The sequence below is a fragment of the Monodelphis domestica genome, chromosome 1 (genome assembly GCF_027887165.1).
Source record: "Monodelphis domestica isolate mMonDom1 chromosome 1, mMonDom1.pri, whole genome shotgun sequence".
NCBI lineage: Eukaryota > Metazoa > Chordata > Mammalia > Didelphimorphia > Didelphidae > Monodelphis > Monodelphis domestica.
This window is the reverse complement of record NC_077227.1, coordinates 20,032,743-20,098,453: the sequence shown is the minus strand read 5'-3', so window position 1 is coordinate 20,098,453 and position 65,711 is coordinate 20,032,743. Positions and strand designations below refer to the sequence as shown.

Here is a 65,711-nt window from a genome sequence, read left to right as displayed (position 1 = left end):
CTTTCTTTCTTTCTTTCTTTCTTTCTTTCTTTCTTTCTTTCTTTCTTTCTTTTCTTTCTTTCCTTCTTTCCTTCCCTTTCCCTCCCTCTCTACCTTCCTCCCCTCTCTTTTTCTATTCTTCTCTTTCTTTCCTTCCCTTTCCCTCCCTCCCTCCCTTCCTCCCCTCCCTTTTTTCTATTCACTTTCTTTCCTTCCTTCCCTTTCTCCCTCTCTCCTTTCCATCTTTTCTTCTTTCATCCTCTCTTTTCCCATTACCAGTAGGCATCTGTTCAGCATTCTGAAAAGCCCTTTGCAATCACTGGCAGTTATTATTCCTCACCACCAAACCTTTCTGAAATTCCTTCTTTCCAATCTGAAAAAAAAATGCCTACAGGTTCCCTTTGCAAAACATGGATTGCCTTAAAAGCTAATTTTGCATGACAAATTATTGCTGTGTATTTTCACTGCATTGTATGCTCTTGGCTGCTCGATGATCCCTAAGACCTTCACTCAGGGAACATCACAAATCTTGAAAATAAGACTGTTGATGTGTGATGAGTGCCAGGGAATGACAAAATATCCAGAGTCACATATTTGGTGGGGCAGATCTGGGTCAATCATTGTTGGTGTGGAAGGTGTTGACAGGTCATGAAAAGCAATAAGAAGTCTAATTTTGGAGAGTCTCTGAGCAAATCTGACAGTCTTATAGGGATTTGGTTAAGGCTGGCATTTGATAAGGGAGATGACTACTTTGAACTCTAATGTGATGTTTTTTTCATTACAGCATAGGCTGCCCTGAATTTATTGTGCATATGTGAGTGCCCATGTATGTGTGTGCACACAAGGGCATATACATAGTAAATATACAGTCAGAAATGACTCTCTAAGATATGAGACTTAGAAAAATAAGGGCTCTCTACTAAATGTGGCAAAAGGAACCTTCTAAAAGCAGGAAGCTAGGAAAAATTTTTCACAGCAAATATCTCTGATAAGGACCAACTTCTCAAAAATATAGAAACGAAGTCAAATTTATAAAAACAAAAGTCATTCTCTAATTGATAAATGGTTACGGGATATGAGCAGGCAGTTTCACATGAAGAAAAGTCACTTATTAAAATGTTTTATATCATTCTTGATTAAAGAAATACAAAATAGAACAACTCTGAAGTACCGTCTCAAACTTATCAGATTGGCTAATATGACAAAAAAGGAAAATGATAAATGTTAATGGGGATGAAGGAAAATTGGGACACTAATACACTGTTGGTGGATTTGGGATTAGATCCAATAATTCTGGAGAGCAATTTGAAACTATGCTCAAAGGACTCTAAAATTGTGCATACTCTTCAAACCATCAATACCATTACTCATTACTAGGTCTGTACCCTAAAGAGATTGTGAAAATGGGATAGGAACCTTTTTGTACAAAGTATGTATTGCAGCTCTTTTTGTGATAGCAAAGAATTGTTCATCAATTGGGGAATGGCTGAATAAGGTGAAGTATGTAATAATGGAGGAATACTATTGTGATATAAAAAATGACATGAGGGATGATTTCAAAAAAATTCTGGAAAGACATGAATTGATGCAGAGTGAAGTGAGCAGAACCAGAAGAACATTGTACTCAGTAAGAGCAATATTTCTTAATAAATAATTGCGAATGACATAGTTATTCTCAGCAATACAGTGGTGCAAGACAATGCCAGAGACTCATGATGAAAAATACCATCTGCCTTCTGAGAAAAAAAATTGATGGACTCTGAATGCAACCTGAGGGTTAGGAGAACAGAGAAAATTTTGAACTCAAACTTTAATAAAATGAATGTTAAAAATGCCTTTGCATATAATAAGGAAATAAAAGATAGTTTAAAAACAAACAAAAGATACCTTTTTCCTACTTAGAGTCTATAGAAGATTTGTAGCTCAACATTGTGTCAAAACAACACCATGGGAAACTCTTACCAATTTCTTAGATTGAAAATTTGTGCTTAATAGATATATGGGGCAGGTATAATTTGACTAGAGTAGCTCGGTGGCATGGTGGATAGAATGCTGGGCTTGGAATCAGGAGACTTATCTTCCTGAGTTCAAATATGGTCTTATGAATTATGTGACCTTGGGCAAGTTGCTTAACCCCATTTGTCTCAGTTTCTTCATCTATAAAATGAGCTGGAGAAAGGAAATAACAAACCACTCTAGGATCTTTGCCAAGAAAACCCCAAATAGGTCATAAAAAAGAGTTGACATACTTGAGAAATGACTGGAACACTTTTATTATCCTCACAATATCTGAGTCCCTTTCCCAGCAACCCCAACCCTAAGTTTATTCTGCATACATACATTTCACTAGTGTGCATCCCTGTCCTCTCTATTTCCCTTCTTATACTCTAGCAGGAACAGGAGAAAAAAACATATACCAAATCCCCAATCTCAACATCTCCCCAAACTCTTCCCTAAATGCCACCATGGTACCATAAAATTTCACACTGGAAATAATCCTAGAGATTATCTATCCAACTCTGTGATTTTACAGATGAGGAAACTGAGTCTTAGAGAAGTGATGTGATTTGACTGACCTCTCACAGGACAGAAGTAGACATGTAGATTTCAACCTGGATCTTCTGTCTTCCAGTCCAGTGCATTTCCACCACCCCATTCTACCTCAGAGGCAGCTGTTTATTAGTCTCTGCAAAGTAGTAACTATAAATATCATCTCAAAACAACTGGCCAATTTTTAAAAAAATCTGTCAAGTCAGGGAAAACCAGTCAGTCTTGTTTGGAATCACATTACAAAACGATCAAATCAGTCTTTCAGGTGTCACTGTCACATAGATTGGCAGCAAAAGTCATTCGGATGGAAATATGGCTGAAATGACTTTGCAGTGTCACTGGTAGACAAGTGTTGATACATTTAGCATCCTCCTCTCTTTTCTTTCAAATTTATCTGACAATCCCAGAAACGTACTCTATCCAATTAGTACATTAGTAGTCAGGTATGGGTGTGTGCAAAGCTTGGGTTCACACAGTGCTTGAACCCAAGAGACCCTCACTCATTTAGAGGAAATCTCTAGAAGTGAGAGCTTCTTCCGGAAGTATACACATAAAGCTCACAGCTTGGAGGCATCAACAGGTTTACAAGAGCTCTGCCTGCCCAGTTGAGTTCCAATTTAGAAGGCTGGCAAGCCTTGGGACAGCCACATCTAGACTACAGCCAGTAGACTTGAATGAAGCCATAAGAGAGATTTGGGCATCCTAGATTTCAGCTGCTATTCCTAGAGGAGTCCACAAATCTCTGCAGTGTTATCTGCCATTCTGAGAAGTGACTGCTCCCCAGATGACCACTGCAAAGAGATCTCCTGGCATTATTCCCTTAGAGATCTAGTGAGTCTACTGATGTGATCCTGTTTGGGGGAAAATGCAGAGTTATTTTGGGATTAACTGTCACTCTTAGGAGACTTAATGTATATGCTAGCCATTCGAGAATACTGTCTAGATGTTTGTTGCTTTGTCATTTTAATTAAATATCTTTGTTTAATACAGAGGTTGTCTGCCTTGATCTGGAATCAGGATCTACCTTGGTGTGGGGTTGAAGCTGTGAGTTTGGATAATTGTCTAAACAGCACCATGAACTGAATATTGCTAAGCACAGACCAGGTCATGGAACCCATAGGTCACCCATTCAGTAACTCATAAGTATGGGCTTCTTCCATCCATTAGTGCAGCTGGAAACTAATCCATTCCCTTTAATACTGGGTGGTTTTTGATCACTTATTTCTTTAAATCCTGGGAAAAAACCACACTCCTAAACCACATTAGGTACTTGTTAGTGCTTTTAATATTTTGTGGATACCAGTGCATTACGCAAGCTTTCCATCTATTATCTCTTATAATTGAACATATTTCTCTTTTCCAATCATATGGATAGTTGACGATCACTCTCGTGGCAAGTGTCTCAATATACTGTAGCCTACTTATATACACCAAGGGGCTCTTGATGACTTTCGGGGTCACCTACAGTTCTGGTTCTTCTGAAAACATGGGGTTCAATCATTTTCATCCCTGAAACCTCACTGGGAAAGTTTGGTCTTAAGAAATTGGGCTTTTGTAGGAGTAAACCCCTTGGATACTCAAAGTACATTTTCCCAAATAAGTCTTAACTAATGTCCTCTTACTCAGTTCAGATGTGAGTCTCTATCATTGCCTATCCTATCATTGCCATACCTGGAGGAGATATGAAGGCAATCCCTAGGAGGGGCCTAAAAAAGGTTAGGTCTTTGTTGAAGCACAATCTCTATATAATTTTGGCCAATTATGACATCCAGTTGCCGTTACATATTCACAGATGGACTTAGAGGCTGAGTTAGGTATGCCTTTGGTCATAATCTGAAATAGTATGCTTCGCCTGCTCTATTTTTCAATGTAGTAGTGTCACTTGAGTGACTGTGAATCCCTCAGGGATGCCCTGTAGTGTTTTAAGAGTTCCATGTAATTATTTGGAGAGCAGTTTTTCTTTTTTCTTTTATGTACAATTTCTATTACCTTATCAAACTCTTTTAGAGAGCAAAAGTCTCCATAAGTATATTCAAAAATGGTTGGATACTTTAAAAAAGTTAAATGAGTGATTCCATGATTAAGTCCATGATATCATAAGATCAGAGCTTGAAGGAACCTTTAGGTTCTTGCTCAGCTCCTTCATTTTAAGGCAGCCAAAACCATCAACTTTTTCAGCCTCGACTAATTCAACTTCTCCCATTGCCCAACTAAAAATGGAAGACTCAACCATTTCAAGAGAGCTCAACCAGTTTGATTCTCCCTTCCATTTCCCTCTTCTAAACAAGGAGAGATTTGAATGTTTATTATCTGTCTAGTGGCTAGAACTGATGCAGATAGAAACTACTCAGAACAACTTCTGATCAGGGAATTTTCTATAATTGATCCCCATGAAAAATAATTACTCATCTTAAAGAGCCTAAGAACTACATGCATGCTTAAGTGTCCTCAGATTGATTCCTCAAGCTCTGTAATGTACTTAGACAAGGACGGCTGAATTAACAATGTAACATGCCAAGAGAGATTCCCTAAATCATACTTTTGTCCTTAAAACATGCTTTTTCCTTGCTTTGTATATAATTGACAACATCCTCTCAGCCAAAATCTGATGGATTCATTGATTCCATGTCAACAGATTTTTATCTTATAGTAGGAGCTTCCAAAGGAAAGGGTTGAGGGGTCCAGTTACAGCCCAGAAGCTAAAGAGGGTACAGTTCCATCAATAACCTGTTTGGAGCCTATGAATAGTGACTGTCAAACACTCAATACTCTACCACTCGTGAAAGAGTATACTGAGACATGATTTGTCACTCATGTGGCCATGCCACCATTGACTAACCATGACCTTTCTTCCCAGACCCAGTGTTACTTCAATCACTGACTACCACTCAAGGGCAATCATTCAATAACTCAATAAGCACTTATTAGGTTCCAGCTCTATGCCAAGCACTCCTCTGAGCTCTGGGGATACAAAGACAAAAATAAAGATCTTACAATCTACCAGGAGAAGCATGTGTAACCCAAGTCTTGAAACTATAAAAGTATAGTCAATGGAAAAGCAGAGCAGAGCATTCCTCTCTTTCCTAATTTCAATCTTCCAGGTAAAACTCCCAGGCTCATATGAGAGTCCTTTCTCTTCCTTTTTCTCTTCCTTTCCCCAATAGCAGCACCCAAACACTAGTGAACTCTCCCAGAAGTTAGTGTTCTATAATAGATCTTCCATCTTCTAGTAAAGGAATAGTGGAACATACTCAAAATAGAATATCTACACTAAGATTTGATGGTGAAAGATCTCAGTGATTCTTGTGGCCATAGCTAGGAGGGTGAATAGGACCTCAGGATGCCAGATTCAGGGTCCTGGGAACTCTGCCCCTGGGTTTGGAATTAAATGGGGCATCATTCTGCTCAGAGGATTGATTTGCCTATTTCAATAGAACAGGGTGACCCCAAATATTATATTTTATAAAGTTTATTAATAACCACCTGAAGTAGAAAGAAAATGAACTAAAAGAAATAAAAGTTCAAACCTAATTATCTAACAAAAAGTAAACCCACGTGTGTAGATTCTCCTGACTGGCATAAAACCCACTCTCCCAGCCCTGATCAGGGGAAAAGGGTGCAGAACTACACAAAGATTATATCCTCTATACATTAGCACATATTGTGAGAAGGAGCATCGGAAGCTAGGATTTAGAGTCCTGGGAAGAAAAATCTAATTGCACACTCCTAAGGCCAGCACAATTCAGAATCCAATATCAGGAATATGTATGGACGCCCTCTGTCCTGAAGGTGCCATTGTTACTCAGTCTCCATCCTTTCTTCTTCAAAACTCCACATAATGGCCTGAATCTGATATCAGTCCCATTAATCCACCAGTGAGGGAGACCAAAAAGGTAGATGGAATTATGTCTCCATCTCAGAATGCCACTGAGAGTCTAGGATATTCTGTCTTCCATAAATAACATATGGACAATAAGCAGAAGAACACTAATTAGGAGTCAGAGAGTCTAGATTTAAGTCTCAACTCTGCCATTTACTAGTTGTATGACCTTGAGCAAGCCACTTAAATATTTTAGGTCTGAGTTTCCTCACCTTCAAAATGAGATAGTTGGACCAGAGGATCTCCCCAACATCTCTCCCAGCTTCAAATCCTATGATCCAAATTTGATTCAATACCATCTTATAGATTAAGCTGAAATGCTCTCTTTTCTAGTTGTATCTCAGTCTAATGAACCCCTCCAGTTTGTCTGGCAGAATTATTCTGGGAAAATCTCTACTTCTAAATGTAGAATCTACATTGTTTGTTTCTGAGCTATTGCATTTCACACTCTAAATATTTACTTTAATTTGTGAAAAAGATAGAAATTAAAGTTACTATCAATCACCACCCATTTTAAAACATAAGCTATGACTATTAACATTTCAAGAGCCTCGGGCAATTTATCCTCTCATAAACATCAGGATTTTGTTTCCCTGAAATAAAACCTGGGCTGTTTTCATATTTTTGACCTTAATAACTCATGTCTCCATCCACATATTTAAACAAAGCATGAGAGAAACAACCACATTTGACGGTTTTATGGGTGCTATATCCAATGCTCTAACTCATAATCTCGACAAAAGATTTGTAAACAGACCTCTAGTACCTACTCCAAATAGGATATCTTGGATTTTTCTAATAAAATAACACTTTATACTAAAGTCACTGCTCTATAAAAATCATTTTATTTAATTTTCCAGTGTTTACCTCAGTGGCTTTTTCAGCTCTAGGAACTACTTTCCTTAAGCACACACATAATTTTGAATTTATGTGAGCATATGTTGTCATTACTGCCTCCACTAAAGCCATCTTCCTGATGTTTCATTTTGTCATGGAGGTGACCTTGAGTTTTCAAAGTCTTTGCTAGTAGACAACAAACTCTGGCAAATCTTACCAAGATTGGATGCAAGCCCAATAATAGACTGTTTGTTGTTTGAGGACTTGAGTTCCAAGTGGTTTCAACTCCTGGTAGACAAAGTACCCCAATGGTCTCCCACCTCCATGAAATACTGAAGCTAGCCTACTCTTATTGACATAAAACATAGCTGTTATTGACCAATGATCTATAATGTAGAATTAAGAGCCACCTCATAATGTAGAAACCAGCCTATAAATCACAGAAAATATTTTATGGGATTATTACTCTCTTCAGATGATGAAAATACTCGATGATGAAAAAACTCTTCAGGTCTGCAATAGAAAGAGGAATAAATTTAAAGATATAGAAAATGGGTTTGAAGATAAAATTCTCTGACACTTCTGGACCCAAAAAAGATTAGAGGTTTCCTTGATGTGAGTGTTCCTTGTCTAAGTCTAGCTCAAAAGCTTTCCCTATCTCAAGAGATTTTCTGTGTGCCTCCCCCATGGCCCAAATCATCTCCTCACAGGCACCCTTCTGCTGATGAGAATCTGGACACATCCGTGGTCTTTTCTTTTCTAATTAAAATCTGCCACAAGGAAAACCAGTATAATCATCATGAATTGGGGAATTCAGAATTCCCTTAGTTTGGAGGCCATCTACTTTGAGGTGAATGGTGTGGAATGAGGACTGTACTGGGAGTTTGAGGGTCTGTGTTCCAATTCAGCCTCTGACATTTGCAATGCATAACTTGGGATGGGTAACAAACCATATCCTACCTTCATTTTTTCCCTCTTTAGAATTAGGGGTTTGGGCTAGATGGCCTCTTGAGTCCCTTATATCTTGAAGCCTTATTACCCTGAGAACATCATGGTTAGAAAGAAGAATTGTTGACTAGAATACAATTGTGCATTGAGTGTGTTCCCAAGATATTTGCTACATGAGAACCTGCCTAGGAAATGTAGATGCCCTTTAGACAGGAGCATGGAGTCCATTCCTTCTTGCCAAGGAGGTACCACTTACTGGCTGGCTGTTTATAGCCTACCAAGTTCAGATTTTATCCAGTTCAGTTCAATAAATATGAGCGCCTACTGTGTATCCGATACTGCTGAGCGGACACCCAGGAGAATACAAAATTCTCTTTACCAAAATCCTCCAACAACACAGAGTTCCTGACATCAAAGACTTTGCAGTTTAATGATAGCAAGAGTAGCCATTGTTGGTATATATATATGGTGCTCCAGGGTTTGCAAAGCATTTTACTTCCATCATGCCATATAACTCTCTTAAGAGAAGCAATATGGCGCATACACATATAATATAAAGTAGAATATTCAGCACATCATAGAATTCAGAGGATTTCATAATAAGAATGGAGAAATAAGGGGACTGCTTCTTGCCAAAAGGACCAGGAAAGGTAGACTTTGAACTGGGTCTTGAAAGATGCTTTAGGATTTCCCATATAGAGGAGAGAATATTCTGGAATTACGGAGTATGTGAAGAAAGTCACAGAGGTGGGAAAACACAAGATGAACTTGAAGAATGGCCAATAGGGGTAGCGAGGTGGCTCAGTGGATAAAGCAACAGTCCTGGAATCAGGAGGAACTGGGTTCAAATATGCTCTCAGATACTTCCTAGCTCTGTGTGGCATTTGCCTAGACTTTACTGCTCTTATGTCTTTGAACCCGAACTAGAGTCGATCCTAAGAAAGAAGGTAAAGGTTAAAAAATATGGTGGCCAATAGCCCCGTTTGCCAGAAACAGAAGGTATGTGAAAGAGTCTCAACCATTAGAGATAAAGCCAGAAACACAGGTTGCATGGAGATTGTGGAGAAGTTTGAAAGCTTGGCTAGAGTTGGACTTTATCTGGTGGCTAATGGGCAGCTTTTGAAGGTCTTTGATCTGAGGAGTGACACAATCATAGAGAAGCCTAATCTGATCATTGATCATAGGCTGGATTAGAACAGGGAGAGACTGGGTGAGGAGATTATTTGGAAAGCTATTGTAATAATCCAGATAGGACTGACTGGTAGTCAGGGGGCTGAGCTGGAGAGTATCAGTATATTTCACATTCTAATATCAGATTTAAATTTTACAATAATAAGAGACTTTGACAATCATGTCATCTAAATTCATTATTTATTATATGAGGATCCTAAAGCCCAAACAAGTATAATAATGTGGTCACAGAGTTGATAAATGGCAGCCAGATTCTTTGTCTTCCAACCCCATGTTTTGCACATTGTACTATAATACTTCCATCTCTGTGTGTTTGTACTTGCAGAACAACAGAGTTGCTTAAGGTGACAGGAATAGAGAGAGTCAAATAAATAGCAAACGATTCATTTAATTATTTTTTTGAATGAATGAATTGGTGTGTGTGTGTGTGTGTAAGAGAGAGAGAGAGAGAGAGAGAGAGAGAGAGAGAGAGAGAGAGAGAGAGAGAGAGAGAGAGAGAGAGGAATTGATTGACTCAGTTGGCAGTTTTGATCTCATGTGGCCACATTAACAAAAACATTTTCAAAGCAAAAATTGGTGCTCCATTTTCTAAAAAGCAGAGGGGGAAAATAGGTAAGAGTTTGATGACTTCCTCCTGTAATTATCATTTCACAAAGGAAGAATTACTTCACACTTCTCTTACCTCCTGGGGAAAGAAAACCACCCAACACATATTCATTTTCAGTACTGCCTTTTTTTTTTTGGATATGCTGGCTTGACGAAGACCGTTGCTAGGCAATTTCTCATCGACACTGACAGTGATGGGAGACTCGAGGCTCTGGGAACGGCTAACAGGTTACAGAGGCTTGCCCTTCCAGAGTCTTGCTCTCACAGAGACTTCAGCTGTTTGGTCCCATTCATATTAGTAGAAAACGATTCCCTTCCACTTGGCAGTTTAATTTTAAATTAAATGTATCTCTATAAGGGAAAGAAGACATGCAACCTTAGATCTTCTGGGTGATGGAGGGAACCTTCTAGAAACTCTGATTGATCCTTCTGGGGTAAATCATCTTAGGTTCAGATTAGGCTGTGTTCTCAGCTGCCTATCTCATCAGATTCCCAAGCAGGGTGAGCTGATGGTGGCCCTGCTTTGTTCTCACGAAAAGGGCTGAAGCTAACCAGTGAATGCAAGAGCTAAGATTCCCTGTAAATCACAAATTGGTGTCCTTAGATGCATAGGTAAGATTACGTGGTGATATGGACTTAACAGCCATTTCTATAATGCCTTTTTCAGGAGATAATGGGCAATCAGTCTTTGGAACTGTTAAATTTTATGGCCATTTGCAGGCACAGAAACATAACTTAAACATGTGTGGCAAAAGCATAGCCCTTCTGTCTCCCCATGAGCTCTGAGATGTAGATTAGAAATGAAGTCTGAAGACTGATTGATTTATTGTTGATATGACTTGTATAGAGGCATGAAAGAGCATGGCAAGATGGGCTAAGGTTATATGGCTGAATAGTTCTACATTCTCATCCTCTTGAACCTACATCATCCACCAGGTGAGGCTTCAGAGGGCTTGGAAAGGGTAAAGATGATGCTACTCACATCAGTCCTGCCCAGGCTGGCTATGGCATGAGCTAGAGAGGCACAATAGAAAGAATGATTAGCAGGGGATGAGGAATCTGGTGTCCCCAGACCCCAGGTAATAAGTATCTCTGCCACTAGCCACCTGTGTGATCTTGGACAAGTCACAGCTTCTCTGTGCTATGGGTGCTGTTTCCTGCCATTAGAAATAGTGGCAGTCATCTTCATTTGCATACAGAACACCATCTTGCAGCATAGTGCAGACTCCATCCCTATTTCTGCTTATTAACTCTGCCCTTTCCTAAAAGACAGTTACATGAGTCATCTTGTGCTCAGTTAGGCTAGTTAACCCCTAAACAGGGTTAACAGGCTATCTATAATTCTATCTTCTGTCACTGCCTCCAGGATGGAGGACCCCAAAAATAAAAAACCAAGGTTAAGTAAAGGAAGTGGTAGTAGCAGTAGCTGACCCTTCCAAGAGACAGGGACTGAGATGTATGGCATTATAGAAAAAAATGGCAGATCATTTTGCATTCTATGTACTGAAATGGTAGTAAGCAGAACATGGAAAAAAATAGACATTTTGAAACTAATCCTTCCCAGTTCTTGAAAAAAAAGTGAGGATGAAAGGAAAGAATACATTTCCAAGCAGCTACACCTTTATAAGAGCCAATCTAATTCCATCCTTAAATTTGTAAAAGACTCTACAAATTTAACATCTGCAAGGTTGAGCATTGCTCACTCCATAGCTCAGCATGGAAAAGCACTAAGGGAGGGAGAATTTATTAAAGAAACTCTCCTAAGATGTGCACCCATTCTATTTCACAATACACAGAATAAAGATGCAATTATTAAGAGAATATCTGAGTTCTTACTCATTGAAATATCATAAAAGACCAAATAATGAGACTGAACGCAAACGTACATCAATTAAAGAGAGACATAAGTCATTGTAAATATGTTTCGATCTCTCTTGAAACTACCGATGTCACATCACATGCTCAGTTGGCCATTATTGGTCAATACTCTGATGGTCTCACAATGAGAGAAGAGTTGATAAAGTTAGTATCAGTGCCAACAAGTACATTAGGAAGAGAACTATATAAGGTTATTATACAAACATTCCATAACCTAAGCATTGATATCTCTAAAATTTTGTCAGTGACAACAGATGGGGCACCAAACATGGTGAGGAAAAATGTTGGATTTGTCAGACTGTTTACAGAATCTATTGGACATCTGATTGTGCCTTTTCATTGTATTATCCATCAGGAGACTTTATGTGCCAAGGCAGGATTCACCAACTTAAACGACTTAATGTCAGTTATTACAAAAATAGTTAATAGCTTCTCGTCCCCCCCCCCCTTACAAGTGAAAATTTTCTGCACTTTTACTGGAGGTTGATTCCACCTACAGTGGACTGCTGAAGTACAATAATGTAAGATGGCTGAGCTGAGGCAAAGTTCTTGAGTGCTTTATGGAGTGCTTTGAAGAAATTAAGGTATTTTTTTAGGATAAGGATCTGGGAAACTTTCCTCAGATCAATGATGATAAGTGGGTCAACACCCTGATGTTTTTTACAGATCTCTCTGTTCATATTAATGAACTGAACAAGGGGTTTTAGCAAAAGTATTGATGTTATGTTTGGATACATAAAAGCTTTTGAAAGTAAACTTAAAATTTTCAAGCAAAACTAAAACTTATAAGTATTTTCCTTGAGTAACAAAGTATTTTGAGAAGGCCAGTGCAGCTGTACAAAATGAAATGGAACCCTTACATATAAAGTACCAGCATGTTTTATACTAGTTATTTGACCAGTTCAGTGATAGATTTAATTAATTTAGAAATCTAGAACAGACCATGAAAATAATTAAGCATCCTGATATAGTAGTCTATAGTAGTTTGGAATTAAATGGTTTCCAATGGATACAAATTGATGATTTGGAGATGAAACTTGAAGAATTTCAAGACAGCATCTGGGCTCAGGTGTTTGTCAACTGGAGGTCAAAGTTTGAGAATCTTCAAAGGTGCCACTTGGAGAATCAAGAGGAGTGCCACTACAAACGGGAAATTTGGAGTGCCTTGGAACTGATTACCAGACACTTTTAGCACCCTGAAAAATATAACAATGGCTTTACTCACAATTTTTCCCTCTACATACTTTTGTGAGACCTTATTCTCAGTGTTAATCAAAACCAACAAAAGAAACAGATTGACAGATGAAGTTAGTGCTTGCTTGGGCTTGAAGTGTACAAAATACCAACCTTCAATTGAAGATTTAGCCAATGAAATTCAGCAACAAAAAAGTCACTAATAGGCACTGATTACCCCTCCCCCTCACTTATCTTAGTTCACGGCACCCCACACAAGTTAAATAATATCAGAACCAACAAAAGAAATTGACTGACAGATGAACAAAGAAGTCACTAAGCAGGTAAGTTAAATAATTAGTTTTTTGATTTATTAAATACAGTTATATATTACAATTACACATTTTTGTTATTTAAACTATAAATGTTGCAAAATTATGTTTTTTTTTTCTTGTAGTGACACACCACACAAGTTATGTTTGGGTATTTTTTGGCAAATTTTGACACACCAAGCTCAAAAGTTTTCCCATCACTGCTTTAGCAGGTGGGATTTAAGTTAGGTCTTAAAGGAAGGCAATGAGATCCATAAAAGATGTGGAGGAAGAAGAGCATTCCAAGTATGGAGGACAGCCAGAGAAAATACCTGGAGTCAAGAGATGAAGGATCCTATTTGTGGAACAGCCAAGAGGCCAGTTTCATTGGATATGTTGGGGAGCAAAGTATGAAAAGACTGGAAAGGTTTAAACAAATAAATGTTTACAAAGCCCCAGGAACCTTACTAAGTTCCAGAGATACAAGGAAAGGCAAGGACACAGACACTGCCCATAAGGAACTTACACATGATGGAGGAGATAACATACTTTGCCCACAAGGGCTAAATATGATGTAAATGGGAGAAGTATTAAGTGACCAAGGAGGAGTATTTTGATTTGGAAGGTCATAGTGGAGAGTAGACTGATGGATCCTTTCCAGGAGTGATGACATTATGGGATTATGGTTCCAGAATTAGAATGAAAGGGAAGAAAGAATGGGAGGAGTGTGGTGAGGCATGAGGGTAGACACATGGAAGCTAGGTGACAGGTAAGAAGATGGCTGTATTTCTTGTGAAATGTCAGATGCTCACATACAGTGGCAAGTTAAGCACTCCCAAGCAGGGATGGGACAGGACCCCATGTAGGAATTCTGGGGATGAAAGGGTAATCCTCTTGGACATGATCTCTGGTTGGAGGGTGCAACTACATGGTGGGTATTGAGAAGATGACTAGATCACAAAAAAAGATGGAGCCTATTCTGCAGTGATGTTACCTGAGGATTTCTGATACAAGGAGCAATAGGAAGGCATTACTGGGAAGTCTACTCAGGGAATAGCCAGAACTACCAACTTGGTCAGGATGAAGCAAAACTAAGTGGTTTGGGATATAACCCAGATACAGAAATTTGTAGGGGAGGATCTCAGGAGTCAAAGGACAAAGGGAGATGTTATGCTTTCTGTAGAAGACTCAGCTCCCAGAAGAATAAGGAGGTTTCACAAGAATTCCAGAACATTTTGAAGCACTTGGGGTCTTCTGGGTGCATCAATGTAGCTGTTCTTGAGGAGTCATCATCACTTTCTTGTGATTGTTCAGTCATGTCGAACTCTTCATGATCACAGCTATTTATAAAGTTTTCTTGGCAAGGAGTGGAGTGGTTTGCCATTTCCTTCTCCATTGGTTCCTTTTGTCAGTCAATCAGTAGTTAGGAGTTATCTCATCATATTTGAACTCGGGTCTTCTTGACTCCAGGCCCAGTGTTCATAACCAGTTAGCCCAGCTGCCTCTAGACTTATTTTCTTCAAGCTTCTCCTAAATGAGCTTCCCCTTGGCCAGTTTTTGCCGCTATTAAGGAAAAACATTAATCTCAAATGAAGGGGCCATCTCTTTTAAAGTGGCTGCCTCCTACTCTGGGCTCTCTCCATCTCCAACCCACCATCCACATAGCTGCCAAAAGAACATTCCTAAAGGATACATAAAACTTAGACTCTTCCCTGCTTTAAAACCTTCAGTTACTCCTCTTTCCCTGCTACAGGGTAAAATACAATTTCTAGATTAATCTGTTTATAAGTCTTAAGTTTCTGCTAGTCTGACCACATTTGGGGTGGCAGGTTTAATTATGGGCACTACATTTTAGAAGAGAAGTTGGCAACTGGCATGAGCCCAGGGAAGGGTAAATGAAGTGATGAAGTGTCTGGAAACTGTGCCATGAGGAACAATTCAACAATTGGGGATGGTTAGCCCAGAGACATAAAGAAGTTGGGAGTGGGATCCTTTAGCTACCTTGAAAATTTGAGAATGCTAGTGAATGTCAAACACAGTAGTTCCTAAAAGGTGGCAGTTTTCAGACAATTATAATTTATTCCCTTTTTTAAGGAAATATCCTTCACAAAGGCAGACCTTTTCTACACCATACAAAAAAAGTTGCCTAGATTGAACACTGGAAAGTTAATTGACTTATCCAGGATCACACAGTCAATATGTGTTCAAGATGAAATTTAGACCCATGTTCTCACTTTAAAGCTTTCTCTCTCTCTTTCCACTGACATAATGTTTCATATTATAGAATTTCCAAATAGTTATTTGCAGTAGGTTTTTCTGACCATTGAAATACCACAAGGATCTGTAATTTTGCTTTTGTCCAGGGAAATTCTGGGTAATGGTGACTGTATCCTAGGCTACAAGTTGATCTTTTGGGTATATTTCTTTTCATTCTTAATGGACATCCTTGAAATGCATGTTTTTTGTCCACTTGAGCAAACACCATGATTAAACTGGGAATATATAACTCGCCTTTGGAATATCAGTGTCAAAGCTCTGAGAGATGTAAAATACCATATAGAATGGGATTGCTGACTCTATGCCAGGAATGAGTTATCTTAAAGGGCATTCTCCTGGTGGCCTGAAAAGTATTATGAACATTTTTTGGCTAGCTGTCTAATTTTCTTCCACACTATCAATGAGTCTGTACCCTAGTGGCATCATTTAACTGAAACATGGTGAAATTCATCTTGGTGGCAGAAATAATTTCATGACTATTGGGTTATTAGAAATTGTAATGGCTTGCTAAGGGAGTTGTAGTATTAATCCCCCCTCCCTTTTGAGATCTTAATAAAGAGAATTGATTATCATAGGGTCATAGCATTTGGTCCTGGAAGGGACTTTAGAGATGGTCTATTTCAACTCCCACCTCCTCATTTAAAGATGAGAATAGAGAGTAAATTAATTGAGTCTTCCTTTCCCCTCACTCTTATCCTCTCTATTCCATTCCCTGTCTGGAAGGAAAAATTATCTTTCTCATTCCCTTTCAAATTCAGATATTTCCCCCCTAGCCTGCTCTGGTAAACTTTACCAAACTTTACCTTCCTTACACTACTCTGTGGTTCTTCTCTTTGTTTTTCTACTTATTGATTCTTTTCAATAAATCATTTGAAAGAGCTTTAGGGCAATCACTGACCTCATTCTACCCTTAACTTTTTCCCTCTCTAGGGAAGGACAATTTGAAGAAAGGTAGATAGTTGATGGATGTCTTTTTTGAAAAGTCACAAAGTAACCTAGATTAAATGAAGGGAAAGATTCAAGAAAGAGGTAAAGGAATGAATTCTACCTCTTGGCACCCAGAGAAGAGTGTTGTCATTGAGGATGATTAGTCCTACCTACTTTGCACCTAGCCTTTGTTCATATAATTTACAGTTATCAATGCAAAAAGCAAAGGTGACTAAATGGTGATGGTCCTCACACTCCCTCTAAACCACAAAGGAAAAAGAACTGAATCCTCCCAGACCATGCCTATTTCCATCTCGTGAGAAGGGTTTAAGGCAAAATGTTCCCTTTGTACAATCATTGCCTCCTCTACACTTGTTTCCATCCTTTCAGGTAAAGAGAAGAAACTTTAGGGGCTGAGCACCATGATCTCCTTCTCTCTCTGCTCCATTCTCTCACTAGAAACAGAGTTGGAGATTTTATTGGCCAAGCCCAGGCTTACATAAATTCAAAGACAATGGTGCAAGATCTATGCATGGGATTCTTTCTCTGCCCTTCTGAGGAGGGAAGGGGAAGAAAAGGAGAAGGGAACAAGTATTTATATAGAGCAACAACATGCCAGACACTGTGTTAAATATCAGTTTAGCAACTAGTATATATATGTGTGTGTGTGTGTGTATAAAAAACAACTATTAACTAACTGTACTGTTTCTATTCTTTTGAGTTGATAAAGGTATTTGTAGAAAAGAAAAGTAAGTCCCCAGTTAGAAATCCTCTAACAATTGGCCAGAGATTGAAGTCTTGTTCTTCAACTAGGAAGGATATGTCCTAGTCAGTTATATTCTTTGGTATCAATCAATCAGAGCTTCAACAAGCATGCATTCTGATTATAAACAAACACATGTATTTATGTTGACCATAGATGTTTACATAAAGAGAACAGAATTGTAATTTTAAAAGAATTTAGCATATAGTAAGAAAAAAGGAGTGGAAATCATGGAGAGAGGAGTTGCTTGGAGAAAGGAACTTGGAGGGGTATTTTCTTGTTGCTCTTTGGGTTCAAGAGAAAGGAAGACAACAGCTATTATCCTTGTGTTCACTGATGCTCCCACACAATTTAGGTACTCCCTTCCCCTTGATAATCCCAGCTGCAAGCTCTCCTCCAGACTTATTCAAGCTGCTCATGGGGTTGCACAATCCTTCCTTGCTGCCTGAGACATGTGATAGTATTCTCCTCCTGGACTGGGAAGACTACACTGTCTTTTTGATGCATGAGCACATTTCTCAGGAGTCTATGTAGTTAGCCACAAGAGACTTGGAGAGAACTATTTCCAAAGGGTACTACATTTAGTTATCACTTCATTGTTATTTTTTATATTGGATCTTTAAAATCACTTAAAGTAGCAAACATCCAAATAAAAAAGAAAAACATTCCTGTAACTTCCTGCCATCCCATCTTTCTGTTTTTCCCACTCATTGTCAAAATCTTAGACAGAATATCTACCATTTTTATTCCATGTTCACATACACTCACAGCCCCTTTGTAATATGTCTTTTTTCCTACCTCTCTGTTCAATATTATCTCTTAAAGATTATTAAAGATTACCAATGGGCCTCTGATACTAAATCTAATGGTCTCAAGCTATCAAAGAAGGCTTTCAGTTTTAGAGATTTCATCCAGTACAACTCATACTCAAGAAGGAATCTCTTCTACAGTACTTTTGACAATAAAAACTCTTAGGAAGCAGTCATTCCTAATGGCCTCCAAGACGCAATCAACCAACCCCCAGAATAAAAAATTATTAGGGGCAGCTAAGTGGTTCAATGGATGCAGAGCCAGGCCTAGAAAGGAGAGATTCTGGGTTCAAATTTGACCTAAGACACTTTCTAGTGGTGTGACCCTGTGAAAATCACTTAAATTTCATTCCCTAGTCTGAACACTTTTCTGCCTTGGAATCAATATATAATATTGATTCTAAGACATAAGATAAGGGTTAAAAAAAGATTATTAGGAAGTACATATGCTGTGCTCACTGTAAGAGATTCCAAGGCTCCTAGGGAAAGTCTCTTGTGCTCCAACCCACTTTCTCCAAGACTGCTGATTGTATGTGGTTCCTAGATTCAAAAACTATTAGGGTATACTTCCCCTACACAGAAGACCTCTTAGGGAGGCAGCCATTGTGTCCAGAAATTTTAGAGAAAGTTGATTTCTGCAGAGCATGAAGATTGCCTGTCAAACCCAAATTCTGGACTAGCTACATCAAAAGAAATTTTGTTTGTTAATTTATTTTTTAAAATCCCTTCTTAGAACAATACTGTGTATTGGTTCCAAGGCAGAAGACTGGTAAGGGCTGGGCAGTGGGAAGTAAGTGACTTGCCCTCAGTCACACAGCTGGGAAGTATCTGAGTTCATATTTGAAACCAGAACCTCCCATTTCTGGGCCTGGCTCTCCATTCACTGAGCTACCTAGCTTCTACCCTAAAGGAAATTTAAAAGAATGAGGAAAGCATATTCTATTCTAGAACCCTGTTTGAGCTCACCCCAATCAAATGGTGGCAGGACTCACTGGTCAAGGAATTCCTTAAACCTGGAATTTCCTGAAGAGGAAATACTTGAAGACATTATTAACAATGGGTCTCAGACCATCAAGTCGGACTCATTTCTTTGTGTTAAAATGTCTAGTTGATTTTAGTTCATAAATATTGAACCTGTGTGCTGGGCATTTGTGTATCCAATCTGCCACCATGAGTACCATTTTCCCTGATGATAAGCTGCTTGAAGGTAAGGACTGTGCAATATCAGACTTTGTGGGTACAAAGACAAGAGAAGTACCTTGTCCAAAATGAATACTAACTAAATGTTGACTGACATTGACCTTGAGTTCTATGTACTTTGGAAAGCTGTTGGCCAATCCATAATTTATACTTTATTCTTTCTCACTTCCACTACACTGTACTCTCTTAATATTCTCTTCTTCATCTTTAGAGAAGATGGTTTTCTACTCTATTTCCTTCTTTATCTTCTTCCTCTTCTAGACCCCTAAATTTAGATATCTACTAAAGTTCCATCCATGTTTTTCTCGTTATACATTTACTCATTGAACTCTCATCTCTATGTAAATGGCTTTCAAATCTATATTTTGGGTGCAACCCCATCAATCCACATTTTAAATGCTCACTGGGTGTGTTTACATGAATAGTCTATAAGCATTTCAAACTTCACCTGTCTTGAGCCCTTCTCAGGTGCTTCTTATCCCTTTTGTTTTCCGATTTCTGGGAGTGATTCCACCCTTCTTGATGTCACAGAAACCTTAGAGTTGTTTTTGAAAACTCTTTTTCATTCTGACCTTGTTACTGACCTGACGATTCATCTTCAGCAAAGTATCTCTTTTCTGCATTCCTACTTGTGCCAACTAGATTCAGATTCTCAACTGGCCCTTAGCAATGGCCTTTTGATTAATCCTTCCATTTCTCCCTGTTCCAGTTTGTCTTTGCTATAGCTATCAGATTTTCCATCACTCCTCTACTCTTCTCACAAACCCTCTATGAATCCTCATGGTCCATGGAATGAAGTACAAATTGCTGAGGCTGCCATTGAATTCTCTCCACACTCATCCCAATATACATTCCGAACTTTATCTCACTCCATTCCTGCCCACATACTCTATGCTATCCTCACTCTAGACTACTTGCTTTTTCCAAAACAAGTCCTATGCATTCTTGACTCTGCCTTTCTTCAATTCCACCCCCTTTCCATCACTCCAACTACTGAAATATTACCTTATTTCTAGGTCCAGTTCAAAGGTAATCACCTCCTTCATCATGATCATTATCATAATTATTCTCACTAATATGAATATAGTTCTTTGGTTTCATAGCCTCACAATAGCATCCCAAATCAAATAGTCCAAAAAGTATCTTTGCTTTTTATAGATGAAAAAACTGAAGCTCAGAGAAATAAGCTAAAACTTAAGGCTAGAAGAAGCTTTGGTATCCATGTAATTAAATCCATAACTTAAATGGAACACTTTATGACTTATTTGTAAGGTGGCCACTTAAACTCTGCTTAAAAACCTCATGCTGGGGCAATAGAGACCTCCCACCTCATACACCATTCCATTGTATGTTAGGACACTCCTAATTATCAAGAAGTCTATCCTCGGATCAAGTCCAAATCTAGCTAGCTTTTGCCCTCAAGGCTATCAGTCCAACAAATTAGCACATATTTATTATAAACCACTATGTGCCAGGGTCTATGCCAAATGTTAGGAATGCAAGGACAAAAATAAAATAAAATATAACATTTTGTCACTGAAGACAACATGAAACAATATTTTTGTAAATGAATTCATAGAGAACATATACAAAAATAGGATAACTTAGGCAGAGAGAACTTGAGAAATTGGAAGGATTAATAAAGTCTTCGTGTAGAACTGGAGATTTTTAATTTAGGCTCCATGGATAGATTTCAGAGAGTTCACAAACTGAGGTAAGAAAAATTACATCCTTACTTTCACTCCTTTTGTTTCCTTTGTAATCTATGTATTATTTTGTGCATTTGAAAACATTATCTTAAAGAGTCCATAACTTCCACCAGACTTCCAAATGGACCCATGACTCCTACCCCTCATGTTAAGAATCCTTGATATTGAAGTTGATGCTTGAACCAAGTCCAATCATTTTGGTGATGGAATAGTATTAGTATGAAAGGAATGCAGAACTGGAGGGATTCCATGTAAACTGGAACAACCATCAGGAAATGATGCAGAGTGAAAGTAGCAGAACCAGGAGAACATTGTACACAGAGACAGATACATTGTGGTACAATCAAATGTAATGGACTTCTCTACTAGCAGCAATGCAATGATCCAGGACAGTTCTGAGGGACTTATGAGAAAGAATGTATCCACAGCCAGAGGAAGAACTATGGGAGTAGAAATACAGAATAAATATCATATGACTGATCACATGATTTGATGGGGATAGGATTGGGGATGTTGACTTTAAATGGTCATTCTATTGCAAATATTAATAATATGGAAATATGTTTTGAACAATGATACATATAAAATCCAGTGGAATTGTTCATTGGCTCTGGGAGGGGGGAGGGAGGAGGGAAAGGGAAGAACATGAATCATGTAACCATGGAAAAATATTCTAAATTAATTAATTAAATAAAAATGAAATGAAATAACTTAAAAATAAAATATCATGGTTGTCCTACTTTGGAGAGCAGACTTGCCCAAGATCAAATAGTTTATAAATGGCAAAAGTGGGATTCCAATAGAGATCTAGCTCCCAGTTCAATGCTCTTTCCACTACCCAGTACTGCTTCCTTATGAAATCTCCCTTGATCCCTCCCCACTCCCATTCCCCCCCACATTCATTCCCCTCCAAAGAAGATGTCTCATTCCTTCTTTGGATCTTTTATATTGACTTTGCTTTCATTTCTCCTACTCTTTTCTCTTAGGAACTTGTTAACCAATTTCCAACCAATAAGCTCCATAGACACAGCCTCAAACTCATTGACAAAATGAAGCTTTTTATTATCTGTGGATTTCATTTATTGATGCCATGTTTGTTCCTCATTAGCATAGATACATGAGAGTTGACTGTAGAGTGAAGATTCCAGAAAATCAATCATTTGATAACAATAGATCTGACCTGTATTCTTATGTCAGCTCATAACTACTAGCTACAGATCATATCACTCCAATTAATTCTGTTTAATTCATTTCCATTCATCAAATGCTTATTAAATATTATTAAATATTTTCCTTGTGTAAGAGTGAGAACATAAGAGATCCACATCAAATCCCACTTAGCAGGAAAGCATCTTTATTTTTGTTCATTTTCTTATTCCTTTCCTCCTTATACTAAGGAAATTCTCAGGATGAAAGATAGATTGATAATTATAATCTCTAAAAAAGAAGAGGTAAAATTGTTGTGGTGGTGGTGGTCAATGTAGAAACCAAAAAAGATTTCTTAATTCACTAAAAATGTGAAATCATGGAAAAATCAATAGAATTGGAGTCAGAAACCCTGTGTTCAAGTTTTAATTTTATTATTACTTGATGATGTGACTGTGGGCTATTATAAATGGTGCCCTCTAGGACCTACATCACAGAGTAGGAGGGAGATACAAATGAAATTACTTATAGAAAGTGTATGTTTACTTTAAACAATTTATGTAAATGTTAGGTATCATAATTGCACTTTCCTTTGTTTTGTCTATATATTTTTTCAGGTCTTATCGAATATTAGATTGCAAATTTCCTGAAGGCAGGAATGGTATCTTAGTCATTATTCATCCCTACATCCCCCTCAAGGCCATCACATTTACTTGTCCAAGCATGGTGCTCAGTAAGTGCTGAAGACATGAATGAATCCATGATCCTTCAGAAGGTAGCATTACCTTTATAGGTGAGCATGGCTAAATTTCCCACGTCACCATTCTCAGTCTTATGCTTGGATACTCTATAATATAAATATGGGGAAAAGCCATGAGCCTGGTCATTGGTGTGCTATGGTAGTTTGCCCACTGGACACAGGTGGAGATGCTGCATATAAATAGATTGAGCCATAAGTATCAGAATTTTACTGAAAGATAGCCCAGAGATGTTTAGCTATGTTGCTAATTGCACCAGAGCAGCCTTCACCATCTCCTTAGGGTCAAGGATCTCTGTGTCTTGGGAATCTTTTCAGCATTAGTCAATTAGTCTAAACTCTGAGAAATTGACAATTTTTTAAGATGGGTAAGAGTTTGAGGAGATCACAGAAACACAGATTGAGAGCTGCAAAGGACCTTAGAGGGCATTTAGTCCAATCCCTAATCCCTAGTTTTACATATGAAGAAATTCCCTTCCTTCCTTCCTTCCTTCCTTCCTTCCTTCTTTCCTTCCTTCCTTCCTTCCTTCCTTCCTTCCTTCCTTCCTTCTTTCCTTCCTTCCTTCCTTCCTTCCATTCCTTTTTTCCTTTCCTGTCCTCCTTTCTTCCTTTCCTCATTCTTTTGTTCCTTCATTCATTCATACATTCATTCATTCTTTCCTTCCTTCCCTCCTTTCCTTTTCTTCCTTCTTTCCTTCCTTCCTTTCCTCTCCTCCTTTCTTCCTTTCTTCCTTTCCTCATTCCTTTGTTCCTTCATTCATTCGTACATTCATTCATTCTTTCCTTCCTTCCCTCCTTTCCTTTTCTTCCTTCTTTCCTTTCCTCTCCTCCTTCCTTCCTTCTAGTTAAACCTTTCCTTGTTAGATTCTAGGCTGTTTACTTCTGCCCTCTAACATTGATCCCAAGATCTTACATTCTCTCTTCCAAACTCTGCCAGAGCGGATGCATTTTCGTGAGGCAAGCCAATTCCAAAACACAGGGCTGTGTTATTAACACCTTATTAACAATATAAAACTGCCTCATTAATCCAGTTCCAGAGCTCATGTTGGGGGGCTACTTTGAGGTGCCAAGTGGGAAGGAGTAAGTTCATATATAAAACATCTGAAATGTAACTCAATTGCCACTTAAAAATTAGATTGTCACCAAGGATGACATGGGCAAACCTCTGAAACCATGCAGGCCTCAAGGGTGAGATATTGTCTGTCCCACCCCCCAATAAACAAATGAGGGTGATTGTTACAGATAGAAACATGTGCTGTGCTAATTTTTTAATGTTGTTATAGATCCATAAATGTCTAATGTAGTCAGTGTAGTCTTGAATATATATCATCCCAGTAGAGATGTCCCTATTTTTTTTAACATTTCTCCTTGGGCCTAGTTATTTGGTTGTAATTACTGCTAGAACTAATTTGATTTGAGATTTTAGATTTAACCAAAGATTTAAAACTCGACAACTAAATTAACTAAAAGATATTAAGAAAAGGGAGGCAATAATGAAGCTGGGCTGAACCTGGCATCAGGAGGATCAAGCTTCCAAGCCTCTTACCAACCATATGACCATGAGCAAACCACAGCATGAGCTTCTGTTTTCTCGTCCATGAAATGGAAATGGAGAGACAGGAGGTGACAAATACCAGATGGGTGACGTCACCATGATGGAAATAGACCAGGACTCTAGGAAGAGCAGTAACCCAAGATTGCTGGCTCTGTCTCCAGATCCATTTTTGTAGCTCTCATCCTTGGTATCCTTGTGGATTTATGGCTTGGGCCATAGTTCCTGAAGACCAGGAAATAATGCTGTTGCCACCAAGAATGTCCTTAGCTTGTAAAATGGTTCAATACTAGAAACAGACATTGCATTAAATAGGATGCATTATTATCTGCTTTGCTACTGTACTCTAAGGACCACAGGGTCTTCCCATCTGCCCTGCAGCTACCATGTCCTTTCTATTATGCTCTACCTCTACCTGTTATAATAGGCAATTAGGTGGTACAATGGATAGAACATTAGGCTAGGAGTTGAGAAGATCTGAGTTTAATTCCCGCCACAGACACTTATTGGCAGGGTGACCTTGAGTATATGACCATGCTGAGTCAGTCATTTAACCTCTGCCTGCCCCATTTTCCTGTTTTATAATATTAGGATACTAATAGCACCTACCTCCAAGAGTTGCTGTAAAGATGGAATGAAATAATATTGAAAGTGTTTGATAATCTCTAAAGTTAATAAATTCTAACTTTTATTATTAGCAATAGTTCTCAGTTCTGTCTACTATTCTACTTGTATTTCTAGTACTTTGCCCCTCGTATTTAGTAATTTCATGGGTTTTAAAAATGTTATTCACCATGTCACAAAATAGTAATAGTGAAGTTCATGTGAGATACCATATGGAAAGTATTATATGATGTAGAGTTGGAGGGAACCTTAGTGACTCTCTAGTATAACCTCATCTTTTATAGGTCTTATAGGTTAGGAATTTAAATGATTTATCCAAGATCAGATAACCTAGGTGGTAAGTGCCAGGATTTGAACCCAGGTCTTCCAACTCTAGAGCTCATGGCATTGCATACTTTGAAGTCATAGCCATTATGATTCTTGCTTCTGTGGTGTATTTTAGGTAACATTGCATCTTAGTTACCACCTTCTTATTAGTACTGTAAACTGTTTAACTCCATTATTTCTTTTGATTACTTTAAAGTATCTTAAATACCTTAACCACTGCTTGTATCATAAGTATCGTAAGTATTCTAGTTATCACTTTCCCATACAAGGATGTGATTTATTTAACCTCACTGATTTCCTTGAGTTTTTTCTGTTTACCTTCTCTTGAATGTCAAATTTGATATCAAATTTTCTTTTTAGTTTCAGTCTTTGTCAAAAATAACTGGAAGTCCTTTAGCTCATTAAATATCCACTTCTTCTCCTGGAGTATTATGCTCAATTTCCCCAGGTAGGTGATTTGGGGTTGTAGTCTTAGATCTTTTGCCTTGACGAATATCATATTTCATACCTTCTGATCCTTTAATATAGGAGCTACTGGGTCCTGTATAATCCCCTCTTAGTTCTACAATATTTGGCTTTTTTCCTGGCTGCTTGTACGATTTTCTCCTTGGGTGTTCTGGAATTTGGCTATAATAGTCCTGCAATTTTAAAATTTGGGATTTATTTCAGGAAATGATCAGTTTCTTTCAATTTCTATTTCCCTTCTCTCATTCAAGAACATCAGGGCAGCTTTCCCTGATTATTTCTTGTAATATGATGTCTAAATTCTTGTTTTTTTTATCATGGCTTCCAGGAAATCCAATGATTCTTTTCTTTTTTTTCCAGTTACATATAGAAACAGATATTGACAATTGTTTTCTAACATTTTAGGATTCGTATTTTTCCTTATCTCCCTTCCCCCCAACTTGAGGTGGCAAATAATCTGATATAAGTTATACCAGTGCTTTCACGCAATTTCCATATTGCTCATGCTATAACAAAAGACACATATCACACACACAATAAAAATCTCATAAATGAAATAAAGTGGAAAATGGTATGGAGCCTGCAATCAGACTCAACAATTCCTTCTTTGATTATGGATAGCATTTTTCATCATGGGTGCCTTGTAGGTATCTTGGGAACTTGTTTGACTGATAATAGTTTAGTCTATAACAAATGATCATTGTATAATATTTCTCTCATATATATTTTGCTCCTGTTTCTGCTTACTGCACTTTGCATCAGTTCATATATGTTTCTCCAGGTTTTTCTGAATTCATCCTCATTGTCATTTCTTATGGCACAATAGTATTACTCCATTACAGACATTTAACACAAGTGACAGCCCCTCAGTTTCTAATTCTTTGCCACTACAAAAAAAAAACTGCTAAAAATAGTTTCATACAGGTAGATCCTTTTTCCTTATCTTTGATCTCTTTGGGATACAGACCTAGTAGTAGTATTGCATGGGTCAAAGGGTAATGTATAGATTTATAACACTTTGAGCCTGGTTCCATATTGCACTCCAGAATGTTTGAATCAATTCACAATTCCACCAACAGTGTATTAGTGTCCCAATTTTCCTACGTCTACTCCAACATTTATCATTTTTTCTTTTTTGGTCATGTTAGCCAATCTGATAGGTGTGAAGAGGTATCTCAGAGTTGTTCTAATTTGTATTTCTCTAATCAGTAGTGATTTAGAGCATTTTTTCATATGATTATAAAGTTTTAATTTCTTCCTCTGAGAACTGCCACTTGTATCCTTTGACCATTTTCCATTTGGGAAATGTTTTGTATTCTTATAAATTTGATTCAATTCTCTATATATTTGAGAAATGAGACCTTTGTTAGAGACACTCACTAGAAGGTTTTTCCTTATGTATATTTATATAGAAAATATTTATATATTTCCTTACAAATTTTCCCCAAAATTCATTGTTTCCCTTCTAATTTTGGTTGCATTTGTTTTGTTTGTACACTTTTTTTACATTTAGCATATTCAAGATTATCCATTTCATTTCACATAATGTTCTCTATGTCTTGTTTGGTCATAAATTCTTCCCTTATCTGTAAGTCTGATAGGTAAACTTTTCTGTGTTTCCCAATTTGTTTATGGTGTCACAATTTCTTTCTAGATCAAGCATCCACTTTGACTTCATTCTGGCAAATCCAATTATTATTAAATTATCTCTCCTGAATCTTTGTTTCAAGTCAGTTGATTTTCCAGTAGGGATTTCAGATTTTCTTTTATTGTTTATTCTTTTGAATTTATTTATTTTTTGCTATCTTATGAAGTCCTTAGCTTCCATTTGTTTGATTCTAATTTGGGGGAACCTGCTTTCTTCTTTGAGGTTTTGTACTTCCTTTCTTAGGGAATTATTTTCCTGTTTGAGGTACTAGTTTTTTTTTTTTTCAGTAAGAGCTTGTTCTTTTCTAACATTTTCTTTTCTAATTTTTATTCTAAGTCTCTTATTATTTGCTTTTCTGTCACTTTTTTTGGAGCTCTTCCAGGAGTTTATTTTGGGTCTGGTATCCTTACACATTTTCCTTCGAGGCTTCACACATCCTCATTTTTGTATTGTTGTCCTCTTCTGAGCTTGAATTTTGGTCATCTCTCTTATTGATATATTTTTCTGATGTTGGGTTTTTTCTCTGTCTTCTTCTCATTCTAAGTTAAATTTTCCCTTTGATTTTGTCTATAGGCTGAAACTTATCTCCATTCCTGGGGTGGAAGAAATACTTTCCTGTGCTTATATTGTGCTTGGGGTTGGCTTAGCTGTTTCAGTCCCAGCCCGAACCCTGTGCAGAGGAGGACTGATTGACTTGCTGTGTGGAGGTCTGGGTTCAGTGTTGGGTTCTGCCCAATCCCACTGAGGCCAGGCTGTATTGGGCTGAGTTCCTCCCACTGCTGCCTGTTCTGTGTTGTGTTGGTTTCCACTCTTTTCCTGCTGAGGCTGGACTGAACCTGCCCTTTCCTCTGCCATTTGTACTATATCATGTCTGAATGCCACTAAGGCTTATTCAGTGCTTGCTCCTCAAACCCCAGTGAGGTGAGTCCTCGTTGCTTTCTTTCCATGTTGTTCTGTGTCAGAGCATTACTTCACTTCTTCTTCTGTTGCTTCTGTCACTCCAGGATTCATTTTGTGGCATTTTTGTTCTTCTGTGGTCATCTGAAGTGTGGTTGGTTGGTGGCCTCCAAGTGTTTCTTACTCCACCCTCTTGGTATCCAGAAGTCAACTCTATAACCATTCTGGAGGGCAATCTGAAACCATGCTAAAAGGACCATAAAACTGTGCCTGTCCTTGGTCCAGCAATACCACTGCTAGCTCTGAATCCCAAAGAGATTGAATAGAGGGAAAAGAACCTACTAGTACAAAAATATTTATAACAGTTCTTTTTATAGTGCCAACGAATTAGAAACTGAAAGGGTGTCAGTTAGGGAATGTCTGAACAAGTTGTTGTATTTAGTTGTACTGCAATACTATTATAGCACCATAAGAAATGACCAACAGGATGATCACAAAACAGAACCTGGAAAGACTAATATGAAATGATTAAAAGTGAAGTGAATAGAACCACAACATTATACACAACAACAGCAATAATGTCAATGATCAGCTGTGACTGGCTTCACTATTATGAGCGATGCAAGGATGCAGGACCAGCCCAAGGGATTCATGATGAAAAGACTATCCACCGCCATAGAAGGAACGGATGGAGTCTGAATGCAGACTGAAGCATGCCATTCTTCCTTTCATTTCCTCTATTAATTTTACTTGGTGTAAGAAACAGATATCTTCTTTCACAAATGATGAACATAAAATATGTGTAAAGATTAAAATTAATATACAGTAACTGAATATTATATTTTATAAAGTTTTATTAATAATAGCAAAAGCAAAAGAACTGCCTGAATTCTGCCCGGTTGCAGGTCAAAAAGAGCACATGGGGGGAGCATACATCCACTTAAATACCAATAACGTGATCTCGCCAACAAGGAGACACAGGAGAGATGATAGGGAATTTTGGGAAATACTAAGGACTTCTGGAGAATGAAGTCAAAGGTTCAAAATCTCCATTTATACATATGATAACGTGTACAACCTGTATTACCTGCTGCCTTGGGAAAGGAGGGGATAAGAAGGTGACAGAGGACATGGATTGCAAAATGTCAGAAAACTATTATTAAAATTGAGTGACATGCAAAAAAATAAAAATTGGTAACACTCATTTTCCATCATTTGTAAACAACAGGGTCAAAGGACTCAGTGACCCCTCAGTTTGCTATCATATCTGCCTCCCTCTTTTTAGTTCTTCTGATTATGTGCTATTAGCTGGATGAGAGCAGCTCACTCAAGTCACACTCAGAATTGTTCATTACCACAAGTTCAGGGTCATTCTGGGCAGACAGATTGAGTGATGTCCCAGAGGGAAAAGTTCTAAACAGTGTCTGGTTCAATATCTTTATTGATGGCTTAGATGAAGAAACTGAGAACATACTCATCAGATATCAGGAGTGGCTGAGACTCTGGAAGAAAGGAATACGATTCAATATGACCTTGGTCAAATTAGAACTTGGAAGTTAGGACTTCGAATCTTGGTTGTGGATGTGGCAATGCTTTCTCTCTTTTTATCTGGGCATCTATTGGGTTTTCACTCAGTGTTTCAGCAGTTTTTGTATTATCTTCCAATTCTCTGTTTTTTTCCTTGGGCAACATATCTCTCTCTGAACCTCCTCCCCTCCCTGCTCCCCAAGCCCCCTCCCCATCTGATGATTATCTCCTATGCTTCCCTATTCTAGAGAAGACAAGACCCTCGGTTCCCACATATCCCTTGTTAAATTGACTCCTCTTTTGTATAACTGGCATACTCTGACAGAGACTCACAGCATCCTCAGACATGGGCATCTCCTTAGTGTGAAACTGGCCCCACATGGCCCCCCCCCAAAAAAAAAACCAGAATAAAATTCAATAGGGACATATTCAGACATGTGCAATAAGGACCTAATTGGTCCATCATGAGGAAGATTATAATAGTAATAACAATAAAATAATCACACAGATGTAGATACACTATTTTTAACCCTTACCTTCTGACTTAGAATCAATATTAATTCCTAAGCAGAAGAACGGCAAGGGGGAGACAATTGGGGTTAAGCAACTTGTCCATGGACACCCCCCTAGGAAGCATCTCTGGTTGGATTTGAACCCAGGACCTCCCAACTCTAATCCTGGAGCTCTATCCACTGCATCATTTAGCTGCCCCAGTAGGCTAGACTCCAAAGACACGATTTATCCATTTTAGCATTGTTTTGGGGCTGGGTATTGAGAACCACTACGGCAACTGACATGATGGGGATGAGTTAAGGACTACAAAACAAATGCTTACAAATGCCAAATGCAGGGTGGCTATCAAGTCATTGCATAACTAGACCCTTGAAAAACTTCAGATGTGCCCATGACAGAAATGGCACGTAAGAGGGAAATTCTTCAAGTTTTGAAAGAATGTGTGTTTTCTGTATCAGGCAAGTTCATGATGGTTTCCTTCTTAAGGAACATGAAAACTGTTTTCAAAGAGTTGAAAAATGTGGCATGAGTTTCAGCAGCCAGGCTGAAAGTTAACAAAGGTAAACCCAATTCTTTTCAAAGCTTTACGATTTCAGCTTTTCTATGCCATTTACAGAGCAGCCCTATCACAGGGAAGCCTAAAGTTATCGAGGCTGAAAGTCACAGATGGACTCTACGATCAGCCAATATTAACTAAACTTCATCAGAGTGACTGGGTCAAAGTTTGGCCACTGCACTTTTTAAGAGATACGAAGGAGAAATAATGAACTATAAATATGTGGGGCAACTAGAAATGTGTCCTTGGGGGCTGAACTACAAGGAGCACTGATGGCCATCCCCTCCAACAATATAGAATGACTAAATTGAGCACTTTGTGTGCCAGGGCTGGCAGTGGTGCCTCCATCCACTAATGCAGAGGTTCTTGACCTTTTTTGTATCATGGGCTCTTTTGTCAGGCTGGAGAAGCCCATGAATCCTGTCTTAGAATAACATTTTACACTCATAAGACAAAATAATAGGTTTGAAAAGGAAAACAATTATATTAAAATGCAATTATCCTTTTTTTTAATAGAAGTTCACAGACAAGGTTAAGAACCCAAGCACTTATGTGAGGGCCATTGAGTCATAAAGAAATATATTCAAATCCCACCTCACATAATGACTGCCTATGTGACCCTGGGCAAGTCAGTTAAGCTCTCCGTGCCTCAGTTTCCTCATCTGCAAAATAAGGGAGACGAACTTGGTTTCTAAGATCTCTTTCAGCTTGATTGATGCTACTGTCATGCTGTAGAATGTCAGGAGGCTCATCAATAACCCCATGCCTTTCTTGCTGGTACTCCTTGATCAGAGGAAGACACAAGAAACACTAAATCATAGAAGGACAGGACAGAGGCTTTTGTTTTTGAGAATTGCTTTGATACTGTGGAACACAGCATGTCAGAGCCTGCATGGTACAGTGAGAAGAATGTTGATTTTTAGTCAGAGGGTGGGAGTTCAAATTCTGCCAGGGTAACCATGGGTAAGTCAGAAAGTCTCAGTTTTATCATCTTTAAAATGGGAGTTGGACCAGATGTTGTGTAAGGTTCCTTACAACTGCAAATCTGAGATGTCCCTATGAATTAACTCAAAGAAAAGGCTGCCAGGTGGCTAAAGTTTTTCCAGTCTTTTATATTCCAGGTGAGCTTCATTTTACAAAAGTGAAAACTGAGGTGTAGATGATTAAGTGACTTTCCCAAGATCACACAACTGAAATAGAGTAAAAGGGAGCTTCAGACCCATCTCCTATGACCCTAAATCCAGCATTGCTTCGACTATACTACCCTTACTCTGGGGGTGATAAACCTAGAGAAGAGAAGGCTGAGATGCCATATTGTTTTTCAAGTAAATGAAAATCCTTTCTGAGAAGGATGAGAACTTGCTCAAAAGGAAATTGACATGAAATTGATATAAATATGGATTGGATTTTCAATCAGAGGATCCCAGAAATGACAGATGAATAAGTCTCATATTAACTTAAATGAAAGCATGGATGGCAAGTTGATCAAGTTTGCAGATGGCACATAGCCAGGAGTGATAGCTAATAGGTAGAATGAGAGAACACAGATTTCTTTTCCTAGAATTTCTAGACTGGCAGACAAAGGAAATGCAATGGAAGCAATGTATCTGGGGTTTAACACAATCTTTGAGGATGTTCTGATGCACAAGGTGGAGGGACAAGGATTGAGTAGGAGATGGAATCACAGCTGGCTGAATGAGCATACTCCAAAAGAGTGGCCAGTCCTTTGATGATGACTTTGGGAGAGTTCTGCAGGGAAAGATGTAAGCCCCTGACCTCATTCCTGCCCTGTTTAATATTTCTGACTTGAGTGAAGGCAGAAAAGGCACACTGATGAGGTTTACAGATGACACAAAAGCTGAAAGAGGTAGCCCACATGGCATATGGCAGAATCAGGGTCCAAAATAATCTTGATAACCTGGAATAAAAGGGAATATCAAATAGCCCAGAATTTAATAGAAAAAAAAACTTTTATACTGATAAAGATAATTATTTTTGCTAAGTGCAGATTGGTGAGATGTGACTTAATGGCAGTACATAAGGAAAATACTTGGGGAGTTTAGTAGATTAAAATATTAATATGAATCACCAGAGGATCAAAAAAAACCTAATGCAATCTGGGACTACATTTAGAGAAATGTAATGTCCTGATGAAGAAGATGAAATGCCAGTGTGGTCTCTCCTGCTCAGAGCACACATAGAGCATTATTTTCAGTTCTGGGGAGCACACCTAAAGGAAGACATTGAGAAAATAAAGTGACCAAGATAATATTAATGACTAAAATAGAAGGTTTTTAACTTAATGTACTTTTCTCCCCTTTTTTATTTTTAGATTTTCTCTTATTATATGAACTTGGTTAGCATTAACAAGCATGAACATTTTCCCATTTAAAGAACATTAAAAGAGGATCGTATAAATTATGAATTTCCATTACTTATAGATTTTTTAAATATATAGATTTTGAATTTAACATGGTACTTCCAACACTCCTTTGTTTCTCTGGGTCCCATTCTGCATTGTCTTTTGCTCTCTTATTTGTATTTTTAAATGATTCATCAATGTTCTTTTCTATCTTTCTGTTTTGATATATCATTAACCTTACTTCTTTTCAAAATCCTCTTATTCAATAAGAAACTAATCATCTTTTTTTTAATTCCTTTTCCTCTCACCCCTCTTCCTTTCCCAAGAAGGCAGGCAAAAATGCTTTTAAATTCATTTTAAGCATCACAACTCATGCATGCACCAGGAGGTAGGAGGGACTATTGTTACCATAATTATTATCTCCATTTTACAAATAAGAAAACTGAGGCTAAAAGAGGTAAAAATGACCATCTGAGGCACGTTTGAAACTCAGATTTTCCTGACCCCAAGTCCCCAAACTCTATCCATTATGGCACCAAGGAAACTTTTTAAACTTAACCCTTGAAGAACTCTACAAATATGAGTTATGATCTTCTTCTTCCTCTTCTTCTTCGTCATCGTCATGGTATTATAGAAAGAATTCTTGTATCAGGTGAGAACTTGGGCATGTAAAGTCCCTTCTAATACTCAAAGCTTGTTATTCTAAGATTTAAAATATTACAGTGGGCTACTACAATGAGCTAAGTAACAGGCTGAAATTTGATGGGAATAAAGCTGGTGTTCTATATTTAGGCTCAGCGTATTTGAAGAGAAATCTAATTTCCCCTAAGTCTTCTCTTCTCCAAACTCAACACTCTCAAAAATGCCTTCCTCTGTTCCCTAGATGACATCTTTTCCAGGTTCTGACTGGTCTGGTCACTGTCATCTGGACGCATGCCAGTGTGCCACGGTTCTGTCTGGTACTGATGTAGATCGATAGAAAAGGCAAGCTCAGAAATCAATGAATAGTCCAACTTTTTGCCTGGGGAATACCTGAAAGGAGTCGAATGATAAATAGTTGAAGCCAGATTGTGGATGGATGGACCAACTTCATTGATTAGACACCAAGGATCCATTTGAGGTCAGTGACCAGAGTAGTAGCAAGCCAGAATTTCTATTAGGAAAATTCTGGTGGTGGTTGTGTGGAAGATGGATTGGAAATATAGACTGGAAGAACCTGGAGGAAGCTAAGGAGCAACAGATAGAGTGGAAAGTTAACATGAATCTGTACCCCTTTTTGGCACCCCCAAACCACCTTTTGACTTTAAAGGAAAGAAAGGTTTGTCCTTTGGACTGAAGCTACTAACTTCTTTCTCCTTCTTTCTGTCTTGCTGAAGCAAAGTGGAGAAAAGCTCTTTGTTTAGCTGTAAACAAGCCTCTTGGGTGATGAAGTAACTAAATGAGTTAGGCAGAGCCTAATGTGGAAAAAAAGTGCACGTATGCTACACGGCCTTTCTAAGCATCTCAGCATCTGGAAGACGTGCCTCTTGTCTGGACCGAGGTTGGAGTCCTCCAGTCAAAGAGCATAAATGGATGGAATCCCAGACTTAAAAGGCACATGTGCTAGCTTGAGGAGAAGGCATATAAGAGAGCAGCTGGCCACACACGGCTAGTGCTTTTTCTTTCTCCAGCCTGCTTTTTGTTATTTGATTAATAATTAGAAATTAAGATACACCCTGTAGAGAATTTTAATCATAACAATTGAGGGCTGTACATGGAGTCAGGAAGACCTACGTCCAAATCAGGCTCTAGATGTTTACTATCTGTATGAGTATGAGCAATTCACTTAATGCCTTATTGCCTCAGTTTCCTCATTTGTAAAATAAGGGTTAATAATACCACCGGCCCCCTCTTGAAGTTGTGAAAATCTATTAACATAATATTTATAAAAATACTTAGCACAGTGCCTGGAACATAGTAGGTGCTTAATAATTACCAGCTTTTAAAAAAAATCAGGGGGAAAAGTTGGGAGGCTATGAAACTAGTCTATTAAAGGTGGCCATGAGAATGTAAAGAGGAGACAAATAAAAGATACACCAGTTTCAAGCTTGGGTAACTGGGGCAAAGATAGTGTCATTAATAGGAAAAGGAAAAAGTGGTATAAGGGGAAGTTTTAAATAAAAAATATTGAGCCTGATTTTGAACATGATAAATTTGGAGTGTTGGTAGGATACAGGGTGGAGAGTGAAGGTCTTGCAGACAGATGGAAATACAGATCCAGAAATAAAGACTTGGGAGTCACCCACACAAAAATGTTATTTGAAATCAGCACTATGAACTAAAGAGGGACTTTGGCTGATGGTTGAGGGAAGTCAGGGAAATCAGAAGGCAGAGATGGGGAGAGAGACAATTCTGGGCATAGGGGGCCAGTTAAGGCCAGATAAAAAGATAAGAGTGTTGGGTTCCAGAAACAGTCAGAAAGCCAGTGTCACTGAGCTGCAGAATGTGTGGAGGGGCTAAAGTGTATGATAATTTGGAGGGGAAAGAAGGAGCCAAGCTAAGAAGGGCTTTAAAACCCAAATAGAGGATCCCATTTTTGTCAAAGAATCTGGAAGAAGGGTTTAGGAAACCATGTCGATTATTGCAGAGTTCCAGGGAGAGGAGGAGGGCTAAGAAGATGCCCCTGGGTCTGCTATTGAGGAGACAAGTGGGAACCTTTGAGAGAGCAATTTCTGTGGAGTGCTAAGGATCAAAGCCAGGTTTCAAGGGAGGGAAGCATGAGTAGGTGGTTAGTGAGGGTAGGCAGTGAAAGGAGACTATTCTTTCTAGAGACTTGGCAGCAAAGGGGAAGCAAGAGTTGAGATCGGATCTGGAAGGGCTAGAAGGGCCAAGAGGAGGATTTCTTTGTTCATTTTTAGGTAAAGCAGACTTTAGAAATGTCTAAATATTAAAGCCTATCTAAAATGGTTAAGAGATACAATCCCTATTCCTTGAATCCAATATGACAGCAAATATTTACCCAGTACAATGCCAGGCACCAAACTTGGACTACAAGCATACAAACACACAAATAGAACCATCCCTGCACTCAAAGAACTCTACTGGGAGAGAGGAGGATACAACTAGAAGAGGAAATGCTTCAGGTATGAGCTCTGATTTGGAAAAAAACCATTGATTATGTTAAGTGTCTGTTCTAGATGAAGCATTGATGAATTGAAGATAATTCAAACAATGAGGATTTTGCTACTTACTGTGGTAGAGAGAACATATTTCAAACACGGTGGACCATTACACAGGACTGGGGCCAATTTGACGACAAGCACATAGGTGGTATCAGAGGCATAAGAGTGGGATCTAACCCTAACCCTAAATTCATGCAGAATTGGCAGCCAGGTGACACAGTGGATAGAATACTAGGACTGCAGTTAGGAAGACATGAGTCCAAATCCAGGCTCAGACACTTGCCAGTTGTGTGACCCTGGACAAGTCACTTAACCCTATTTACCTTGGTTTCCTTACCAGATGTCAGCTAGTAAATAAGACAATTAGTCCAATTTCAAAAAAATGCTCAATAACAATGACATGTCAGCTTGAAAGGAAGTCTTCAAGGCTATGCTCTAGGGGTCTCTACTTAGCTCAGAACTAGGTTACACATCCATCAATGATGAAAAAAAAAAGGCATGACCTAAAGCTAGGATGGATAACTCGTACTGGAAGATAGAGTCAGAGTCCAAAAAAATATTGACAGGCTAACATGATACTGTGATCCTAAAAACACTGGACAGAATCTAATAAAATGAAATATAATTGGTGTCCAAGGGGAGGCTAGATGGTACATTGTATAAAGAGTTCAATCTGGATTCAGGAAGATGAGTTCAAATCTTGCCTCAGTTTCCTCATCTATAAAATGAGTTGGAGAAGGAAATGGTAAACCAGCCAGCATCTTTGCCAAGAAAACTCCAAATGGGGTCTGAAAGACTTAAACACAAGTGAAATGACTCAACAATAATGATAAAGAGGGGAACCAATTTGTGGAGGATTTTAAATGTTGAACAAAAGCTTATCTTTTATTTCATAAGCACCAAAGAAGGATTTAATATTTTTGAAGGGAGGAAGGAACTCTCTACAACTCTCTACATTCTACAAGAAGTTTAGAGTTTGTTGCATTATAATATTCCTTCCAACTCTAAGATCCCACAACTCTTTCTGGGTGAAAAAAACCCAAACAACTAGTGCATTGCTTATGTTTGAAAATCTCCATGTCTGGAGAGCTTTAGCAAAAGAGTTTTTTAAGTCTGGTTTATAATGTAATTTCATATCATTTTAGAGCTCTAAGGGCCCTTAGAGATCATCTAGACTTACATAGCCTTAGACATTGTATGTTATCCTGGCCAACTCTCATTTTATAGTTATGGAATTTGAGGTCTAGAATTTAAGTAATTTGTCTAAGGTCATGCAGCACACTAGAATCCAGGTCTCCTGATTCCTGCTACAGTACTTTATTATTCTATGTAATCTCACTTGATTGTTCTGGTATTCAACTGTACTTTTTAATCACACAATATGGAATTTTAATTGGTTTATCTAAAGCATTTCACCCATAAAAGAAGATATATTATCTTGTATTTCAAAGGACATTTCGGATTTGCAGGGTGTCGCATAAATTAAACATGGAAAAAATGGTCCACAAAACGATGTGATGAGATCTCTGGAGAGTTCATTGTCCTTTGGAGTGATTTTTATTATAGGAAAATTCATCCTGTGTTTCATTGGCAAAGAACCAGTGGCTTGTTGACTAGAGACTGGTTTTGTAAAACCTGTTGATCTGGTCAATATTGAGCAGGCAGAGAGAGGCTAAATCTCTGTTAAATCAGTTGTACGTGATGTTAAATTGGCCAAATAAATGTTCCTTTGCAAAATGGTGAGTACCATGGTAAGTCTTTGGAAATTTATGAGGCTGATGTAGAATCTTGAAGACTAGGGAATATTTATGAATAAGCAAAATTTGGCAAGCATCATTATAATCTGAAAAGAATGGGTCTTTTCCTAACCTAGTGACTACTCAGAGAACTATTATAATTGCTTTAATAACAGATTCTCTCTAGAGAAATGGATTTTACTTTTCCCCCTTGCTGGTTAATGCTTAAGAATCAGGTATTACTGGGTCAGAAGTTATATATACACTGAGGTGTAACTCAAACAAAGTGAGGGGAATATGTATTGATAATTTGTGAGAATTCCCTTGGGTTGAGGTTGTCCAACTTGAGGCTCATCTACAGTCATTGTCAGAAGACATCCCAGTCCTGCCCTGACTCCTCTGAGTACTCCCAAGTTATTGATTATGGCAAATGAGAGAAGAAGACTGACAACTAAAGGCTGGAAGCAGAAACTTCACAATGTTGCCCATTGATTTGGCGAGGTAGCACTGTGATACATACAGCCATTATCATTCCAGGCAGAAAATTTCCAGTAAGCCAGCAGTGTAAGTCAAGGAGGTTGGAGGAGGAGAATGGAAATGAATTGCTAAATGAGCTTCACTAGAGGCTGAGCTCCAGGTCATCTTCCACTTAGCTCATTGTTTAACCTATTTGCTCTTTTAAATTCATGCAATTATGTGAGCTTCAAGGGTTCCACCTAGACTCTGTTTCCTGAAAGCTCTTCTGCCATTCTTAGAGCTGCTCTTCTGTGCAAACAGAAACATTCCGAAGATCCACAGAAGTGTACAGATGACACCTCAGATCAAGATCTTCTACATGAGGAGAAGCCTGCAAGCAAGACCATTTCATTGACTGAGTGCCCTTGGTGACGGAACGCTAGGGATCAGTCAGAGCTAGTTGAGAGACTGGCTTGCTAATGAGATGAGTGGGAGCTGGGTTCTGGCCCCCAAAAGGTGGCCCAGAAGCCAAGTCCCAAGGAAGTGACTGAGGGAGCAGGAACTGCTGGGCCTTGGAAGTTCATATGTCAAAGATCCCAGCAGTAGGTACCAGATAACTTAGGGGCCTGAGCAGAAACTGCTGGACCTTGGAAGTTAATATGTCAAAGGTCCCAGCAGCAGTAGGTCCCAGATAAAGAGCTTAGGGACCATAAATGTTGGCAAACATTCCAACAATGGTATGTACCAGATAGGGACTGGGAGGCCATGCATGCTGGAGGGCATATATATCCCAGCATCCTCAGACTACAATTAGAACTCTATGGTGGGGCTCCCCTGGTGTGTGCTGCTGGTGCACACCAGTTCAATAAGTGACTCTCTTGCTAATTGCATTGTCTATTGTTCTTCCATGGTGGTGGGTGAAAACCTGGACCCTAACAGTGACTTTCTCCTTCTTGCCCACTTTCCCATTCTCCCCTCTATTTCTGAGCTTTTGGCTAGAGTATTTCCATCCCTAGAGTGCATTTCTTCTTGGCCCAGATTCTTACAACCCTCAGTTTTCTTCAGAGTTTACCTCAAATGCCATCTCCTGCATGATGCCTTGTCAAAGCTTCCCTATGCCCCCCATTTTACTTTTGATTTGCATGTGTTTTTGTATTCACTTGTCTGTGTATGCATTGTGTTACCCAGGAGAATGTAAGTCTCTTAAACATAGGTATGGTTTCTTCTTTTTCTTCCTTGTCTTTGTATCCCTTAGACTTACATGGTACCTGAACAAAGCAGGTCTCAACGCATATAGATTTAATAAAGATTTTTGTGGAATGGGTAAACCCACCCTACTTCCAGTCTTCTTTTCCTTTTGACCACACAATTCCCAGGACTTGCAAAATAAGGGAAAATAGAGACAGGCAGTCACTATACTAAAATGTTTCTATGAACAATGAACAAGAAATTCTGAGAAGAAAAGATGACTGTCCTATGCTTCTTCAATATTTCAATCAATCAATCATAGTCCTTTTAGCTTCAGCCCACCCACACTTTCTTGTCCTGTACAATTCTTATCCTCCTATTCTAATAGACATCAAGGATCTGTCCAATGTACTGGAGTAGTACTTCTCCAAGGTCTATAGCCACACATGGAACACCTAATCACACTCTCAGCCTGAGGATGTTTCTTCAGAGAGTACACATTTGAAAAGTGTACACAAAATAAAAATTGACTTGACTAAACATCCTTCATCTTCTTCTCTCATCCCTACTACCACTACCACCACTATCATTGTGATCATGACCCTCATCACAATCATCATCTCTTTACTTCCAATTTAAAGAAATATAAGTCAAAGGGAAAAAGAGGTGTAGGTCAAAAACAAAAGGAGATAAGACTAGAACAAGAAGTGGATTTAGAAGGAAGAAAAGGATGGACAGGATGAATGAATAAAAATTATTTATAAAGTGCTTATTATCAGCCAATCACCACACTAAGTATGGTAGAGGGGAAGTCATTGCAAAGGCATAGTAGATGGAGAGTCATGTATGAGAGACAACAAATAGTGTCATGACTGCATCTCCATCCCTTTGGCTCACATCAGTCCCCTAAAACTCTGTTTTAGGAGATTTTATTGTTACTTCTTCTTTTAATCACAAATGGCTTAGATCTTCCTGCTAATTTAGGTACTAGGTCATCACATGACTAAAGCTAGTTTGGGTCTCTTGGGATTTCTGTCCTTAGTCTCCTCCCCACAAAATGGGAGGAATTTATTACCTTCATACTTCAAACTATTCATCTTCTTGATGCAGGCAGTGTGGACCATAACTCATGAACAAGTTCTTACCCTGAGTGACTTTTGTCTACTTGGTTTTTTTTAATCCTTTCCCAAATGTACATCTCTCTAATGATATTTTCCCATACAATTCCTTGTTGGTAATGTGCTAAAAACTACTGTTGTCCACCATATTTTTCTCCATTCCACTGCCAAATAACCAACTACAAATCATATAAGATTTGAACTCATTATTTACTTATCCATATGAAGTTGTATTACAGAGAAATAAATTCATCTCTCAGACCCATCCCAATTCCATATAACACTAAAAGCTTGTTTATTATTTTTCTTTATGATCATCACTTCCTTCCCAAGGAACACCAAATGCCTCTAGACTGCCTGTCAGTTAATTCTCAGAATTATTGGAAGCAAATTTCTTTCTGATGTTGCCTTTTTAACATCAACTCTCAGTGACCTGGAGGTCAAATACCACTGAGTAAATTCAGGTATAGATAAACCCTCAGAGAAAGGAAGTTAAAGAAGCAAGGAACCAATGAGACAGGAAACTGATTCCAGGCACAACCCCCCTTCCTGAGATGTGATCTGTGAGAGTTAGTGGGTGGAGAAAAGAACTTATAAAGTCAAACCAGAAGCCTGTGTTGGTCTTCTGAGGGGAGTGTAGAGAGCAGAAGGAACCCTTGTTGGGGTTTAGCTACAGCCCCATCATGGTAGTCAATAGATTAGAAAGCTAAGTATCTCTCTACCTCTCTCCTGCTTTTCCCTCCCTTTACTACTACTACTACTACTACTACTACTACTACTACTACTACTACTACTACTATTACTTTGATTTAATACAGTTATTAAGCTGCTATCAGCCTCATAATTTTAATTATTACAGAACCAATGACACAAGTTGATAAGAACAAATGGGAAATGAAGACACTGGGAGGTGAGTGGAAGCACTCAAGATGTCTTAAATGGAAACAGAAATTAGACTTCCTTCTAGACACAGACCTCCTACAAGGGCTTTTGAATAGAGCAACCTACTACTATTTTTACTTTGAAACATTTTTAGGTGCTAATTAATCACCCCCAAAGATTTGCTTTTATATGCCTGATGCCACCCTGGGAGTCTTAGACCTTTGTGGGTCTACACTAGAAAAGCTATAATTGGGAAAGTCTGTTATACTGTTGGCTATAGGCAAACATCAAGTTATCATGGAGTGGGTATGTGGCCTTTGACATAACATATTGAGAGACTCACGGGTTGGGGAGTAAGGAAAGGTGAGAGTGGGGGCCAAAAATGCAACCTCAGTTGTGTAAGATCAGATGGAGCCAGAAGCAGAAGGTCCATGTTTGGATCACAATCAGAAGCACTCACATCTTCATGGTGGTTGTTATCTCCTTCATTGTCAAAGAGGACTAATCACAATGTTGGGAATGTAAGGGTCAGAGTACAGCTTTGCTCAACTAAATCTAAACAATGCCAAACTAAAGGCTTCTATTAAAGAATAAAAGAGGAGGTTTACACACCCCACAGAATTCAAGCCAATTGTCATACTCAGTATCTTTCAGGGTTATCAGTATGGGTTTTATGCCAAGGTCTTTCCTTCCTGCTTTCTCAGATCCTGCCTTCCTAGACAGCAAACTGACTGAAGACAACCAACTGAATTGTAAGAACAGATCTTGGTCTTTTCTAAGTAGCTGGCAGATTCCAGTGGGCAGTTACTATTTTAAAAGGGTAATTAATTAACATACAGAATATTCACAAAACAGCCCAAAACAAGAGAATAGATACAGCTTTAGACTGTTTTCTGAATAGTCTATATGTTAATTAGTTTTTTTTAAATCACACCTGAACTGACAAAGTTCAAGATGTTTTCTAAGTATTTTTTTAAGGAATCTGTTCACATTTATAGTACAGTTTTCAGCTGACAAAGTGTTCGCTCATGATAAAGTTGTGAGTTAGTTACTGCAAGTATTGCTACCTTCCATTTTCTAGATGAAGAAACTAAGATTGGAAGAACTGTAGACCTTTAGGATGACACCATATGTGCATGCTCCATTTGAGGGAAGATCTTAGAGAAAATACAATGTAGTGGTCCCCATCTCCAGTTGTGGAAATGCCTCCCCATAGAATGTCCTCTTTTTGTGTGTAAGTATTCCTGCTTCGTTAAAGCCTTGGGTGATCTCCAAATGGGAAGTCTCTACCCAGGCTGGCTGAGGAGCCTGGCAGGAGTCCCTGAAGAGTATCCATGAAGATACACAGTATGGTTCCAGGTCTAGTAACCCAAGGAGCTTTGAGATAGAATTAACTCTCCCTTTGTCTATTTTTAGTTAATCAAATCAAGAACTTAAAGTACCCCTACTTAGTAGCTAACTAACCATTAAGTAAGAAAGTTCACAAGTCACTTACTGGAGAAAGCTCACACCTCCAAAGGGCACTGCCCTCTCCTGGGCAGTGATAGACAAATTGGGAGGCTGTGATTGGTTTCTACGAAGAGGGAAAGAGACAGGAAATGACATGGAAAAGGGGGTATAAAAGAAGAAACCAGCATGGTCTGGGGTTCCTGCTTTCCTTGGTTTTTGGAGAGAATGGTTCCTTGGACACCATTCCTGCCTTGGTTTTTGGAAAAACTCTTCCCCTGAATTCTGCATCAGTAAGTAGAGCTGAAGAGACATGCTTTTCCTAGTAGTCATTCTGCATTGGTGGAACTCTGGCTAAAGACAACAGCAGGACTTCTGGATGGGGACCAGGAAATCCACTGGGAGATGAGGACTTGAGGAAGCCCCTGCTGGGGACTGAGCTGGACTTCACTGGAGCAACACTTAGGCCTGGTAGGCTAGAGGAGGCTTTGTTTCCTTCCTATATTTCCCACTTTCACTCTCTCTACTTTGTTGTAAATAAAAGCTGCTAACAGTCATTTTGACTTAGGGGCTAATATTTTATTAACAGCGACCACAATATTATTTTTTAACACTCATATTGAGTCAAAATCTAACTCTAATTGTTACAGAGCCCACTCTTATACAACTATGTTGCTGGAGTTGTATTTTTTTCAGTATATCCAACTCTTTGTGACCCTATTTTGGGGTTTTCTTGGCATGAATACTGGAATGGTTTGCCATTTTGTTCTTGAGACCATTTTTCTATATAAGGAACTGAGGTAAATGAGATTGAGTGACTTGCCCAGGGTCACACAGCTAACAAGTACCAGAGATCAGATTTGAACTCAGGAAGATGAGTATTCCTGATACTCTATCCACTGTGCCTCAGGGGCTGTGTAATGGAATTTAGTTGAAGAAATTGAGTTTGGGGAAGTAGCCCCTGATCATCACAAGTTTTTCTTTAAAAAAAAAATAACAATGTTCAAGATCAATTGAATGTAATTCAATAAACATTTATTAAATATCTACTGTGTTCCAGGAACTATGCTACATGCCAGGGCTATAAAGGCAAAAAAAAATGAATCAATCCTTCCCTCAAGGAGCTTGAATTCTATAAGAGCAACGTAAGAAAATTCAGAGAAGAAATCTTGGAAGAAATATATACAGTCTGTGGAGTGAGGAGCAAGTAGAACTTGGGTTTTTCATTCCAAAGTTTTCTACTCTCTTTAAACTGATGCCACTTCAGAAGTCCTGAGGAGTACATTTTAAAAAAGCAATGACTTTTGGAGCCTATTCTAGAAAAGGAAAATAAACAGATTCCACTCCAGTTCATTTATTGTCCCACCTCCCATCCTTGATGTCTTAATTAGACAAACCCATAAGCCTTACTTTCCAGAAGCACAAACCCTCTTTAGAAATCATGATTTTTCTCCTTGAGTCTTGTTCTAAGGAACTTCTGTATCTCTGTCAAGAGCATCAGCATCCTTCCATTCTCCCTAGTTCCAAACTTCAGGGTCACTCTCCCTCGCCCACTCCACAGCTGTGAAAAATTGCCAGATGTGTCCACTTATACCTCCACATCATCACTCACACCCAGCCCTGTCTCTCTACTCAGATCAGATCCTCTCTACTTCTTGTTAGGACGATGACAACAGCCTCCTAATTGATCTTCTTGCTTCAAACTTATTCCTTATCCCACTCTATCCTCTACACAGTTGGCAAAGCAATTTTCCCAAGTCTGAACATGTGATACGCCACACACATACCATCTACCCACACACAATAAACACCAACAGTTCCCTGTTATCTGTTGGGTTTTTAAAGCCTTTCACACTCTGTTCTCATCCTACCTTTCCATTCTTGACTATTTTCCAAATGAGTCTAGCCAAATGGACCTTCTTGAGGTTCCTCACACACAGCACTTTTTTGTGTCTTTGCACTGACAATTCCCCCTTCTGGGAATAGTCTCCCTTCACACCTCTGCCTCACAGGAGCCCTAATTCCCTTCAAGACTCTTCTCAAATAGCCCTTCCTATGTGAACCTTACCTGGCTCTTCCAGCTGCTGGAACCCTCCCTCCAGGCATTCACTGGTAAATGTTTAACAGCTTCTCTGGCAAAGAAATGTATTCATGACATATTTTTAAGTTTAATTTGCGTCATTAGCATTGTCTCCATTATTTTCCTAAGCCTAAACAATCAATAAAACAGTAGACTGAGTCCTGATTTATAGCTGATTTTTAAGGTGTAAATAAATGCTCCTGCAAGAAATTTAATCATCATCTCTTCCAGCTGCACCCCCCTGACTTTCACCTTACTTACATTTTTTTTTTATATAAACCCTTACCTTCCGTCTTGAAGTCAATACTGTGTATTGGCTCCAAGGCAGAAGAGTGGTAATGGCTAGGCAATGGGGGTCAAGTGACTTGCCCAGGGTCACACAGCTAGGAAGTGGCTGAGGCCGGATTTGAACCTGGGACCTCCCATCTCTAGGACTGACTCTCAATCCACTGACTTTATTTATTCTGTAAATGTTTTAAAATTTTTCCAGTAATGCTTTTACTGCATTTTTCCTAATTACATGTAGAAAAAAATTGAACATTTTGTTATTTTGTGATTCAAATCCTCTCCCTCCCTCTCTCCTCCTCACTTCCCCCAGAAAGCAAGTAATCTGATATAGGTTATACATGCTAAATATACTTTTAAAAGTACATTCTGTGTGCTCCACTAAAAATAAGCTCCTTGAAGGGAGGGAATGCCCATTGTTGAAAGAACTTGTTCACAGTAGATATGACATACTTGTTGATGAGCCAGTGCCTGGCACATAGTAGCTATTGAATAATGTTTATTGATGGGTTGATTGCTGATTGATTGATGGATGATTACAAAGCCAATTTGACTTGTATCCTGACTGCTGCTTCATCCACACTTTTCCCCCATGCCCTAACCATACTGGAGTCCTTTCCAACACTTCCCCTTTTCATATTTATTTTCAGGTATGTTGCAAACTTCAGGATTTTATGTAAATGTCACTTATTGTTGCTGTTGTTTTAACCTTTACTTTCTGTCTTAGAATCCATGCTATATATTAGTTCCAAAGCAGAAGAGCAGAAAGGGTTAAGCAATTGGGAATAAGTGACTTGTCCAGGGTCACACAGCTAGGAATTGTCTGAGGTCAGATTTAAACCATGAACCATGCAAAACCTGTGGCTCTGTCCATTGTGCTAACTAGTTACCCCTGTCACTTATTATTATTGCTCTTATTATCACTGACAAAAAAACTTAAACTAGACACATCTTAACTACCATGACCTATTCTCCCAAGGACATTCCAATAATCCTTACAAGAGCAGTTCAGCATGTGTATTGCAGAACTGATTTTTTTAAACCAACAATGTAATTAAATCTTGATTTAGGTATTAGCAATTTGGCAATGGGCAAAACACTTAATAACACTAAGCCTTAGTAACCTCATCTACCAGATGAATATAATAATTAATACCTTAGGAAAGTACTTTGTAAACTTTAATGCTCTGTAGAAATGTGAGTTATTATTATTAATCAGTCAACAAGAATTTATTAAGCACTTAATATATGTCAAGGACTGTGCTAAGCTTTGAGGATATACAGATTAAATCCTTGCCCTCTAGGAGTTTCCGAAGTTATTGATCCAATTCATTTCCCCTCTCAGCTGTTCTGCCTTTCTGAACTTCAGCATCTTCCCCCCAGGCAGATAACTTTCTTCTCCTGCCCATACCTTTTCATGCCCCCTTGGTGTGTCCCTGCCAATGGGAGAATATCAACTTCTTGAGGACAGAGACTTCCCTTCCTTTTGCTTGGGTTTATTTCCCCAGCCCTAAGCACCAATTCTGGCCCTTAAAAGATGTAAAAGATGAGATAAGGATTAACTGCCTATTTTCAGTTGATTATTATCCAAATTTAACCAGCTTTCTATAAAGTGACTAAGGTGCTAGACACTGAGCTAGGAAAAGAAGGAGAGGAAGGAGTAAGAGGGAAGGAGGGGAGGAGATGGAAACAAATGGAAGAAGGGAGGAAGAAAGAATAGTTGGGAAGCAGAAAAAAAGTTGTGTGCATCCTTTCAACTTGCAACCAGTAAAACAAAGGATGAAAATCGAGATCTGCTAACTGAAAAAGATTGTTCTTTGCAGTTTTGGGTATGATAAACAGCCTGAAACAAAATTAGATGTTCCCCCTACTCTTTTGGAGGTGGCAAAACAGCATGTCTGAGGAGTATCCTTTGTCAGCTTGTTTTTGTTTGCAAAGATCTTAATGAAAATCAACCACATTTACAGATTTTCATCACGATGAATTATGAATCCTAAGTCTGAGCCCTTCCTTTCATTAATTGACTCCTCTCAGGCATAAAGCAATGCTTTATGCCCTCAGGCTCTGGATATAGATCTTTCCATGGCAAATACACGTCTACAGTATGATCTGGCTAATGATTACATAAGTTTCTTCTTATGTAACATGACATTATGCAAGAAGCATCAGGGATGGGCCATGCATGGCCAGGGTTGTAAATCCTAAAGCAAATGTCACAAAGCCAAAGCACTCTCTCTCTCTCTCTCTCTCTCTCTCTCTCTCTCTCTCTCTCTCTCTCTCTCTCTCTCGCTCTCTCTCTCTCTCTCTCTCTCTCTCTCTCTCCCTCCTTCTCTCTCTCTCTCTCTCTCTCTCTCTCTCTCTCTCTCTCTCTCTCTCTCTCTCTCTCTCTCTCTCTCTCTCTTCTCTCTCTCTGTCTCTCTCTGTCTCTCTATCTCTATCTGTCTCTGTCTCTCTCTCTGTCTCTGTCTCTCTCTCTGTGTCTTTCTCTCTCTCTCATTCTCTCTTCTGTCTCTCTCTCATTCTCTCTCTTCTGTCTCTCTCTGTCTCTGTCTTTACCTCTGTCTCTCTCCCTTCCCCACTATTTTTCTTCCCTTGTGTCTTCCTCTCTTTATAAAGCTTGCAGTTTTTAAGCCAATGTACATAAAAAGGCGAGCACAGATAAAAATGAATCTCACCCTATCATCTTCCCTCTTTGTGATCATTCTGTTGGTACCACAGTATCCAATGCAAATGGCTGCTTCCATTGGGACGTCCAAAAATGATGCTAATAGTGCTACAGGAAAAATATTAACAGAGACAGAATCAGTGCTTCCATGAAAAAACCTTGTACATGCTGGGAACACCTGGGGCCAGAGGTGAAGCTTGGCTAACAATAGAGTCCTTAGAACTTTGGAACTGGGATCAGAAGGGCTAGGTTCAGATCCTTAAAGACCTGTTACAGATAGTTGTGTGACCTTGGGCAAATCATGGAGATTCATTGTTTTTCTTTTGTAAAGTGAAGGACATTCTTAGGTGATCTTGGAGATTCTTCCTAGCTATAAAGCTTATGGTTTACCTAAAAGTCATCAAGGTTATCTAGTCTAACCATTTCATTCTATTATATTGTAAATGTAATAGATCTAGGTTTTTTTTTTTGCTCTTAACCCTTCACCTTCTGTCTAAGCATTAATACAGTGTATTGATCCAAGGCAGACTAGCGGTTAGGGCTAGGTAATGGAGGTTAGGTGACTTGCCCAGGGTCACACAGTTAAAAAGTGTCTGAGGGCATATTTGAACCTAGGACCTCCCATCTCTAGGCTTGACTCTCAATCCACTGAGCCACCCTGCTGCCCCCTAGATCTAAGGTTTTAAATATTTTTGGGTGTCCTAGATCCCTTTGACAGTGTCTGGCGAAGCTTATGAACCCTTTCTCAGAATCATGTTTTTAAATTCATGAAATAAACTACCTGGAACTACAAAGGAAAGCAATGACATTGAAATAGCTAATCAAAATATTTTTAAAATGTAAATTTTAAATTTTAAAATATAATTTAAATAAATTTTAAATTAGGTAAAAAATCCATGTAATGCAATGTAATGGAAAGCTAGAAATCACAGTGCCATATGGGATTAAGTGCTGTATGTCTTTTATGCCTAGAGAAATGAAGGGAGGCATCATGGGAAGACAGATTTTAAAGTTTGGCATTAAGTCAACAGGTAAAAAGACAGAAAAAAGTCATCCTGGGAAAAAAGAATAAAATCTAATAGGATTTTTCTCAATTCCCCCCTTTTTTCCCCTTCTCTGAGGCATTTGTCATTGTTGGTTACCTTTTCTTTTTGGCATTTTCTCCTTTCTAGGTTTTTGTGACACTGCTCTCGCTTATCTCTTCTCCACTTTCAATGTCTTCTTTTCTGATTCTCCATCCACATTCACTAATAGTAAGTACACCACAAGACTGTCTTCATCCTTTTTTCTTTCTTGCTCAATACTGCCTTGGTTGGTGTTCTAATTAGCTCCCATGAGCTCAATTATCACCAATATACATGTTATTCCCCCATCTATAGATCTTGCCCTAGACTACATTCATGACCAACTGTCTTCTGGATATCTTGACATGGATATCTCATGTGTAATCTCAAACAGAATTGCCTTTTTCCCCCCTTCCTTCATCCTTCTTCCAAATTTCCTTATTGCCATTGAAGAAACCACCATCCTTCTAGCCTCTCAAGTTCACAAGCCTGTTCGAATGGTCTTTTAGCTAGTCTCCTTCTCTTAAGTATCCATCTGCAATCCACCCTCCACTCAACCACCAAGATAATTTTCTAAAGAGTAGGTCTGACCATGTCACCTCTCCCTCCAACACACACAGACACAGACACAGACACAGACACAGACACAGACACACACACACACTGTGTCTGCTCAATGAGTTCCTAGGACTCCCTTTTATCATCAAGATCAAATAAAATCTTCTGTTTGTCATTCAAAGGGGCCTTAACCTGATTCCTTCCTGCCATTCAAACCTTCTTATTCTAATTCTCTTCCATTCTTTTTATGATCATGACATGCTGATTTACTAGGAACTTTTGAACACCAATTTTCATTTCCTACCTCTTCACATTTTCACTGGCTATTTCCTATCCCTGGTATTCTGGATGTCCTTCCCTCTATCTCTTCATTTCCCTGGCTTCATTTAGGACTCAACTCAGTTCCCACCTTCTACAGGAGACCTTCCATGGTCCCCTACTCCTATTCCCATCTCATACCAGTGTCTCCCCTCCTTTTTAAAATCTCCCATTAATTCTCTATTTACCTACTATTGATATATTGTCTCCTCTATCATAAGACAAATTCTTTGAGGAAGGGGACTCCATTTTCATCTTTCTTCATATTTTCAATGATTACAATTATGGCACATAGTAAGTATTTAAGAAATGCCAATAGCCTGCTTGAGTGAAGGTAGTCCAAGATGGACAGACATGGCTAGATTATGATCTGAATAATTGGAAGGCACTTTCAGATCTCTGTGGTCACTGCTCCCTTGTCATGTCGGTATATTTAACCTTCTAGGTGTGCACAGCTCTACAGATTTTCCTTTATCCTTAATGTCCCGTTCGCATGACTTACTAATCAGTATTTTCTGTTTGTATCATGTCTTTTCAGAATCGAGAATGATATCCACAAGTGTGATCTCACTGAGACTGTGGCACCTTTCTCTTCACTTACCACCCACTGACAAGCATCACTGGCTTTGCTGCATATTAAAATTCCCCATTTGATTTATTCATCTTTCCATCCCTGACCTTGATATCCCTGTTTACATTGGCATCGTCTGTCTTAGATTATAAACGTCCAGAGGACAGACACCTTGATGCGCTTCACGCCTGCTATGAATTTTGTAAAGTTATTTTGGATAAAGTTAGAAACACAGAAAATGGTCTTAATGGAAACAATGGCAAAGTCTTTGGGTTCTAATTTCTTGGTTTTTAGATGCCCCAAATCAATGCATGTTAAGGAGAGTACCAAACAGTGGCTAAAAATTCTATTCCCAATGTGTTTGTGACTCCCATCATCCCTCTCTGCTGAAGAATGTGCTAGGAGGATGAGATCATTCCTCCAATTGCTTCCTTTTGGATACTCTGACCGACCATGAGAAAGGGAGGATGTCAACTTAAGCCAATCTGAGCTCACAACTCAGTGAGTTGGGGTGGGCAAACCTTCCATTTAGAATAACATTATTGGTATTTAAGTGGATGTAGGTTCCTCTCATGCTCTCTTTTTTGACCTGTGACCGGACTGAATTCAGGCAGTTCTTTTGCTTTAGTTATTAATAAAACTTTATAAAATATAATATTTAGTTATTGTATATTAATTTTAATCTTTGATCCTCTTTGGATAGGACTGATCAGGGAACTTCCAGTCACTCTGAGGAGCCAGATTATCTGAGGAGGGGCTGGATTATTTAGGATTACAGTCTAATATTTTCAAGAAGCCTTGAGTCACAGACAGGAGATAGGGTGGGTGGGTGACACTTCTCTCATATCAGATGACTAGGTTGAGAAGAATTATCTCATAGGGCTTTGGGGGGGGAACACATAGAACTATAGGCACAGAGAGCTTAATAGAGACGGAAGGACTAGGAAGGAGGATTTTTTTCAACGTTATGTTCATTTCATTACAAACTAATAATCAACACTTCATGTTTCTGTAGAAACTTGAGGTTTACAAAATGCTTTCCTCATTGAATCTGTGAGTTATGTGGAACAAGGGTTGTGTAGGGTATAAAACATCAGATTAAGAACCAGGAGATTTACTTCATGATATAAAGAACACTCAGGCTCTGGAGTCAGAGGTTTAAGGCTTAAAATTGACATTTGATGTTTATTACCTATGGGACTTAGGACAAGTTGCTTTATCTTCTTGGGACTCAGTTTCCTAATATGTAAAATGAGGGGTTTGGAGTAGATGTCCTACAATATCCCTTCCTGCTCTAAGATCAGTGCTTAGGAAATGATTAGGTGATTAAATGATTAAATGATTAGATGATTAGGATGACTAATAGCTAATAGGATGGTAAAGCTGGAATTTTCACCCAGGTAACATTCCAAGTCCAGCAAGTTTCCTGCTCTCATAGCTTTAGGGTACTTAGTTTATCTATTTCCCCTTTGGTTAGTTCTGCTCCCCACCCCACCCATTCAAAGGCCACCAGTAGCCCCCAGTACCCTAGTATCTCTAACTCATACAGACAAGAGGGTGATAGAGAGAAAAGGGGGGAGGAGGCTCAGCTGGCCAGGAAAGCTGCACTGAGATTCAGGAATTATAATAACCTTGGGGATAGCTAAATGGCTCAGTGGATGGAGAGCCAGGCCCAGAGATGGGAGTTCCTGGGTTCAAATCTGGTCTCAGGAAGATGGTGGCTTAGCAAGCAGCAAAAGTTCAGACCTCGTGGAAGACCCTTCCTTACTGATACAGACTGAATGCTCCTAAGGCGCCAAAACCCAACCTGAACAACAGGATAGAAGGGGGGAACCCTCCTTCTGGACACAAATCAAAAGGTACGCCCCCAAAAGCTGGAATCCAAGAATACTCAGGGCTAAGGGGAAGGCAGAAGGAAGGTCCCAGGACCCCTCCCCCACAACCCAGAGGGCTGAGCCCCCAGCAGCAGCGGGAACCTCTGAGCAGGCAAAGGTGCTGGTTTGCAGGGTCTACCTTGTGAGCAGTGGGGCGCCGGGCTCGAAGCATCCAGCTTGGACAGCAGGAAGGAAACCAGGGAGAAAGGGGCCTTGGCTGGGTCCCTCCATTGGGCTCCAGCCTCACCTTTGCCTTGGGGCACAACCAGATCAATCCAGCTGAACCCAATCCCATCAGAACTCCTCAGAGTTCAGGGAGGTGGGCAAAGACACTTGCGGACAGCTGAGAAGCAGCTGGAGAGAACTGGAGAGAGCCTGGGCGGCCCAGCCTTCCAGGAGTCTTCAGAGCCTCAATGCTTCATACCACATACAGCCCAACCCACCTGAACTCAATCCAATCAAAAGCCTCCAGAGGACAGGGAAGCTAACATTCCTCCCCTAGAGACTGTACCAAGAGATCTGACCAAGCTCCAAGAGGGGAGACTAACAACCCCAAAAGCAAAACAAAATGAGAGGATCAAGAGCACAGCCAAATACGGGGAGCAAAGAAGGGATAAACTTGCGCAAACAACAGAAAAAGAAGAAAGAAATTACAATAGACAGCTTCTGCACAGGTAATGAGCAAAGAGCGAATGAAACAGAGGGGGAGGGATCAGCAAAGGAAAAATCAGAAATCCCAGCGAATTGGATACAGGCTTTGGAAGAACTCAAAATGCAATTTAAAACACAATTAAGAGAGGCTGAAGACAATTGGGAAAAGAACTTAAAAACTAAGATAAGTCATCTGGAAACAGAAAATAGTGTCTTGAAAGCCAAAATCAACCAGCTGGAAAATGAGGCAAAGGAGATGAAAGATGAGGTGAAGAAGATGAAAGATGACCTCCAAAGAAAATCCGACCAAAAGGAAAAGGACAGCCAAAAAACTAAGGATGAAATCCAGTCTTTAAGAACCAGAATACAACAATTAGAATCGAGCGACTTCACAAGGAAGCAGGACTCTATAAAACAAAACCAAAAGAATGAAAAAATTGAGGAAAATATGAAGCATCTCATTCACAAAACAGAGGATTTAGAAAATCATTCAAGGGGAGACAATTTAAGAATTATTGGCCTACCAGAAGACCATGACAAAAGAAAAAGGCTGTACATTATATTACAGGAAATTATTAAAGAAAACTGCCCTGAAATCCTTGAACAAGAGGGAAAAGTGGAGATTGATAGAATCCACAGATCACCTCCTGTACTTAATCCCCAACTGACAACACCCAGGAATGTTATAGCTAAATTCAAAAACTATCAGACCAAAGAAAAAATATTACAAGCTAACAAGAAGAAGTCATTCAGATACCAAGGAACCATGGTGAGGATAACTCAGGATCTGGCTGCATCCACACTGAAGGACCGAAAGGCATGGAATATGATATTCCGGAAAGCAAGGAAACTAGGTCTACAACCAAGAATCAACTACCTAGCAAAACTGACTATATTCTTACAGGGAAAAGTATGGTCATTCAACAAAATAGAAGAATTCCAAGAATTCGTAAAGAAAAGACCAGACCTGAAAAGAAAATTTGATGTCCAAGCACAGAACTCAAGAGAATCATCAAAAGGTAATTAAAAAAGAGGGGGGAAAAAGAAAAACAACAACAAAAAAAATTTTTAAGAGACTCAATAAGTTAAAATGATATGTATCCCTATAAGAAAAGAGGTCATTGGCAACTCTTAAAAACTGTTGTTATTACCTGGGCAGCAATACTTAGAAGGAACAGCAACAAACTGTATAGGATGGAAGGATAAGACATAAATAGGTATATAGATATATGCATGCAAAGATACATACGCATAAGTATGCATATATATATAACTAGAGCTTAAAAATAGGTTAATATTAAAAGAAATGGGAAAAGAAACAAATGGGAGTAAATTTATATGTCAAATCTGGTCTCAGACACTTCCTAGCTGTGTCACCTTGGGCAAATCATTTAACCCCCATTGCCTCGCTCTTATTGCTGGCTCTTCTGCTTTGGAATTGATTTTTAGTATTGATTCTAAGACAGAAAGTAAGAGTTTGAGGTGGGGGGGGTGAGAGGGAAGAAGGGAGAGAGAAAGGGGGGAGGAGAGGAAAACATTGAGAGACAGAGACAGAGAGATGTCCTTTGTGTAGGTTGAGATTATGTGGGAGTGGTGGTGTTCTTTGGGGTGTATATTCACACAGAAGCAGCTGTGGTCTACACAAGCCTTGGTATCTGGGGGAAGAAGCTGCTAATAATTAGGATAGTTCTATCCACCTGCCTTCTTTGCCTGTGTGGTCATGGTCTATGAGAATTTCTCCCTTGCTGTCTAGCTGTGAGTCATTTTGTATTCAAAGATAATCAATCATTTGAGAACATTTCTTTTCTTTTCTTTTCTTTTTATTTGCAAGATATCTTGTGTGAGAATAAAATGTAATCAGTCAGGTGTTGCAGAAAGCCCCACAGTGTTTGACTCTAGTCTCCATATTTGAGTTGAGGAATGCTGGGATCATCCCATTTGCTTTAAGATTCCCTATAACCCTATAACTGGCTATATTTCATAGGTTCAGGAATCTCAGCTGTAATATGATCCATCATCTGCCCCTCCCCCATTTTATACACAATGAAACTAAAATCTAAAGAGATAAATTAACTTAGGTGGAATTGGAACTCAGAACATCTGACTTCCAATTCATGGAACATGTATATATTAACACTGTCCTATGCCTAAGCCCTCTGTAATAAACTATAGAACCAGGGAGAATATCAATTTTTTAAACCTTTACTTTCGATCTTAAATCAATACTGTTTATTGGTTCCAAGGCAGAAGAATGATAAGGACTAGGTAATGGGGGTCAAGTGACCTGCCCAGGATCACACTGATAGGAAGTATCTGAGGTCAAATTGGAACCCAAGACCTCTCTGTCTCTAAGCCTGACTCTCAAGATCCACTGAGTCACCTAGCTCTACCCCCCTCCATAGGGTGCTTTTGAGTACATAGGATAAAAGGATTTTAGAGGTGGAAAGACCCCAAGGATCTTTCAAACAAACTCTTTCATTGCTTAGTGGAGGAAACTCAGCAACAGCTGGGTACATTAGAGAGGACACAAGAACTGAATTGAAATACTGTCTTAGACACAGTAGCTACAGTGTGATGCTGGGCCAGACTCTTCAACTTTCTAATGATAATAATGAGGGCATTAGTCTTGATGGCTTCTGAAGGAGCTTTCCATCTCTATATCTCTGATTCTGTGAGGAACACAGAAAAGAGGGATGTTGCCAAAGTTATGCATTTCCTCTTTTCTTCATTGTTTCCTTATTCAGAAAATCATACTTCCCAATAGGATGAAGGTTTCTTAAGATTGTAGCATTAGCTGTTGTTCTGTTGTGCTCTTTTCTCCCTGAGTGGTCCCTCGTTCCCCCTCATGCATGTCCCTGGCATGTCTTCCCAGTGCTTTAACTAGGAATTCTTGTGCTTAAGGCAGATGATTCAGTTGATGGGAGGAGAGAGGGAAAGGGGGTGACCCTGAGCACAGGAGCAGCTATGTCAGGAGTGGTGGCAGCTCAACTCCAGAGTCTGGTCCTTGCCTTAGAGAGTGGCACTTCCTGAAAAAGAGGCATCAGAGTGAGGGAACCTCAGGAATGGTGACCTACTGGGTAGTCATCTTCTAAACATGATGTGCAGTGGCATGGGTCATCGAGAGAAGCAAGTGGGTCCCAGCTGCTATGAGGAAGAAGCCTGGTCTACCTGGAAAAATTTTCTCTCCCTAGTGGGGAAGAAAGTGTCACGGTCTTGAGCTAGATGAATGAAGCTCCAGGTTAAATTTTAAACATTAGCCTAGGTTGGGTGTGGGGGAGAGGGGAGGGCAGAAAGGAGAGAGGGAGTAGTGCCTGAAATCATAACAGATCCCTTTCCCTCCTAAGGAAAAGGCTAGCCCCAACCATAATACTGTGTGCATTAGGATCCTTAATTAATTAAAGTACAATGAAACCTACTGAGTGATAGCCACTTGGCCAAATGTAATTTATTTTAGGCAGACTTTTGTGTTACTTGAGCAGAGAATGATCTCAGCCTCTGACTGCATTGTCTTTGTATGGGATGAATGGCTGTCCTTGTGCATACTTGTAAATAGAAAATCTTATTCACATGGAGGCTAGCTTTGGTTTGACCTGAAGGACTTAGTTAAAACCTCTCTATCTCCAGAGACCTACCCTGGGCTTGAAAGCACAGCTCATCCTGTGCCTGAAATAAACACTCTCATGCATTACTGAGAAGGAGGTATTACATTCAAGGGTACATGAACTTCTAGTGTCTTGGGAACTTTCTATGAACAAAATATAAATTTAGAAGAAGAAAAAAGCCAGACTTCGATCTGGTACGATGCCTCCCAATTATTGTGTACCATAAATACCCTAGTGTGTTTGGGGCTAAAACAAGGTCTTTAGTTGGAAAGGTTCTCATTAAATCTCAATCCTCTACACCCTTTTGATGGGATAATAATAAGTCTTAAATCCACCAGAGATCTCTGATTCCTCCTTAACTCCTCTCTCCACCAAAACAGATTATAAACTGCATGTGCTTCAGCAGATGGTCATCCAGCATTGCTGTGCTCCAAGATGTCTGCCATTGCCAATCCCTGATGCCAAACTGGTGATGAGACTCTTCAAAGTGAGACAGACCTTTTCTCAAATGGCTGACAAGAGTGGTCACTATTCTCTGACACTCTAACTTTGTAAACCCTGCTGGAACTTGTACTTCTTTGGTACAAGAGTGTAACTAGGATGGAGTAATAGGTGTTTGGAACCAGGGTGATGAATTTAGAGGGTGCTGACAACATTTGTAGTCTTTCAAAATAATAATAATGTTAATAAATCAGAGAGCTCAGTACTCAGTAAAAACAGGTAACACAGGAAGCTTATTAGAAGGAGGGCTGTGGTTAGCTTTCTGGGTTGTTATACTATTGATTTATATGATGAAAGAAAATCTTTTGTGTCTGCTATGTAGTTCAAACCCTCAAGTTTAGGGGCATTTCAAGTCCCACTGACTGAACTAACCAGCACCTAGGAAAGCATTCTGTAACCCTTAAATGGTATAGCTAGGAGCACAAAGGATAAAGTGGTGGCCCTAGACTCAAGAAGACTTGAATTCAAATCAACCTCAGATATCTGTTAGCTGTGTGACCCTGGACAAGTCACTTCATTCTGCTGGCATCAGTTTTTTGTTTTGTTGTTGTTTTCAATCTGTAAAATAAGTTAGAGAGGGAAATGGCTAACCATTCCAGTTATCTTTGCCAAGAAAATTCCATATGGAGTCATGAAGAATCAGACATAACTAATTAAAAAAAAGTTTTAAATGGCTATAGAAATGGGTGCTAGTTTGATACATTACCAATTAGCCTTTCCCAACATGGTCAATGTTTGATTTATATAGTAGATAGCACTTAGCATGGGGCTTAGTAGACATTTAACAAATGTTTGTTGACTTCTTGTTGACATTAGGAGGGATGCTCTTTGCACCTGTGTAGTGTTGACAAAGAATCAGTCCTTTTCTGGATAAAGTAAGGAGAAATTTAGCCTTCTGCTTCCCAATAAGGCACCCATAGCATTTAGCGCCTTGTTAGTGATAGAAGTGAAATATCAGCTTCTGTCTCCTAAATCTGCCTGTCTCTTTGGTAGCTCAGATTCCAACATCAAAGATCCATCATAGTAATTAGACTAATACTCTTCAACCCTGACAGATTGGCTCAAAGGAAAGCAGATTTGAGGACTCCTTCATCCCTCTGGTTTGGAGACAGCTTGCGTTAGGGTAGCTCCCTCTGATACTTATCCTCATCATTGAAAATTACTGTTTTTTAATCAGGGTTTCTATTTGTTTCATAAGCACTGAGACTTTTCTTGGACAATGTCCAGTGTGATTTAGAGTTGAAAACAGCCATATTACACAAGTACAAAGTAGGTGCTTAACAAATGGTCAATGAGAAAATTAATTTGAATGTTAGGTATAAACATTAGAAGATGAAACATTATCCTGGGTGTAACAGATGAAAATACTGTAGATGGGTGGAAATATCTATATCTATACGGCTTTATAGGTTCACTCTCTAGGTGAAAGCATGTTTTGATCTGGAAAATCCTGCCTTTGGCATTTACTAGATATGTGACTGTAGGTGGGTCACTTTACCCTTCGAACCTCATTTTCCTTATCTGTAAAATGGGAGCTAGCCTCCTTTCTGAAATTTTGCCCGATCTTCTGTCCTATAGTTGTTACTCCTACCTCTGACCTTGGGCAACTCACTTTATCTAGCTGGGCCTCAGTCTCCTCCACAATAAAATAATGGTGTGGGACTAGATGGCCTGTGAAATCCCTTTCACCTCTAGTGTTTTCATCCCATGGCCTCTCTTCAATTTTCCTTCTCTCTCAATAATTACTCACATGGCCCATCACTGCCATTTTTATAACCTCAAAGGGAGTCCAATCTCCTTGAGAACAGGGACTGTTTTATTCATGTATTTGTAACTCTAGGACCTAGGCTATCATTTTGTAAAGAGTAAGGGCTTAATAAATGCTTGTTGAATTGAATTGGATAATCCCCAGATTGCCTGATTTATAAGGCTATAGTGGGGAATAGATAAACCAAAGAACCCATGGCTCTTTGGAAACTGTAAGGTATTATATAAACATCAGTGGAATGTAGTGGTCATGTGAAGAAAGGAGCTAGGGAGATGGCAGTCTAACATGATTGCCATTGAGTCATTCAATTAGGATAAATCATAGAATCACGCAATTTTAGGCCTTGAAAGGAATTTTTGTTGTTGTTCAGTTGTTTTTCATTCAGGTCCAATTCTTCATGATTCTATTGAGGATTTTCTTGGCAAAAATACGGGATTCATTTTCCATTTCTTTCTCCAGATCATTTAATAGAGTAGGAAACTAAGGCAAACAGGGTCAAATGACTTGCCCAGGGTCACCTAGCTATTTAAATGTCTGAGTCCAGATTTGAATTCAGAAAGACGAGTGTTTTTGACTCAAGGCCTAGTGCTCTTTCCAGTAAACCACTTAGCTGAGAATTTAGGGATCACTAAATCCACTTCTATCATTTTCCTGATAAGGAAACTAAGGTGGTAACCTCTGAGATTCTTTAGAATTTTTATTGTATTTATCCTGAATTCTGTTGTTATTTAGAGTTGGTTTCCTCTGTGTTATTGTAGGCATTGCTAAATTGTTTTCCTGGTTCTAGTTACCTTAATCTGAGTCAGTTAATATATCTTCCTACATTTCTCCCAAATTCCTCATATTAATTATTTCCTTTTTTTTTATTTAAACCCTTACCTTCCATCTTGGATTGGTTACAAGGCAGAAGAGCAGTAAGGGCTAGGCAATGGGGATTAAGTGACTTGCCCAGGGTCACACAGCTGAGAAGTGTCTGAGGCCAGACTTGAACCTAGGACCTCCCATATTTAGGCCTGGCTCTCCATCCACTGAGCAATCCAGCTCCACCCCCCATTCATTATTTCTTAAGATATAATCATATTCCATTCCATTCACAAACCCACTTTTCCTGCCCCCCCCCCCAGCCATCTCTCATTCTATGGACACTCATGTTGTTTCCAGTTTTTTGGTTTCTCTTAATATGCTTTCAAAAGAACTTCAACCCACTTTTCAAAAGTGACTCCCTTGTCATTGTAATTCCAATCAGAGTGGAGCCAGTTGTCACTTTCTGTTTTGGTGAAACCTTTGCTAGAGGAGGATTAATGTTGACTGTCCTCTCTTGGACCCCCATCTCCCTTTTGAACTCTGGTTGCCACCACCTGACATTAGTGCCCATCATGAGGAATTGGCTGGTTGTCCAGAGTCCCTGATTCATTCTGACATTCAGTAGTTCTGCCTATGGCTCCTGGGATCTCCAGAAAGGTTACTACAGTTGACATTATTTGCTGGATGAATTTTTTTTTTCATAAAACAAATTCTTAGCTAGCTGGATGAAGCCTTTGGTAAGTCTTTACTCTGTGTCAGGCACGGGGCTAAATCCTGGGAATACAAAGACAAGCAAGCAAGGCAGGAGCTGCCCTTCAAAGAGCTTACAGTCTAGTAGACTCATAAGAGAAGCCAGAAAAGTGGGGGAGTGGCAGTATGTTGGGCAGGTAGCTTCTTCTCACTTGGTTTTCTCAAATCCTTCAGACACTCTCCCCTCATCTACCTGGCCCTTGGAGTTACTATTAAGGTATCCAAGTATTTCCTTCAGGCGAACATGTTGGAGGAGGGGTGGAAGGCGGTGGACAGGTTTCCTTGGGGGATCTGATCTCTTGGTCCTTTGTGGCTGTCATGATTGACTGCCTCTCACAGAAGCACCTGAGTGCTTCTGGGGGATGCGTGGCTGTTCCATGCTAGAAGCCGGCTGCCTGATTTCGCTGGGTGGTTCCAGCTAGTGGGCACAGTTGGTGCTATTAACTTGTGGAAAAACACAGATGCTCTTTCCTGGTATTCGGGAGCTACAGCTCCTCAGAGCTGCCCCCCTCCCCTTCCTCCTCTCCCCTCCCCTCCTTCCTTTCATCCCTTTGCTAAAGGATGAGGCACCGGCGCCGCTCATTGTCTTGCCGAGGCTGACAGTGTTGCCTCTTGCTTTGTGTTCAACAGACAAACACTGAGTGGATGATAAATAGTCAGTGGAAAAAACACCATGTTTGACAGAAATGTAACCATGTGTCTCCCTGAGAATGGCAAGCCATATTGTGAGGAGCAGAACAATGCTGGAACCCTTTGTGCGCGAGAAAGAGCATCTCAAAATGCGACACATCAGGGGGCACAGACGCTTCCTTCGCAAACCTGTTGGTCCCCTGGTTTGTTTCTCTTTTGGCGGGGCCCTTGGGGGAATGTATGACGGAGCCTGAGCTGGCCTTAGGATCTCCATCTGAGTCCTCAGCCCAAGGAAGTTGGGGGGCGGGGGCTGGTCCATCGCTCACAGTCCGACCCTTCCAAAGAGAACTCTGAGGTCTCCTCCCCTGTTGCTAGGGGCAATTGTGATGAAAAAGAGCCAGTGGCCATTTTGATAGGTCCTCTTAGGCTGTGGTGTGGTCTCAACCTAGCTTTAGGATTCACACAGGAGAGAGGTGGGGAGCTCCGAAGAGAGCGGCATCGGAGCGTTGAAATGGTGTCCAATTAGACCCATGAAAGAGGTGGAAAGAAGTGAGATTTCACAGGTTTTTCTCTACAAAGAATAACAATTGAGAGGCTTTAAGTATATCCTAGTATCTTGCTGGACTTGGAGAGTCAGAAGACCTGGGTCCAAATTTTGCCCATTTTTGCCCTTGGGATTCTTATTAATTTTGCTTGACTCCGGTACTTTCCCTTATAAAAGACAGTAGCCGAGCTGGTAGACCTCTACGATCCCTTCTACTTCTGAAGCTCTGGTCCTACACTGACAGGAAATTGAAATCTCAGTGGGCCTGCTGTATTTCTCCCCAGCAGAACATAAGCTTCCGACTTCCAAATTCAATTGGTAGTGCTTCCTCCTGGAATGGTCAAGGATCTCCCCACCTCCAGTCTCTCCCCATTCCAGTCCAGCCTCCTCTCAGCTGCCAAATTAATCCTACTCAAGTGCAGATCTGACCAGGTCATTCCTGCCTTCAACAAACTCAGGGGCTCCCAATCATCTCCAGGATGGAAACTCAAATCCTCGCTTTGACATTCAACCACTTCACATCCCAGCCCCCTGCGACCTTCCCGGGACTCTGAGAGTTTCTTCTCTTCTTCATAGGCTGTGACCCGTGACACTGACTTCCTTGCTGCTCCTTGTACAAGACACTCTCTCCAGACTCTGGGCATTTCCATTGGTTGTCCTCTCTCTATGAATGGCCCCTTCTTCTGCCTCTTGGCTTCCCTGGTTTCCTTCAAGCTCTAGCAAAAGTCTCACCTTGAAGGGAAGTGTTTTCATCTCTCCTCTGTCCATTATTCCCTGCCTTCATCCTATAAACAGCCCCTTGCTTGTTTTCCCCTTTAGAACATGAACAAGGCAAGGGTGCTTTTGCTTTTCTTTGCATCCTTAGCACTTTGATCAGTGGCTGACACAGAGTAGACGTTTAATAAAGATGAGCTGACTGATTAAAAGCAGAGGCTGTTCCATTTTTTTTCCTCCTGAAAACAGTAGAGTTGAATGATCATGAGCTCTGAAGTGAGATGATCTGGGTTCAAATTCTGATTCTGAGATCTTTGTCCTCTGTAGTTTCTGGAAAGTTACTTCCTCACCCAGGGTCTCATCTTAGAGCTTGGACTAGAAGGTCAGGAGGTTCCTGACAGCTCCATATCTAGGGTCCTAGGATCCCCAGGGTACATAGTAGGAGCTTAAGAAGTGTTTGTTGAGATGGATTGAAGTGGATGGCTCAAAGGTTTCATTTGTGTGGGCAATCCTTTCCTCCAAGCAGATTGCAAATCTCCAAAGTGCTGCCATCACATAGAACTCTGATTCATGGCTTTCCATAAATTCTACCTAAAGGATATCCCAGCCCTAACATTCTGGGGTCTTATAATATATCTCAGGGGTCCCAGTGTAGCCTTTGGGAAGTCCACTTGTAGTTTCCCATTTTTGATCCATGATAGGCTTACCTCCTTGTGCTTGGTGAGGTTTTACACCTCTCTTCTTGCTTATATGTCTTTATAAATGTGAAAAGTTATTTGTTATTGAGAGGATTATGACTAGTTATCCATGACCATTCGAAGAAATGGGTTTCTATGGAAGCAGATGAAGCTAGCTAGCAGGACCTTCTGACATTAAAGGGCATGAAAGTTGGAGAGAATTATTGAGGAAAAGTTTACGATGTTTATTTTCTCTTCCAAAGCATAATGGACACCTACTTGCCTGAAATGGTGGCAGGAATTGTCTGGCAGGTAAGAGGAGATCCTAGAGGAATAGAATGCAGGACTTTTTAGATACCATTCAACTCTTTGAGTTGGTGAATCATTATGTCTTGAGAACAGATAATGGATACATCACTGTTTGATTGTCTGGTGTATTAGAAAGAGTGTAGGCAGTGTGGTTCAGGATTGGACTGGCATTTAGGAAAGACCTGTGTTCAAATTCTACTTTTGAAATCCTTACTAGCTGAATGATCCTACACAAGTCATTTATTATCTTTCTTGGTAAACCTTCAGCTATCATTTTTGTATAATGCTTGGCACATGGTAGGTGCTTAATAAATGTCTGTTGATATTGATATTGTTGATATTGAGGGTTCACTCCCTTCCCCCTTCTCTCTCTGTCTCTGACTCTGTCTCTCTGTGTCTCTGTCTCTCTCAAAGGCATTATTTTTTCTTTCTTTCTTTTTTAGTTTTTATTTCTTGCATTTCCTTCAAGTCTTAGCTCAAGAGCCACCTTCTCTATGAGGCCTTTCCTTGACCCTTAAATGTTTGTGTCCTCTCTCTCTTTCATCATCTTGGATCCCATTTATATCTATTTCATGTCTCCTGAGACATGTCCATGATGATCTTTCACAAGAGAATGTAAGTTCTTTGAGGGCTGAATTTATTTCACTTATTTTGTCTTTGTAGTCCTAGTGCCCAGGAGCTAGATGATACAGTAGGTAGAATATTTGACCTAGACTCAGGAACACTTGGGTTCAAATGTAACCTCAGACACTTAATAGCTATGTGGCCCTGGGCATGTAACTTACCCATATTGGCCTCAGTTTTCTCATTGTCAAATAAGCCAGAGAAGGAAATGGCAAATCACTCTAGTATCTGTGCCAAGAGAAGGAGACTTAAATAGGGTCGCAAGAATTGGCCATGATTGAAATGACTGAACAACAGCCCAGGAGCTTAATAAAAGCTTGTTGATGGACTGAAATGTTTCTATAATGTCTCCTCACTCTTGTGTGGAGTGTGGGAGTCCTTAGCATTCTGTGTCCACCCTACACTACGTGTGAAAGATTTGTGTGGCTTCCCAGGCCTCCTGTCTTCACAGCGCCAATCCAGGAGACTGGAGCCACCGAGGCGAAGCATCTCTGCAGTAATTGTTACTCGCTCCCTTTCTCAGAAATGCTTTAGGCCTTTGGAGAAAACACATAGGCTGCTGGCTGTCAGATCAATTTGGCAGCTCTGCTAATTCCACATTTAATTTGGACCGTAATGTAAGCAGGGGGAATATTTTAATATTTTCTTGGAGCCTGGTACTTCATCTCCTAATATAGATGGATTCTCTTTTATCTGCCTAGTCCAGGGTCTTGCTGAGCACCATGCATCACACAGCCTGGAAGCCAAATCAGTCTGTGCCTAGTGAATTATGCCGCCGGGGCAGCCTGTTCCAAAGCTTCTTGAAATAACGTCCCCTAACTTAGGTCTTCCAAGCCCAGCCAAGCTGTGGCAAGGGCTACCCAGAAGTCCAGGCTTTGAGTGTGGACTTGCTGATAGACCACTGTCCAAGGACCGAGGAAGGTGAGAAGAGGCAGATTTGAACTCATGTTCAGGGAAGACAATCCCAACCATCAGAGTTGCCCATGCAATGGGTGATGCTGGGAGGTAAAGGTCTCATCTCTTTCGGAGCTCTTTACATGGGACCTGGGTAGCTGCTTGCCTGGTCCATGGGGGAGAAGGGAATCTTATTCAGTTCAAGGTGGATCAGAAGGCTCCTGGGCTTCCAACCAGCTCTGAAATTTGGTGACCAGCCTCACCAAGGCTAGAGAAGTTCATTCACCCTGGCTTGGGATGGGCAGTGAAATGTTGGGCAACAGCAAGTGCTGAGAAGGAAGGAAGGGGAGGCAGCTAGCTGTGGGACTCTGGACAGTTCCCTTACCACCAATTGCTGACTGCTTGTCTACTTTGGAACCCATACAGAGC

The 65,711-nt window shown here is 39.6% G+C and overlaps 1 long non-coding RNA gene across 2 annotated transcripts; it reads left to right on the top strand.

The window, feature by feature from the left end:
* Positions 1–14,060: 14,060 nt before the first annotated feature.
* On the top strand, positions 14,061–51,027 carry LOC103099982 (uncharacterized). 2 transcript variants are annotated; one of them, XR_008911560.1, is made up of 2 exons: positions 14,061–14,122; positions 50,908–51,027. It is a non-coding gene; the product is annotated as an uncharacterized LOC103099982 (long non-coding RNA). The 2 variants fall into 2 exon arrangements; XR_460106.2 differs by lacking the exon at positions 14,061–14,122 and adding an exon at positions 22,810–22,977.
* The last annotated feature ends 14,684 nt before the right edge of the window (positions 51,028–65,711 follow it).